This window comes from Haliotis rubra, unplaced genomic scaffold (assembly GCF_003918875.1).
Source record: "Haliotis rubra isolate DU_JTF1 unplaced genomic scaffold, ASM391887v1 Scf160, whole genome shotgun sequence".
Taxonomy (NCBI): domain Eukaryota; kingdom Metazoa; phylum Mollusca; class Gastropoda; order Lepetellida; family Haliotidae; genus Haliotis; species Haliotis rubra.
The window spans coordinates 1,556,696-1,627,843 of record NW_025765559.1 but is presented as its reverse complement, the minus strand read 5'-3'; the positions used below and the strand labels follow the sequence as shown (position 1 = coordinate 1,627,843).

The 71,148-nt window shown below is 40.2% G+C and overlaps 2 protein-coding genes and 1 long non-coding RNA gene across 3 annotated transcripts; 2 read left to right on the top strand and 1 right to left on the bottom strand.

Moving 5' to 3' along the window:
- The first annotated feature begins 25,494 nt into the window (after positions 1-25,494).
- Positions 25,495-32,083, top strand: LOC124271436 (von Willebrand factor A domain-containing protein 2-like). The gene is made up of 4 exons (XM_046706589.1): positions 25,495-25,580; positions 30,830-30,870; positions 31,171-31,184; positions 31,753-32,083. Exons 2-4 carry the CDS (start codon positions 30,841-30,843, stop codon positions 32,081-32,083), a joined length of 375 nt encoding a protein of 124 aa, XP_046562545.1. The 5' UTR covers positions 25,495-25,580; positions 30,830-30,840.
- Positions 32,084-32,243: 160 nt separating this feature from the next.
- Positions 32,244-67,074, top strand: LOC124271435 (cochlin-like). The gene is made up of 4 exons (XM_046706588.1): positions 32,244-32,320; positions 32,799-32,822; positions 63,724-64,255; positions 66,935-67,074. Exons 3-4 carry the CDS (start codon positions 63,805-63,807, stop codon positions 67,072-67,074), a joined length of 591 nt encoding a protein of 196 aa, XP_046562544.1. The 5' UTR covers positions 32,244-32,320; positions 32,799-32,822; positions 63,724-63,804.
- On the bottom strand, positions 39,297-39,558 carry LOC124271465. Its single transcript, XR_006897045.1, has 2 exons — positions 39,514-39,558; positions 39,297-39,375 (listed from the first exon to the last, which is right to left on the bottom strand). It is a non-coding gene; the product is annotated as an uncharacterized LOC124271465 (long non-coding RNA).
- Positions 67,075-71,148: the final 4,074 nt, after the last annotated feature.

Sequence of the window (71,148 nt, the reverse complement as noted above, 5' to 3'; positions counted from 1 at the left end):
GTGGAAGATAAAACAATGTACTTATAGGTAACACATATCACATAATTCCTTGTATTTCATAAATGTTTATATATGTCATACTAAATCATAGATGGTTTATTAAAACATCGAACAGTTTGGAAATTGTTTATCTAAGTGCATAGGACATGTGAATAAAGATTGTTTGCAACCGGTTTAAGGCTTTCTCTTTGTTTTGTCTCAGTGTATGTCGGAAAGTAGCAATTTCCTTTTAACTGACGGAAATATGCTTCTCATCAAAAGTTTAGACTCATTAGAAACAGTCACTATATAGTATGACCAGAAATTATTGAGAATTTTAGGAATATGTTTAATGTTTCAAGAGACACAACTCCGTTAATCCTTTTTCATTAGTTTGTGAAGAGTTATCCCCCTTTGTTTACTTGCTAGCAGACGACATTTTCAGTGATCCTCAGAATGGATGATTTAGAGAAGAGGATGTTGATTTTAGAGTATTATAACAAGGACATCGGATCAGCTAAAGTGTTTTCAAGTAGAACAGACATCCCTTTGTCCACTGTTTATCGTGTTTTAAAACATATTGCAAATGGATATGGCATTGAGCACCAGGGAGGCGCAGGTAGGCCCAGAAAAGTGACTGTCGGTGACAGGAGGCGGCTTGGTATTCTTGTTTCTAAAAACAAACGAAGGAGTTTAGAAAACTAAAGGCTGGATATGATTGATAGAGGAACTGTGGCTGTCTGTAAGGAGACAGTTAGAACTGAGCTGCATGCAATGGGTTGGCGGAAAAGTCGAGGAATTCCATCACCGATCATGAAACCTGAACGAAAGGAGCGAAGGTTGAACTGGTGCTTACAGCATAGAAATTTTAACTGGGACAATGTGATTTTCTCAGATGAAAGTTCTGTGTGGCTGTTTCCTAATACACTGGAATTCTAGACCAAACAAACTGAAAAACCTTTGTATCAGCGCCCAAAGTACAGTCCGAAATTTAACGTGTGGGGTGGCATATCTGTGTTAGGGGCAACGCCCCTCTGTGTATTTGAAGGGAATATGAACAGTGAGCGGTACATAGATATTCTCGAGGGACATTTACTTCCATCTGCTCACGTGTTCTAAGGAAATGGTTGGATTTTCCAGCAGGACAACGACCCAAAACGACGTTCAAAGCATTCACAGGCCTAGTTTCGGACCCAAAATATGACATTATTAGATTGGCCAAGCTATAGCCCTGACCTAAATCCAATAGAAAATGTTTGGGGAATATGAAGGAAAATGTCAATAGGAAAAATCTGACAAATATTGCTGAAATGAAAGAAGAGGTGGTCCGATATTGGGACAGCATGGACCACGACTTTCTAACTTCTTTAATCAGTAGTATGGCCCGCCGCATTGAAGCCTGCATTGCTGCCCATGGTGACTTGACAAAATACTAACTGTTCACCTGTCTTTGAATCTGGAGTTATGTTCTGCTAATATTCACATTTAATACGTGAGTAATGAGTGACAAAAATATAAAATTACAATCTTAAATTCTCAATAATTTCTGGTTGTACTGTATGTGATACATGTGTTCTCACCTTAGGTAAGTGAGTTTGTTAAAAATTGCCTCTGTTCACCAGCAGAAAAATGGGTACCGGAGGGATGTCATGTGACTATAACCCTTCTAGTGCCTCACAGGCAGATTGGGTTATCCTGGGTGATAATATTGCGCGCTTTGAGCATGCCCCTTTGGGGTGTGGAGTATTGCGAGGTATGAGCACCCTCATTATCATCACAGTATATCCCCTTAATACATTATGTTTTGTCGAAATACATAGAAGCTGTCATATCTATATGCTGATACTGTGAGATAAAGCGGAACTGTTCAGAGAAGAAGTCAGTGTATCACTAGCACCTGATATGAAACTGTAGTAAACGTAGCAGGCAAGGGGCCGTTATGGGGGACTATGGCAGTGATCTCGCTACGTGCGAGGGTGGATAGAAATATTTTCGAAGCACAAAGGGGAATGCACTTCAAATGACGACCCTTAAAATATAGAATACCAAATGACTGCAAAGAGCTCATTCGCGAAACTATTTCCGTTTTAAGCACCAATAGTTAAATAAGAATGCAATTGTTATTTTGTTGTCAAAAAACAATTACGTTTTATTGTTTTAATGTGTGTACACCACTGTACCAACGCTCCACGTGTATCTGCGTGTAACAATGTTATCCGTGGAATCAGCCCATGAGAGTTACAGAGCATCAAATCGTTCTCTCATAGGGTTAAGTCTACAATGCATTCTGTTCAAAAGCACAGAGGTAGCGCTCTGAAGCGTTTCTGAAGCAATATATTGTCATATGAGACAATGTGTTTATGTTTCTGCTCTGTACACATACAAAGTCAATGTACATATAGATTACACGACGTAGTTTCGGTGTAAGGAGCTTGAATTGACAGTACGGTGACATTTGATCAAGCGTACATAGTTGTGAAGGGGTAACTGGATATCTTGCAAAATGTCTTTGACTAAAATCATTCAAGTATGCTGTACGTTGTGTCATGCGTATTTCCCACTTGTGACTGGAACTGAAAGTGATTAGTCATCTTTGTTAATCATTCATGGTTGTAATGCGAACCAGAATATGTTGGGTACTGGCCGATTGTGAGATAATGCCAGTATGTGACCAGTCATCTTTGTTCATTAGACATACTTATTCCAGGAACCGCAAACAAGAGTGAGTGAGTGATTGAGTATGGTTTAACACCGTTTATCGCAATATTTCAGCAACACCACGGCGGAAATTAGCTTCACAAATTGTAACCATGTGGGGGATCGAACCTGGGTCGTCAGCGTCACGAGCGGACGAGTCAAACACTAGGCTACCCCACGCTCCCGCGAACGAGAAAAACGATGAAGCTTTTCGGTCAGTTGCCGTCATCTTTGTTGACCAGTTGTACTTTTTCCAGGAACCGCAAGCAGCTTTGTCGTCAGCAATAGCTAGGAGGTTGGACAACTGAACCATCCGTTTTTATCAATTGCAGTTTTGGACAATGATGACGTATACTCTGAGTACGTATACTTGAATGACCAGTTTAATCCACACTTGACATGGGAATGCACATAGCCTATGACACGAATCACCAGCGGGTACGCTAAACAGCATATGTAATAGAATGTTTGATATTCGAGGGGTTCATTTGCATGACGTGACCAAGTGAAATTTCAAGAATCCCGAACTGAGATGGACCGCCCTTGTCCAGGAAAGTTTCCGCCAGCGCAAAGAGTAAGGTGCTACTTTTTCAACAAGTTATATTATGTTTAAAGAAGATGCTGAGTTTCATGTAAGGGTTACACGTGTGCATCAGATAAAACATAGGATATTCTGGGTGGATATTTGCAGTATATGCGTATTTATATAACGCTATAGTCCATCCCATCTACATTCATGCTCAAAGCGCTTTGTTTTTTCCTCGAGCACATGATGTCTGTCTCAACGGTACATCGTATTTTCAGTCTCAAAGTCAACAGGGTCTGTGAGACACTGAAGTGTTTGAGAAACATCTATTGATAAAAGGAAACACTACAAATAATCATACGACTCCAAGACCACATATGTCACATTTATGCCCCTACCCTCTTCCCCAGCTATATGGCAAACCGCGTGTATCCATATTCAGAACAGATCCATTAATTAATGCTGATAGCACAGTTTATGTCATAAATACCGCCAACAAAGTCATCAGCAAAAACAGAAAATAATATTGGCCCAACCTACAATTTTGCTTTTAACCACCATGGATGTACACCCCATCGATTAAATGACCCCTTTGAGATTGTGTTCATACACGAATTTAACAGCTAAATAAAACGTAATCTCATGTTTTAGCAGTTGCGTCAGTGAAGCAAACAAAGGAAGGTGTTATGTTGAGATAGGTAATCATACCTTACGGATGTTGATTATAGAATACAGTCAGTGTATAAAATATGTTATATCCTGTTTTACTAAGGCGTACGTCTGCTAAACTACCTTGACTTTGAGGCCAAGCACGGAAACGGGTGCTTGAAAATATCAAATAACGTCCCTGAGTAATGAATATAAAACATTTCACTGCATGAAAGATGGTGAATACACTCACGCTCGTGGTACTCTTGCCCACGATATGGTCACACGTTAAAACAGGAACATTTTAACTGATTCTGCATCAAAAGTACTCTGAAATCATACAAATAATTTGGGTCAACAGGTGGATGTCCTGCGAATACCCAACTGGAGATCACCAACAGGGCACACGACGCTAATGTCTGATTACTTGTATTCACAATACTCTAGTGTTGTTACTACTACGTTTGACGGAAACAATCGTTTTCAAGGATCTAGTAGTTAGGGCTGCACGGTATTACCGGTAACAATTACGTATCACGATACGTTTATGACGTATCGGTATACCGCCAAACATTTATTTGTTCAATTTTAACCCATTCAACACCGCACATAAGACTTCCGCCCGTATACACCCTAAGTTTTAATGGTGAGGAAAAGATATATATGTGTATATTCAATTCAGGTAATATGGGTGGTGGTGGTGGGTGGGGATTGGGCGGAAGTCTTTCCAAATGATTGGCAACGGGTCCACTTAAAAATTGTCAAAGAGCAAAGTATGGACGTTTCGAGGAAATCATTAAAATTGAATAAACTAATGAATAAAATCAACAGTTTCATAAAAGTTGTCAAACGTACATCTAAGTTACTATTTCCATCTTTTCGTGCGATCAAATGACATCTCGGCTTTCGTCACCTCGATCTTCATGCTCGGACACGATGTTTAATAAGAAAACATTTGCATAAAGAATATTTGTCACAGGTCGCCACCTTGCACGATACGTCCAATATGTTCCATAATTTACGTATATATGGCGATTTGTTGCTTAACACGTTCAGAATAGCATTATTGTACCCAAAACTTTTGTCTAAACGTTTTCGTTCACGTGGACGGTATTTATTGCTGTAATATGATTGGCTTACGAGCATGATTTTTACCAATCACGAACCAAATAGCAGACTGTGGCGAAAAACCGTCATTAGAAACCAATGTTTATCCAATAAAATCGCTTCTTACAACTGCAAACATACTCCTGGCAAGGTTACTCTTGTATTATTGATGAATAGAGCTTTGGAACAATACCCGCCATCAAATGAATCTTCTCGAGTGTTGTTCATACGGAGCTTCGAAAACGGAGGCATTTCCCAATGTTGTGTCATGTTACCGGGTGAAAAGCCACGGTTAGCTAAAAATAGGCGACCATACATATTATTTAATTAATTTTTACGTAATAATTTTCTGATTACGTAAAAATGAAAAATAGAAAGAAATAGGTAAGAGTATATTATGGCATCTTACAAAATGGATTAAAATAGTCCTTCCTGGACATTTTAAGTGTATAAATTTGTATTAATATTAGAAATAAATTTATTTGAGTTGAAGTTGTATTTTTTGAATAAAAATATGATAAACATACCTTTGCTATTATCAACAGTTGGAGTAGACCTACAAAATGTAAATGGTGTATGACATAGCAATAATGTTTCACGAGCTGATGTTTTCCTTGATAAACGTAGGCTTCTATCTTATTATAAGGTTATGTTTCGCATGTTTCATTTTGTACTTTATAAAGTGTACTTTACCTGATACAGAGTGACTTTTGCCCATTTCTTTATGTGAATGTGTACCAAACGTCATTCATGAAATAGGTAATGTTAATAATACTTTTATTCAAAGACAAATGTGCATAAATCTTCGTTTCGATTAGAATGTGCACTTCAAGATCATGTCACATGATTGTGACTTCAATTAAAATTATGTTGAGTAATACAGATGTGTACAGTAAATTCTTTGACTCTTTAAATTATTTGAAATTCAACCTTCCTGTCCTGTTTAAAGAAGTTAAAGTATATAAATAGTATGGGTGGGTCGATGGAGGACATGGTGTAAGCTAGTTTCAGTTGAATTTGTCATATATATGAAATGGGAAATCATACATTTATCTGCGTTAACTTTCCTTTGGACAGCAGTTACAATTAAAAGAAAGATTTGTTGAAAGTTTGGGTTTTTTTATAGTAGGGCTAGGAATTTTTGGAAAGGACTAGCCCAGAGGACCAGTTAAACTTTTTAGTGAGTGTCGATCCCTGCTGTTTTAAAATAAAAATATAAACAGAATAATGTTCTGAATTTTCCTTTTTTTTCACTTTGAAAGAAGCTGTTCAATGCACAATGGTTACTGACATATACTGTGATTCAATTTGAAGGTAAAAGAATATTACCAAGTGGACAGATCTCAATAACTGCTCTTTCACAATATATTGCAATACGTATCGCAATACAGAAGAGTGTATCGCAATATATAGCAATGCGAAATTTGGGGCAATACACAGCCTTACTAGTAGTAATTGCAGCTGTAGACAGATGGAATTGTTCAAAACAAGTTGACGAAAAGATATATTGGTCATAAATTTGTCTATACTATGTCATCAACGTTTTTTCTGGAGCAATTTCAATATTTTGACAGTGAATTGCATATTGTCAAACATTTAAATGGTCTGTTCAATATTTACCCACCGGCGGCGGCAAACAATATAAATATTTTTTATTGACTCTAGTGTGTAAAGAACGTTCTATATAAAACATACCTTGCACATCCAATTGCGCAACTTAACATGCGAACATTTAAACAAAGGAATCCCCAGGGATGAAAGCACGGCTTGGTACTCGGTTACGATTAACAACAAAGTATAGGTTATTTGACATGTCATCATGGCAACCCAAGTCAACATTTGTTCCCTGATATAGTGAAATGTAAAACATGATGTTATTAACGATCGGTTGTTAAACTGTTGACTGAAGGTGAATTCTGCCCAAACCGGTTTCAGTCCAGGCAATCGACATATTCCGTGTCACTGATCAATGGCGAGTTGGATTGCAGTTAAGGGTGTATGTATATGTGACACAGAAACTGTAAGTAGAACACAGCCCTTAGGAGAAAGAACTGTAAAAATGTGTATAAACACGGCACAGAGAAGAAAGGCTTGTAAACGTAACAGACAAATAGGAAGAAAGGTTTGTAAACGTAACAAACAAATAGGAAGAAAGGCTTGTAAACGTAACAGACAAATAGGAAGAAAGGTTTGTCAACGTAACACACAAATAGGAAGAAAGGTTTGTAAACGTAACAAACAAATAGGAAGAAAGGTTTGTTAACGTAACAAACAAATAGGAAGAAAGTTTTGTAAACGTAACCTTATAGGTAGAAAGTTTTGTACACGTAACAAACAAATAGGAAGAAAGGTTTGTAAACGTAATAAACAAACAGGAAAAAAGTTTGTAAACGTAACAAACAAATAGGAAGAACCTTTTTGTAAGCGTAACAAACAAATAGGAAGAAAGGCTTGTAAACGTAACAGACAAAAGAAAGGTTTGTAAACGTAACAAACAAATAGGAAGAAAGGTTTGTAAACGTAACAAACAAATAGGAAGAAAGGTTTGTAAACGTAATCTTTCAATGTTGATCATACGACTTTATGACGTTCTTTGAAATATGCATAGAAAGAGCATACTCGATGGTACCTGAAAACTGTGGAGACTGAAGACCGCACCACAGAACCCAGGTCACAAGTCAGTTTTTAGGACGTCTGTACATGTCCTGTTCAACAACGAAGGCCATATGCCTCACAGGCAGCTTAGGTTATCCTGGGTAATAATGCCCATTATGTTGTACACGCTTAGAACAGTTGAGCGCTTTGAAAGAGACTTTATTGTTATGATTTGTTTGTTTGAATGTCGATTAAAGCCGCACTCAGCAATATTCAAGCTATATGGCGGCTGTCTGTAAATAATCGTGTCTGGACCAGACAATCCAGTGATCAACGGTACGAGCATCAATCTACGCAACTGGAATACGATGATATGTGTCAACCAAGTCAGTGACCCTGACCACCTGATCCCGTTAGTCGCCTCTTACGACAAGCATGGGTTACTTAATACCAATTCTAACCTGGATCTTCATATGCATAGGTCTTCTTGTAATGAATAACACAGCAAGTATGAAAATATGGATTCTACGTGTCTGTAACACGAGAAGTATTTGCAAAGGGCTAAATGTATGTTAAGGTTGTGTCTGGGTTGTATATATGTGTAACACGGCAACTAGATGTAATGGTTGTCTGTATTTGTGTGTGGCGTGTCCAAGGGACGAAACTCTGTACAGCGCGTCCAGGCGCTTAAGACTCATGGGCACCAACGGACTCCACAGCAAACAGGAAGAACGGCTGTAGCATGTATGAGTGCAGTCAGTGAGTAATGACAACATATTTACTGCACCTTGCTGGACGTGACATTAGGATTCATTATCCACTAAGTATTTACATTAAAGTCTCATGTTTCAGGCATCTGTGTTAATTACAACAGAGTAGACGATTAAATCAACACGCTGACATCTGTTTATGACATCTTAGGTTATGGTAACATGGGAGTGGTTCGTTACATTATTGAATGAATAAGCAAAAATTAGCAAAATGTTGCCTTCATTCAGCAAAAACGTTCAGTTTACAGATCCTATCATCTTTAACAGCATCCCACTTGTTAGATATATCATTGTCAAAACATACTGACATAATGGTGGTTGTGAAGCTCAAGAAATAAGATTTATGTCTACAGCCTACAGATAAAACATCCGACCACTGATAGCAAATGACCACAAAGGTTTTATTTCAACGTGTTCATGATCGATCGATCGATCGATCGATCGAGAGGTAGAGAGAGAGAGAGAGAGAGGTAGAGGTACAGAGAGCGGGAGAGAGAGGGGGTTAGAGAGAGAGGTAGAGGTAGAGAGAGCGGGAGAGAGAGAGAGGGAGGGAGAGTTAGAGGTAGAGAGAGCGGGAGAGAGAGCGGCAGAGAGAGACAGGTAGAGGTAGAGGTAGAGAGAGCGGGAGAGAGAGATAGAGGGAGAGGTAGAGAGAGAGGGAGAGGAGAGCGGTAGAGAGAGAGGTAGAGACACAGAGAGAGAGCGCTAGAGAGAGTGAGAGAGATGGGTAGAGAGAGAGAGAGAGAGGTAGAGAGACAGAGCGAGAGAGAGAGAGAGACTGAGAGAGGGAGAGCGGAAGAGAGAGAGAGACTGAGAGAGAGGGAGAGAGATTCGTGTGGAGCTATGAGCATGCATTTTAAAGACTTTTTTTAGAATTCCACCATTCACATAATTCAGTGCACACATAAAAAATAGTACAGTTATGTATGTTGCGTCACAATGAGCGATTGGGCGTGCACGAAATATGCACCTTTATACTGATATCGGTGATATCAACGGTGAGCAGCCTCGTCAAAAGACTGGCCTGGACGCGTGCCGACCTACTCAATAAGAAACCAGTTCGCGGTGTATTCTGTCATGATATAAATGCTGTATATTCAAATTACAGCCAATTTACCAATCAAACACGAAAGCAATAATCATTTGAACTTTAATGAGAAAACAGCGTATGAAATCTTGCCATTTCTCACAGAGCACATCCCCATGGGCCCGTGTCCCTGTCCTTGCTGTTTTTATGTATGTAAAGAGAAGATGAAGTTGAAATACATTTGGCAAACGTTTTCAGCTGGTACATTCTGTACCTGCTTTTCAGGCCGTTTAAAACACGAGCCGTTTAAAACAGGCTGTCATCGTATCCAAATTGCGTAGAACGATGCTCATGCTGTTGATCACTGGACTGTCTGGTTCATACTCTATTATTTACACACCGCCGCCATATAGCTGGAATATTGCTGAGTGCGGCGTTAAACAACAACCAAACCAAAACAAAACAAACACTGATTTAACCAATGAGATAGAAATAAAAGAGACTAATGAAACCGCTCTCTTTTGTATTGTATTGAGTGTTTGCATAAAGATTCAGAGTGAAAAGACTATCCACGGAACTGTATGACAAGAGGGATGACGAAACCTTCCAAAGTTTTATGTCATATCTAGAGATGATCCAGCAGTCTTCACATTTCACAAATTTTCAGGTACCATCGAGTATGCTCTTTCTATGCATATTTCAAAGGGCATCACAAAGTCGTTTAATCAACATCCAAAGCTTAGCTAAACTTTGCAAACATAATCTACTGACAAAAGAGATGTCGGAGCAACTTTAAACTCATTAAAAAACACACCAAAAATACAACAGCAAACTTTTTAACTCATGAACCGTGTCGATAAGGGCTTCAGTTTGATGTCACTTTTTCATCAGTGATGGTGGACTGGTTCAATTGTCAGTGTGCCTAATGACATGTTACGCAACGTGAATTCGGACATACATAATTCATTTGAAGTTTTAAACTTTGTGACTTTAAGAAATTTAATGTGCATGGTTAAGGTGTCTTTCTTCAAAGGCATTTAGAAGTTGGACGAACATGAACACATGACAAGTTCTTATAGGTACTTATAATTTATTCTTTATTCGACTTTTCAGAGATAGTTCTTGCTCCTTCATCAACTGAATGCTGAGACAGTACAAGGTGGGAGAACATACCAAAAAAATAATATAATCACGAAGCCAGTAAGATATTATTAGGATTAATGTACAAGGACACCAATATATATGTAAAAATGACAAAACCAGGAATTGACTTGGGGATGGGTGTTGGGTGTGAGTGAGTGAGTGAGTGAGTGAGTGTGTGAGTGAGTGAGTGAGTGTGTGTGTGTGTGAGTGAGTGGATGGGTGGTGTGGTGTGTGTGTGTGTGTGTGTGTGTGTGTGTGTGTGTGTGTGTGTGTGTGTGTGTGTGTGAGAATGTATAAAGATGTCGACAGCAAACAAAGCAAGTGCAATGGGTGGGATCGCCAAGTGTTGTATATGTTGTTATGTTTGTGTGGTACACGATCGAGCTCGAGTTATCCAGGTCAAAGACATTTGCTACGATGCCGAGTAACGAGGATCAACGGATCATGAAATGGAACACAGTTGTGCTGAACGAATTGCAATGATTTCGACTTCTATATCACACACGAACTGCATGTTTTATCATTCATATCTTGACAATGTGCTCTGGTGAGCGTTATGGATGTGAATTGACTTCGAAAAATTCTTTAACGCGCTTGGCTGCAGAATCAATGACTGTCAGTCTTAAAGACAGGTCTATATGAATATTGAGAGCTCACTATTTGTCAGGTTATTGATGGAAGGAGAAAGAAAAGCGAATTGTCTCACATGTTGATAGTTTTTAATCAATACACATTTGAAAAGAAAACAATGCCGTTTGAAACATCATTGGGTGGCTGTATTGTATTGTATTGAATACTACCTTAGATATTAATAGACATTTACATCAATAAGTCACATAAGGAGAAACAATACCTTCAAGAGCAGTACTGGAAACAGTGATTGTATTTTGTACAGCCCTTCTTATGATTTATTGACAGGGCTTATGAGGTCAATGGCAAAGGACAGTTGCGGTTCCTGAAGTGGTCTGTTCGAAAAGTTAATTTCATTGGTCCGCTGGTCCTAATCTCCAAAGCTGGGGATGTTGGGTAGCCTAGTGGTTAATGCGTCCGATCGCCACACTGAGGACCCCGGTTCGATACCCCACATGGGTACAATGTGTGAAGCCCATTTCTGGTGTCCCCCGCCATGATATTGCTGGAGTTTTGCTTAAAGCGGCGTAATCTTCACTGCTATCTTGCCTTTTGCGATTAGTGAATACTGTTCCAGGTCATTCCCTGGCTGTGACGTTTTATATAGTCTTGTCTGGTCCCCATGGTCGTCTCTTACTGAAGACGTCATGCTGATACAGATAGATTGAGCTGACTGGTGCTAGTGTGGATAGGTTATTTCTGCTGGAACTGCCTTCATGTTCACTGAACGTTTTACCTTTATAATCAGTGTGATGAAAATTCTCTGAGCACGTTATAAGGTACAGGAACCAATTGCTGCCATCGGAGAAACGTGTTCCAAGGTTATGGGTCCTGTCTGCCTAAACCAAACATAATGTAAAACCTCAACGAAAGAGAATAGCCAGTCTTGATTTATACACAGAAACAGATTCCATTTGGCTTAAAGGGCAAAATATAACTTCCTTTCAAAAGTTTGGACTCACTTGTAAATATAGCCCTTTACTTCAGGCAACTGTTCTAAATTTTGCAAAATATTTATACTGTTTAAAGGTCTTAACAAAACTTTACACGAAAACGCAGCTATTCACATGCACGTTAATTTGCACATGCTTTTGAGCAATTTGATGCATGATCCTCGTGCAATTCATCTGCATAAGGTTTGCAGTTGGTCCCCCCAAGTTAGTGGAGAAATCAGTCTTCGATGTAACCATATGTTTATGCATAACATAAAGTGAGTGTTTTCAGTGAGTCTAAATTTCTGAAAGGAAGTATAGGTGAGAAAAGTATGTGAATGGATCACTGAAAATTAATGATGACGCCTGTTGTATGCGAAAAAGCTTAGGTAAGCATGTCATGCCACACCCGTAACACCCGCCATTCATACGATTTGTATATAGTGGAGTTTCCTGCTCGAGATATAGCAACAGTTCTCCACGCAACGCTGGACTGTGAACAAACCTGGCAATCAGGTGATCGATGAACATAAACGCACAGTTTAAATATTTATGAACCTTTCTAAACAATCTTCACTTAATTGAACTGATGAAAGATGTGTTTCAAGAGTCAGGTGGAAAGTTTGACATTCGATCTTGTATGATATCAAACATGACTCAAACGACCATGAGATACACAAATCAACACAAGTCACCAAGTCTAAACTGCTTTGTGTCCTCAACACCTAGTCAGCTATCATGAACAGTTTGTGAACTATTTCCATCGCAGACATTGTTCTTTCTTGTAAATGACAATGTAGCGTCGTCCGTGATATGCATTAAGAGGGAACAATGCTGATACAGCTCCCCACAGTGACATGGTACATGTAAACACTGGTTATACAGTATATATGCACATACCCTTCTGTTTATCGATTGACATGCATTCAGTCTTAGATGAGCGTCACGCACTGCTGCCTATAGATTGTAAAGTTTGCAAATAGAGGCACCAATGTAGATACTTCATTACTTGATTCAACAGCAAAATTGTTGTTTCCTTCTTCCATATTGATGTCATTCTCTATTATAGCAGGCGCCTGTATATTACATAAAGTATGTGTTCAATCGTTTTTTCAGACAATTCGGTTTTTTGCCGATGTCAATCGACGATTGTGATGACAGATGCCTTTGTTCTTATACCAAAGTATGACTCGATGGCTCCTGAATTAATTTGTTATGCATTTCCTATTTATTGGGATGGGTTGTCACGGTTGATATTTAATATAGTTTATGTGCTTTTTTGTGAAAATTTACAGAAAGAACACTAACTACTACTACTACTACTACTACTACTACTACTACTACTACTACTACTACTACTGCTGCTGCTGCTGCTGCTGCTGCTGCTGCCGCTGTTGCTACTGCTGCTACTGCTGCTGCTGCTACTACACACATACACATACACATACACACATACATACACTATAAATAAATAGAAAAAAGAGAACTACTACCAGTATGTCAACAAGGTCATCAAGAAAGAGCTGTGGCACGCTTGGTTCGTTATCTGTTACTTTGTCAACTTAACATTTAAGACACCTAGAAGCAAAAGTAAGTCAGCATATTCACAATATCTCCAAGTCAAACGAGTTCATATAAACGCTATTAGCTGGTTTGTTCAGATACCGCTCTTTGTCTTCCCATCACAGAATGCATTATTGTCAGCAGCATGTGATGGAAGAGAGCGTTCTTAGATGACACTGGTCCCCAGGGGTGACTGTCTGCATCTCAACACTGTCTGGAGTCACTGACTAATTGATGGCTCGCTGATTATTCTTTCAGTTCAGTGATTCTGTACAGATGTAGTATTTTGTTGTACTGCTGCTGCTGCTGGCTGTCCCTACCACTACTAATAATACTACAAGAATGCAGTACAGCGACAATGTATATAATCCTACACGAATGCAGTACAGCGACAATGTATATAATCCTACACGAATGTAGAACAGCGACAATGTATATTATGCTACACGAATGCAGTACAGCGGCAATGTATATAATCCTACACGAATGCAGTACAGAGGCAATGTATATAATCCTACACGAATGTAGAACAGCGACAATGTATATAATCCTACACGAATGTAGTACAGCGACAATGTATATTATGCTACACGAATGCAGTACAGCGGCAATGCTTATAATCCTACACGAATGCAGTACAGCGACAATGTATATAATCCTACACGAATGCAGTACAGCGACAATGAATATAATCCTACACGAATGCAGTACAGCGACAATGTATATAATCCTACACAAATGTAGAACAATGACAATGTATATAATCCAACACGAAAGTAGAACAGCATCAATGTATATAATCCTACACGAATGCAGTACAACGACAATGTATATAATCCTACACAAATGCAGTACAGCGGCAATGTATATAATCCTAAACGAATGCAGTACAGCGACAATGTATATAATCCTACACGAATGTAGAACAACGACAATGTATATAATCCTACACGAATGTAGAACAACGACAATGTATATAATCCTACACGAATGTAAAACAACGACAATGTATATAATCCTACACGAATGCAGTACAGAGACAATGTATATAATCCTACACGAATGTAGAACAACGACAATGTATATAATCCTACACGAATGCAGCACAGCGACAATGTATATAATCCTACACGAATGTAGAACAGCGGCAATGTATATGATCCTACACGAATGCAGTACAGCGACAATGTATATAATCCTACACGAATGCAGTACAGTGACAATGTATATAATCCTACATGAACGTAGAACAGCGTCAATGTTTATAATCCTACATGAATGCAGTACAGCGGCAATGTATATAATCCTACACGAATGCAGTACAGCAACAATGTATATAATCCTACACGAATGTAGCGACAATGTATATAATCCTACACGAATGTGGAACAGCGACAATGTGTATAATCCTACACGAATGTGGAACAGCGGCGATGTATATAATCCTACACGAATGTAGAACAGCGACAATGTATAAAATCCGACACGAATGTAGAACAGCAACAATGTATATTATGCTACACGAATGCAGTACAGCGGCAATGTTTATAACCCTACACGAATGCAGTACAGCGACAATGAATAAATAATCCTACACGAATGCAGTACAGCGACAATGTATATAATCCTACACGAATGCAGTACAGCGACAATGTATATAATCCAACACAAATGTAGAACAATGACGATGTATATAATCCAACACGAAAGTAGAACAGCATCAATGTATATAATCCAACACGAATGCAGTACAACAACAATGTATATAATCCTACACAAATGCAGTACAGCGACAATGTATATAATCCTACACGAATGCAGTACAGCAACAATGTATATAATCCTACACGAATGTAGAACAACGACAATGTATATAATCCTACACGAATGTAGAACAACGACAATGTATATAATCCTACACGAATGTAAAACAGCGACAATGTATATAATCTTACACGAATGCAGTACAGCGACAATGTATATAATCCTACACGAATGCAGTACAGCGACAATGTATATAATCCTACACGAATGTAGAACAACGACAATGTATATTATGCTACACGAATGCAGTACAGCGACAATGTATATAATCCTACATGAACGTAGAACAGCGTCAATGTTTATAATCCTACATGAATGCAGTACAGCGGCAATGTATATAATCCTACATGAATGCAGTACAGCAACAATGTATATAATCCTACACGAATGTAGCGACAATGTATATAATCCTACACGAATGTGGAACAGCGACAATGTGTATAATCCTACACGAATGTGGAACAGCGGCGATGTATATAATCCTACACGAATGTAGAACAGCGACAATGTATATAATCCGACACGAATGTAGAACAGCAACAATGTATATTATGCTACACGAATGCAGTACAGCGGCAATGTTTATAATCCTACACGAATGCAGTACAGCGACAATGAATAAATAATCCTACACGAATGCAGTACAGCGACAATGTATATAATCCTACACGAATGCAGTACAGCGACAATGTATATAATCCAACACAAATGTAGAACAATGACAATGTATATAATCCAACACGAAAGTAGAACAGCATCAATGTATATAATCCTACACGAATGCAGTACAACAACAATGTATATAATCCTACACAAATGCAGTACAGCGACAATGTATATAATCCTACACGAATGCAGTACAGCAACAATGTATATAATCCTACACGAATGTAGAACAACGACAATGTATATAATCCTACACGAATGTAAAACAGCGACAATGTATATAATCCTACACGAATGCAGTACAGCGACAATGTATATAATCCTACACGAATGTAGAACAACGACAATGTATATAATCCTACACGAATGCAGTACAGCGACAATGTATATAATCCTACACGAATGCAGTACAGCAACAATGTATATAATCCTACACGAATGTGGAACAGCGGCGATGTATATAATCCTACACGAATGTAGAACAGCGACAATGTATAAAATCCGACACGAATGTAGAACAGCAACAATGTATATTATGCTACACGAATGCAGTACAGCGGCAATGTTTATAATCCTACACGAATGCAGTACAGAGACAATGAATAAATAATCCTACACGAATGCAGTACAGCGACAATGTATATAATCCTACACGAATGCAGTACAGCGACAATGTATATAAACCAACACAAATGTAGAACAATGACAATGTTTATAATCCAACACGAAAGTAGAACAGCATCAATGTATATAATCCTACACGAATGCAGTACAACAACAATGTATATAATCCTACACAAATGCAGTACAGCGACAATGTATATAATCCTACACGAATGCAGTACAGCAACAATGTATATAATCCTACACGAATGTAGAACAACGACAATGTATATAATCCTACACGAATGTAGATCAACGACAATGTATATAATCCTACACGAATGTAAAACAGCGACAATGTATATAATCCTACACGAATGTAGAACAACGACAATGTATATAATCCTACACGAATGCAGTACAGCGACAATGTATATAATCCTACACGAATGCAGTACAGCAACAATGTATATAATCCTACACGAATGTAGAACAACGACAATGTATATAATCCTACATGAATGTAGAACAACGACAATGTATATAATCCTACACGAATGTAAAACAGCGACAATGTATATAATCCTACACGAATGCAGTACAGCGACAATGTATATAATCCTACACGAATGTAGAACAACGACAATGTATATAATCCTACACGAATGTAGAACAACAACAATGTATATAATCCTACACGAATGTAAAACAGCGACAATGTATATAATCCTACACGAATGCAGTACAGCGACAATGTATATAATCCTACACGAATGTAGAACAACGACAATGTATATAATCCTACACGAATGCAGTACAGCGACAATGTATATAATCCTACTCGAATGTAGAACAACGACAATGTATATTATGCTGCACGAATGCAGTACAGCGACAATGTATATAATCCTACATGAATGCAGTACAGCGACAATGTATATAATCCTACACGAATGTAGAACAACGACAATGTATATAATCCTACACGAATGCAGTACAGCGATAATGTATATAATCCTACACGAATGTAGAACAGCGACAGCGTATATTATGCTACACCTAATGCAGTACAGCGACAATGTATATAATCCTTCATGCATGTAGAACAGCGGCAATGTATATGATCCTACCGCGAATGCAGTACAGCGACAATGTATATAATCCTACCACGAATGCAGTACAGCGATTAATGTATATAATCCTACATGAATGTAGGACAGCGTCAATGTTTATAATCCTACATGAATGCAGTACAGTGACAATGTATATAATCCTACACGAATGCAGTACAGCGACAATGCATATAATCCAACTCGAATGTAGCGACAATGTATATGATCCTACATGAATGTAAGACAGCGTCGATGTATATAATCCTACATGAATGTAGAACAGCGACAATGTGTATAATCCTACACGAATGCAGTACAGCAACAATGTGTATAATCCTACATGAATGTGGAACAGCGTCGATGTATATAATCCTACACGAATGTAGAACAGCGTCGATGTATATAATCCTACACGAATGTAGAACAGCGACAATGTGTATAATCCTACACGAATGCAGTACAGCGACAACGTATATAATCCTACGAATGTGGAACAGCGGGCGATGTATATAATCCTACACGAATGTAGAACAGCGACAATGCATATAATCCTACATGAATGCAGTACAGCGACAATGTCTATAATCCTTCACAAATGTAGAACAGCAGCGATGTATATAATCCTACATGAATGTAGAACCGCAACAATGTATATTATCCTACACGAATGCAGTACAGCAACAATGTATATAATCCTACACGAATGTAGAACAGCGACAATGTATAAAATCCGACACGAATGTAGAACAGCAACAATGTATATTATGCTACACGAATGCAGAACAGCGGCAATGTTTATAATCCTACACGAATGCAGTACAGCGACAATGAATAAATAATCCTACACGAATGCAGTACAGCGACAATGTATATAATCCTACACGAATGCAGTACAGCGACAATGTATATAATCCTACACGAATGTAGAACAGCGACAATGTGTATAATCCTACACGAATGCAGTACAGCGACATTGTATATAACCCTACACGAATGTGGAACAGCGGCGATGTATATAATCCTACACGAATGTAGAACAGCGACAATGTATAAAATCCGACACGAATGTAGAACAGCAACAATGTATATTATGCTACACGAATGCAGTACAGCGGCAATGTTTATAATCCTACACGAATGCAGTACAACAACAATGTATGTAATCCTACACAAATGCAGTACAGCGACAATGTATATAATCCAACACGAATGCAGTACAGCGACAATGTATATAATCCAACACAAATGTAGAACAATGACAATATATATTATCCAACACGAAAGTAGAACAGCATCAATGTATGTAATCCAACACGAATGCAGTACAACAACAATGTATGTAATCCTACACAAATGCAGTACAGCGACAATGTATATAATCCTACACGAATGTAGAACAGCAACAATGTATATTATGCTACACGAATGCAGTACAGCGGCAATGTTTATAATCCTACACGAATGCAGTACAGCGACAATGTATATAATCCTACTCAAATGCAGTACAGCGACAATGTATATAATCCTACACGAATGCAGTACAGCGACAATGTATATAATCCAACACGAATGTAGAACAACGACAATGTATATAATCCTACACGAATGTAGAACAACGACAATGTATATAATCCTACACGAATGTAAAACAGCGACAATGTATATAATCCTACACGAATGCAGTACAGCGACAATGTATATAATCCTACACGAATGTAGAACAACGACAATGTATATTATCCTACACGAATGTAGAACAACGACAATGTATATAATCCTACACGAATGTAAAACAGCGACAATGTATATAATCCTACACGAATGCAGTACAGCGACAATGTATATAATCCTACACGAATGTAGAACAACGACAATGTATATTATGCTACACGAATGCAGTACAGCGACAATGTATATAATCCTACAGGAATGCAGTACAGCGACAATGTATATAATCCTACACGAATGTAGAACAACGACAATGTATATAATCCTACACGAATGCAGTACAGCGATAATGTATATAATCCTACACGAATGTAGAACAGCGACAACGTATATTATGCTACACGAATGCAGTACAGCGACAATGTATATAATCCTTCATGCATGTAGAACAGCGGCAATGTATATGATCCTACACGAATGCAGTACAGCGACAATGTATATAATCCTACACGAATGCAGTACAGCGACAATGTATATAATCCTACATGAATGTAGGACAGCGTCAATGTTTATAATCCTACATGAATGCAGTACAGCGACAATGTATATAATCCTACACGAATGCAGTACAGCGACAATGCATATAATCCTACTCGAATGTAGCGACAATGTATATAATCCTACATGAATGTAGGACAGCGTCGATGTATATAATCCTACATGAATGTAGAACAGCGACAATGTGTATAATCCTACACGAATGCAGTACAGCGACAATGTATATAATCCTACATGAATGTGGAACAGCGGCGATGTATATAATCCTACACGAATGTAGAACAGCGTCGATGTATATAATCCTACACGAATGTAGAACAGCGACAATGTGTATAATCCTACACGAATGCAGTACAGCGACAACGTATATAATCCTACACGAATGTGGAACAGCGGCGATGTATATAATCCTACACGAATGTAGAACAGCGACAATGCATATAATCCTACATGAATGCAGTACAGCGACAATGTATATAATCCTTCACAAATGTAGAACAGCAGCGATGTATATAATCCTACATGAATGTAGAACCGCAACAATGTATATTATCCTACACGAATGCAGTACAGCAACAATGTATATAATCCTACACGAATGTAGAACAACGACAATGTATATAATCCTACACGAATGTAAAACAGCGGCAATGTATATAATCCTACGCGAATATAGGACAGCGTCAATAAAAGGGAAGTAATATTATTTGAAATGGCCATACCTAAATCTCATGAAGGGATCGGAAGGGATACAGGTTTACAAAAACTGTGTTCCCCTGTCGTTGCAGTTGGACATATCGAACTACGATACGGACTACGGTGTTAGTCTGCCTCATGTAATCAGCATGATTTACTCATGGAGAAGACTCAGAACCCGTATCTCAACAAATTCTACTGGAGCCATTTACACCCATCTCTTAAATCTTGAATACACTGTTTTAATCAATAGAATACTTAATGACTGTTCTAATCAAACGGGCCGGTGGGGTAGCCTTATGGTCAAAGCGTTCGTTCGGCACGCCGAAGAACCATGTTCGATTCCCCACATGTGTACAATGTGTGAGGCCCATTTCTGGTGTCCCCCGTCTTGATATTGCTAAAAGCGGCGTAAAACTAAACTCACACACTCACCCGCTCAATCTTATCACACAGTGACTCTCGGAGGGACACATGGCATTGGATGGAACGTCCAGACTTGGACTGGACAACGTGCCGACCACAAGGTTCCCTTTGGATGATGTTAGAACAACTATTCTTTTCATACACTTCAATTGAGTTTTGATACAATAAAGGTGTTATTGATACAGAACGTTTGAATTTTGAAATATGATAGATTTTTTTTGAAGTTCGTTATTACGCTCACACGAACACTTTGAATGACCAACAAACTACTATACTGGCAACATAGAGTGAACAGAAGTTTCCTAAATGACTTTTTGCGATTAGATGCTACATTACCGTTATCTTTGACTACAACGATATACTCATTATGTGTACTGTAATTATATGACATATAGTTACAAGCTCCACTTAGGAGCGATTCTCAAAGACTAAGCAACTAATTACGTCATAAACAGTTCATAGAGGTATTCATTAATGGTTGGAAATATGAATCGACGATCAAACAATGCCTCAGAAATGACAACACAATTATGATAATTCTTGTGTATACAGTCCAAATGACCCACCAATGATGTTATTCCGCGAGTTGACTGAGCACACTGTTCCAGCGGTCTGTAGGTCATCACGCAGGGCGTGTACGATGGAGGTGTCACGACTTCAGCTGATGAAGGATGACATTTCGTTCGCAATTAATTCAACAATTTTGTTGACTACCCATGTCGGATGTTCCCTGTCGAGTCCTTCAGCTCTCCCACGGAACCAGACCTGTCACAGAGACGCTGCCAATATTAATAATAGCCAAGAATATTTTACTGTACTTTTTCACTTTTTTCAGTTCTCGCATATAACATCAATAGAACCGTATGTTGATACATGAAAACACACATATATTCCTTGACATAATCAGTTCACAAGTATGTTTATATCATGTAATTTGGATGCGTTTATGGCCTAATTAATATTTAGGATTGTTAACAGTTAAAGGTGTTTAGAGTAAGGGAAACACTAATATGTTTGTTTCTGGCACATGATGGACAATAGACGTTCTCGGCTGTTATAAATTATTGTTTGTCGCAGTAATCAGATATATGACCATTGCCAGCTTCCCCTTCTTGTATGAGTAAAAAGCAATCATACAACGCACTCATGCGCACAACACCTTTAATACCTCTGCTGGATACAAACTGCAACAGTTCCATTCACGCTGGAATGTATGACAAGAGGTTTGGTTTAGTTTGTTTTTATTCCTGACATATAGCGGCGGTCTGTAAATAATCGAGTCTGGAGCAGACAATCCAGTGATCAACATCACGAGCTTCGATCTACGCAACTGGGATACCATGACATGTGTCCACCAAGTCAGCCAGCCTGACCACCCGATCCCGTTAGTCACCTCTTACGATGATAATGGGTTGCTGAAGACCAGTTCTAGCCCGGACACGTCACGCCGAGGACCTGGGATCGATACCCCATATGGGTTCTCTGCGATGGAAAACGCAACCATCACTGATGTCAATTTTCCTCGACACCATTAACTTATCTCCGTTTTTTGACATTTAAGTGGTTTATTTGTGTCCAGTATATTCTAAACATGCTTAGATCATCAGAATTCACACACACACACACACACACACACACACACACACACATATATATATATATATATATATATATATATATAATTCATATTAAAAACTTTTAATTCATATGTTTGTTTTGTAAGTATTTCTCTTTAAAACATGATTACATTGCTCAGAACTCAGATCATGGGTATGTTGAGATTTGGATGTGAGATTCATTTTGGTGTTCAGAAAAACCAAACCAAATGTGTATTCCATTTAGGATTCTACAGATTTATAAAACATGTAGCATCAGCAGCATGTGATGGAAGACACGTCTAAACATGTGTGTTATGTATTTGTATTTTTAATTCATTTTAGAGTGTAGTATTCGCCAAATAACATCGTGCCAGTCGATATGCATGAGGGTAATGTGGGCCCTGGCTTATCGTGTAATCACTCCGTAGTTCATGTTGACCCTGATTTCCCGGTAATACTCTGTTTGTCAAGCCCCAGTTGTCAGATTCCCGAGTTGTCAGATTCCCGGGTCGTCCGACACCCAAAGTTGTCAGTTGTTAAACACCCCTGATGTTAGACACACCCTGTGTCAGTCCACACATCCCCGCTCCTCCAACAGTTGTGAGACATCCCAGATGTTGGACACAAGTTGTGTCAGACCGCACCTTCCCCCTCCTCCAACAGTCGTGAGACATCCCAGATGTTGGACACAAGTTGTGTCAGACTGCACCTTCCCCCTCCTCCAACAATTGTGAGACATCCCAGATGTTGGACACAAGTTGTGTCAGTCCACACATCCCCCGTCCTCCAACAGTTTGTTCATTTCAAATATGTTCATTTCAGAGACTAATTTTTAGTCTAATTGACAATGTCTCCCACGAGTCCCATGAGTTCATGTAAACATACATACACTATAAATATATAGAAAATAGAGAACTACTACCAGTATGTCAACAAGGTCATCAAGAAAGAGCTGTGGCACGCTTGGTTCGTTATCTGTTACTACGTCTGCTTAAAATTTAAGACACCTAGAAGCAAAAGTAAGTCAGCATATTCACAATATCTCCCAGTCAAACGAGTTCATGTAAACGATATTAGCTGATTTGTTCAGATACCGCTCTTTGTCTTCCCATCACAGAATGCATTGGCAAATTATTGTCAGCAGCAGCATGTGATGAAAGAGAGCGTTCTTAGATGACACTGGTCCCCAGGAATGACTGTCTGCATCTCAACACTGTCTGGAGTCACTGACTAATTGATGGCTCCTTCTTTATTGTTTCAGTTCAGTGATTCTGAATTCTCTGGATTTGTGCTGGCGAGTAGTCCTGTGCTCAGCTCAGATCACAAATCGGTGAAGTTAAGCAGCGTCGGGCTCGGAGAGTCCTTGGATGGGTGACCGTGTTTGGCAGCTTGACTCCTGAGAGTTTCTAGGACTTGAGTCCTGCCCCACAACGAAGCACATGTGACACATGTGGTCACCTTAGACAAGTGAGTTTGTTCAAAATTGTCTCTGTTCACCCAGCAGGAAAATGGGTACCCGGTGGAAAAAGTCATATGACTATAACCTTCTAGCGCCTAACAGGCAGCTTGGGTTATCCGGGGTAATAATGTTCTGTGCCTTGATTGTTAGCGCTATGAGCATACATAGTGTGGAGTTTGGCGCTATATAAATGGACACATTATTATTCTGTACAGATGTAGTATCTTTTACCGACTAGCATCGTTGTAAGTCGTTCGCCTACGCTTTGTAAAGTTTTAAATAATCAACTAATTATGAGCCTGTAAGAGCCTGTCAATGTTGTCAATAATTTAAGCACAAGTTCGGACCTCATGTGCCTCATTGGAAAATACATATTGTCATAACTATTAAGCCCTGTGGCGTTGACAAATGGAACGTGAAAGATTGGTTAATTTAAAAAAACTAAGCTATTCTCACTTCTGTGGCATTAAAATACGACACATTCAGTCATTAATTAGATTGAATGAGTGAGTGACAGATCAATACTTGCACTTTCTCTGCAAGCCTGTGTCAATACAACATTTTTGCTTCACAGAAAAGAATAGGCTCCAGGTGTGTTTCAAAACCTGGACAAAATCAATGTCTCCAGTATTGACATCACGATCATAGGTGAGCAGCGTGACCCCGGGTGATTGGGTGAGTGAGATTCAGTCAGTCACTTTTACTGGTTATAGACACTGACAAGTTATTGTGCAGGCAGATCAAGGACGAATGTGACGTAAGTACTCACCGGATCCTGCCACATGTGTACACATCAAGTCGGGACACGGACAATTGAAAAGTATAAGTTTATTCTGATGTCAAATGTGGTATTACTTTCATATTTTTCAACAGAATAAGCATCACAATATTATCTTAATGTTATCTACTTCGTACCATTTAATTACAATACACGTTTTTATCTTTATTTTTTATATACATATAAACGGTATTAACGACAAAGGAAAAGAGTCACAACCACCCAAAAACGTTTAAACTTGTTACACATGAGATGTTAATTACAGCCTAAATATGCAGCAAAGGGCACCTGTATCACATGGCAATATAATGCTATATAATTAATATGTACTTTTGAATTTGCTGTCACTCGTGTATTTACATAGTACTTTATTGTAGGAAATGTCCGTCGGTAATTATGCATTTCGACACTGAACAAATAAACTTGTAATAGCAGGGAGTGGAGGTCAAGGGTGTCTCCATTTGATGACATATAAATACCTAGTCCTGTCCTGCTACTCTACACTTGGACATCACCACTGAGCAGTAGCCATGGGTCTGAGCGGCTATGGGAAGGTCATCATTCTGGCCATCTGTGTGAGTATACGTTATGATCTTATACATTTTGGGCGGTTTAGCGATAATCTAATTTCTCCAAATGAGAGACAATCAATTTTTAAATCATATAGCAGTAATGTATTCAATATGCGATATAAATGTAATTAATTAAATGTAACAAGGCGTGCGGTTAGTTAGAAGAATGCATTGAACCGAAGTAGTGAGATGGTAGGAAATTCACAGAGATTTGAATTCTGTTAAATGTACAAAATATTACAGATACAGACACAATATTTTGATGTGCCCTTCACATCCTTGTTGAGGTAGTACAGAGAAAAAGTATTCAAACAGCGCTGCATATTTCAAGTTCAGATGCCTCCTATTTAAACTACTTTATACCCATACCAATTGTTACTTGTCACGTTTTGCACGTGCATCGGCCACACCGTTGGTTCCCGAGAGGTGTGTGTTTTGATGCTGCTAGAATATACCTAAAACGGCTGAACCAACCGGCGTACTAACTATTTCACTCACTTTAAGTTGTTGCCAGAAGGGGCACACACGTAGTTGACCAATGCTAGAAATCGAACCAGCTAGAAATCGAACCAGCTCTATCAAAGGTATCCAGATCCTGTGGCATAGGCATACCGTACCGTTTGTTACAATACCAAGCACACCTGTAGACGCCTGTAGGACATGTTCATCTCTGACACCTTCAAGAATCGATCCTTCAATACAGACACTCTATATATATGGTTGTAAATTGAATATCAGACACGCAGAAGAAAGAAAGGATTTTAAATGAAAGAATCCACAAGTTTACGATATTTGAAAATCTTGAAACTTAAACACTTGCTATTTTGCTGTAGAGGATGAGATTAATGATATTCTTTGGCATGAGTGGTTGCGAATATAAGGCTTCTCACTGATCTCTACATCTTCATCAAGGTGAATTTACCTGTATACATAATAGTAGGCATCATGTATGAACGAAACATTATCAGTGTGAGGAAAGAAATCATTGATTTTTTTATCCTAAGAAATATTTCTACATTTCAATTGTTAATCTCAATACTGAAAACCAAGCTAAGACCTGAGAGTGTATGTGGCTCAGAGATACTCCGACCCTTCATTATCTAAAGCACACGTAAAATCAATGCAAAGAGCTAAATATTGAATCTCGAGTACTGGCAGAGAACCTGAATCAATGCAGAGAAACACACATTTATGTATGTTTTAAGTGGTAAATGGATACGTCTAATGCCCAAAGAATGAAACATAAAAGTTCTTATATTGAGAGTAAATATTTTGCCGCATGTCGAAGTCCGCGATACTCGAGAGAGCGATACACAAACAACGATCAACGGCACCTGGGTGCAACACCATTTACGTGTTCTAAACATTGTTTGTTAAAATCATCCCAATTATTCTGAAATCATCAAAATATGAAACTGTTTATGGGAGTGGTTAACTATATTTTCAAAGTGTGTTTTTTATCACACTAAACGTTTCTTTTTTGTCACATTATTGGTAAAAACATAATTTATGTGAGTGAGATTAACGTCCAAACACCCCGTGCTTAGAGGCGGTCTTCTAGTCAAGCGGTAAACACATGGGCTCGTCATGGCGGGGACCGGGGTTCCATTCCCCACTATTAGAAACCAAGTAATAGACATGGATTGACGCTCACGATTGTTTGACATATCAGTGTTGAGTGTGACAGACAAACTATACACCCGTGTTTTAGGCGCTCAGTGATACCCGAATCACAAGTCGGCTTGTGCAGTGCATACTCGTCAAATGATATTTGTTTTTTAGCTTGTATTCAATTATTCAAAAATAGGTGTAAAGAAATTATTAAATTGCTTTTCGGATTGTTTTAAAACTAAATCGTTTGATTCCGATCACACATACAACTTTTGGACGTGTCTAAGAAACCAGAACGTCTCCACAAGGTATGGCAAGAGGTTTCACATCAACTGTCCAACGCTCAACTATCCCGTTATGTCAATCAGTATTCCAACAGCTCCAGCCTTGTGTGTTTACATTTCACAGCTTTTAAGTTCTAGTTGAGATTGTTTCTTCTGCCCAAGGTTTGTATACAAAGTTCTTTTCTATATTCATTGATGAACTGTACAAAGAAATGTGGAGCAGAGGTAAACAAAACGCATGCTCACAATGTCATTCTTGAATCGTAAAGAATGATAGGTGAGAAAACGTAACCAATTATTTTAGGAACATAAGTAAATGACGTATAATAAGGAAACCCATCCTTGAATGACGCATAAGTTCATAAGTCTGGTTTCAAGGGTCGAGGGTACTAGTAGCTATAAGTATATATAGTCAGCTGTATTCTTTTTAACCCTTTAGGACCCAAACCAATTCTTAGATGTCCAAAAAATATGGAACTTGAAATCTGACACACATATACACATAAACAGTTGTTTATACTATTTTATTTGTATCACATGTGATACGCTGGGTCTTTGTGATTTGTGAAGGATCTGTATCACGTGTGATACACTTTGGGCCAAAGCAGAAAATACATCACACATACTTCAAGAGACAGAAAACAACTCATTTTTGTAAACTGGGTTTATTATTAATCATGAAAATATCTTAAAACAAACAAGAACTTTGACACAATTTGAATGTGAACAATATATGTGAGTATCTTTGGATTGCATAGACGGAAACTGAACAGAAAATTGTCTGTCGATATCTATTCAAGGATGAGACAAAACAGCCTATAGAAGGAAGAACTTCCGAACAATTTCATTAAACACAAGAGAAAACACTTTGGCACACGTGCAACTTGAACATTATCAATCAGCAGCATCCAGGATGTTGGGACGGAAATGGCAATTGGAGTCTTCTACAAATGAGACAGACCCGTGAAGATCCGGGGTAGAATAGGTCTTCAGCAACCCATTCTTGTCATAAAAGGTGACTATGCTTGTCGTAAAAGGCGACTAACGGGATCGGGTGGTCAGGCTCGCTGACTTGGTTGACACATGTCATCGGTTCCCAATTGCGCAGATCGATGATCATGCTGTTGATCACTGGATTGTCTGGTCCAGACTTGATTATTTACAGACCGCCGCCATATAGCTGGGATATTGCTGAGTGCGGCGTAAAACTAAACTCACTCACTCACTCACTCACAAATGAGACAAAACAGTGCCTAGGAAGAACTGGAAGTCTATTTGCACAGGTGAAACTGGCCAAAACAGGTTCTCTCCTTAGGGAAGCAAGCATTCTCTTTGTACTTGACACACATCACATATGTGAGGTGTGTACAGTCCCGAATTTGCATCGTCCACGTTTCTCTGCAAATTCAGGAAGATACTTACTTGGTCCAAACGTATGTGAGAGTGAGCGACAACAAGTCAAGTTCTACCTATAGCATATTTCAAGGATCTTATAACGGACGCAGTGATCTAGAATCTTGCAGAACAGACAAATTTGTACACATTACAGAAAGATGGCATTTCAGTAAGAACAACATCCAGAGAAATTGCGTTGTTTCTGGGGATTTATCTTCGTATGGATCTTGTTGTCGCTTACTCTGTGGAAGCCTACTGGGCCATGGAAACTCGATACCCAGTTAGTGGCAGTCCAAGAACTACAGACCTTAGCCTTCCACAAGTTCGCCCAGCGAAGCGTAAACGGACAGCTGCTGACATCCGTTTGGACCAAGTAAGTGTGTGTCAAGTGCAAAGAGTATGCTTGCTTCCTTAAGGAGAGAAAAAAATTTTTTAGCCTTATTTCTTCAGAATGGAGAACATCCTAGATATCCTAGATGAGGATTTGACTGAGAGTGAGTAGGAAACCTACTCTGATGCATATATTCCAGCACCGATGGTGAGAGTGAGGATGAGGTCGATGCCACTCCCAAAACGAGAGTTTCATCTAAGCAGAAAGCAGCAACATCAACTGGGTCATTTGATTCGTCAGATAATGACGACATTCCTCTCACCCAGATCAGAAGAATACTGTACGATTCTGATGATGACATCCCTATTGCCAGACTCAAAGAACAGCTTAGGGAACCTCAAGACGAGAGTGAGCTTCTTTCACAGTTACTGGACACTCCCTTCTGGGAGGATGAGGAGTTCTTCCCACCAAACTCAACCTTCAAAGGTGTTCTTGAACAGCCTCCTCCAGACGGACAGAATCCTAGAGTATTCTTCTGATTTCTCAGTCAAATCCTCATCTAGGGTGTTCTCCATTCTGAAGAAACAAGGCATTGTATCTGTATTTCATACTCTTTGATACTCTAACCAATATAATTATAATTACATTTTCTCATTATACATCACCATCGGGGTTAAAACAGTAAGTGAGTGACATATTCCTCAAAGTCCCGAAATGTATCACTGGTGATACAGCAGAATATGCCTTGGTCCCATTGTATCACCTGTGATACATGTGATTTTCCAAAATCAAATGTTAAGAATGCATAATTATTTCATTTAAATGCGGACATCTACTGTTAAATATATTTAAAGGAGACAGGAAAAATACAACTTGAACATAAACAGAACTTACATTTGAGTCGATGGGGATGGATTTAAGGTCCACCCTTTTCACGCATCATCAGAGCATGTGGCAGTGATTGGAACAGGAAGTGCTGGGTGAGTTGAAGATTAGGATGGAGGTACGAAATGAAATGTGATCTTTAAATATATCATTATATGAATTCGGACGCTGTTTAATTAATTCCTTCAGCATAATGAGTGATTAGATACCAGCAATTCAATTTTCTGTATCACTGGTGAAAATGAAAATGAAAATGATCATTCATGTTACAGCTTCTAAAACATTTATAATGAATTATCTTTCAGAAAGAAGCTCTCCTTTTTCAATAAACAGTACACATGGTGCACTCAAAACATACAGTAAACTATTTATTTGACTTGACTTGAGAAGTACCTCGCTTACCGCGAATTGCGGTTTACTTTATGACGTCACCAAACGAAGCAGCCGACTCAATATCGGTAATCCGTCTATCAACGCCTTGTTTGACACCAACCACGAAAACTTAATATAACTAATACCATGGGTCCTGCAAAGTCGCTATAGTCTTATGTACACTGGTCTAAAAACACCACGCCATTCGACTGAAACTATGTCTGATAGAAACTATGAGTTAAGGACGCTTCAAACAGTTTTAAGATACGACTCGAGTAATAATCAATATTAGTACACCATTTGACTGGAATACTTTGACATGAGGACAAGTGTTTGACGTAAAGAGGTTTTACTGTATACAGGTGTGTTTACAGGTGACCGGGTCATGGCAGGTGGAAACATCCGCGGAATTCAAGTGAGTACCGCCGTGTGGAATCAGCGTGAGGAGTGAGTGAGTTTAGTCTAACGCCGCTTATAGCAATATTCCAAAATTATCACGTCGGAATCGTCGGTCATAAGAAGTTGCTGGGCTTACATTGCACTTTCTGGAAATAATCGATTGAAAAAAAACAACTAAATAATATTTTGTGCGATGCATATCACAGTGTGTACAATCAAATTAAACTTCAGCTTTAATCCTTAGAACCACAGGCTTAACATTTCAGCAATTATTTTAATGTACATTTTATGTGAACACGTTTCAATTCTTTTACAGGAGCTGCGAAAGCGGTGAGTAACACATATGAGTGAGCTGGTTTTAGCGCCGCTTTTAAACAGTCTATTTGTTGTTCCACGGCGTGTCATCTCAGCGTGGGAGGAAATCACAAAGGGGAGTAGTCTGTAGACGTTAGTCACTCCGGTGAAACCCACTGACATGGGAAAGATGGTAACAGACCAAGGGTCATAATCGTTGTCAATCTGGGATTCGTTTCTTTAGTTGACTTGTCGCAGCAATCTGCCACTGGGGTCGTTCGGTCATTTGTCTGAGATCATTGCATTTCGCAATGCCAATATGAATATCAAATCTGTGAATAAACATACAGAGTGAGTGAGTGAGTGAAACCTTTAGTATAACGACATGTGAGTCTGGGTGTGCAGGTGCTGTTGAGTATTTAAATCTTGGAAATATGAACTGATGCCCAGGGTGGCGACGACCTCAGCGCCACGACTGTCGTAAGTCTGTGTTAAGGTATGGGAATTAAGATCACCTTAGCGCTAAGGTCGCTTTTGTACCAAACTCCCGAATACTGCCTGTATATGTCGGCAATAACGATTATCTTCTGCCTGTTACATGCAGCATGCAGACACAGAAGCCGATGGATATCACCTTCGTCGTCGACGCCTCGTCCAGCATATGGCCAGATAACTTCACCATGGGATTGTGGTTTGTGGAAGATTTTGTTGACATTTTCCAAGTCCAGCCTGACATGGTCCGAGTCGCCGCCGTCTCCTATGGTGACAGGGTGTACACAGAGGACGCCTTTGGGTTTGATGAATACACCAACAACGTGGACCTGAAGAAAGCGATCACTGACATACCGTACAGAGAGCTGGTCCGGCTACTGGAGACTGGGGCAGGCATCAGGCACATGAGGGAAACGTTCCTCCTAATGCTCGCAAAGATGTGAGGAAAGTGTGTATAGTGCTGACCGACGGAAACTCCCAACAACCGGATGTGACGGAGTCGGAGGCCCGATCACCAGAGACGCCGGGGTCGAGATGTTCGTTGTCGGGGTCGGCCATAGTGTGTTCGTCGGAAGAGGAATTGAGGAACATCGCCGGGGTGGATAACCACGTGTTTGTGGTCACTAGCTACAACCTCCTGGGGACCATCAGGTCCAGGCTCGCCTTTGAGACATGCGAAGGTACGTTGATTTATTTTGTGTTTGTGTTTGTTTAGTATTACGCTTTTTGAAAAGTATTATCAGCGTGATACGGGAGACAAACTTTGATGCAGGTAATACATATCTATAACTATGATAAATCCCAATGAGTATGGACTTTGATTTTAACCCTCGACCAGCGAACTCTAGTATATTAAAGGGAGGTAACTCTGGAATGACCCCCACCACCACCCCCACCCTAATCCCCCGCCTACTCACACACACACACACAATACACAAACACACAGAGCACCACTGTCTTTAGCAACGGTGAAATTCATCAGAGACGACCTCATTATCTTCAACATGATTAAAATATCTCCTTTTCATAGAAGATCCGTGAAACACTACAACTTCAAGTTAATATTTGAATATGCGTATGACTCCACTTGCATATGGCATTGGAGACAAACTCTAGGAGTAGCGTATCAATTGGTGATGTATTGTTTTATGTTGCAGAAAAACCCACCAGAGCCACCTGTTGGTAAGTGGGAGTCACATTGATGTATATGTGTGGATTTGTATAGCTGCTTGCGGGGAGGCCAGACAAAAATGCAAAATAAATGTCTTATTCCGACATTGTGCTCTGCTTTTACGCACGCGTGATTTCTGAGCTTTATCCAGGTGCTGTAAAACTTTACCAAGAAGTTGAAAGTTAAACTCGAAATAACTAATTACTGATAGTATGGTTGATCAACCCCATTGTTACTTTGCAACAAGAAAGTCAGCTACGCAAGACCGTACACTTTCATGAAGGAGTTTGCTATTGATCAGAATGTTCTGTAACTAATGATCGAACACTGGTATGTTCTGCCCCATTCACTAACTCTTTACGGTCTTCCTCCCACAGTGTGCCGTGACAATCCCATTGATTATCTCCTTCGTTATTGACGCTTCGTCGGCATTGGCGACAACAATTTCACCCTTGGGATGGACTTCGTGAAGGGCTTCGTCACGACCTTTGACGTTTCACCCCAGCGAGCTAGATTCTCAGTCATCACCTACGGTCGCGGCACCTATGATGACACTTCGCTTTTTGGCCTCGACGAATATGCCGACGAGGTTGACATCGTGAACGCCATCACGAACATCCCTACACCGCTGGCGACTTCACACTGACACAGGTCGGGCATTGAGTTCATGCGAGAGAAACAGATGCTGCCCAAACACAACGCTTCCATGCAGCTCACATCGGCATCGTGATGACCGACGGGCAGCCCTTTACAGGACTGGGAAAAAGACTCAGAATGGAAGCGGCTAAGTCTAGAGACGCTGGTATCAACATGATGTTTGCTATCGGCGTGGGCCTCAACCTCTCACAGAAGGAGCTTCTAGACATTGCTGGCGACCAGGACAGGGTGTACACGGTCGATGACTACAAGGCACTAGACACAATCAAGAAGGATCTGGATGACAAGACATGTACAATTGGTAGGTTCATACTACTGGAAGGAAGGAACAACTCTAACTCGCGGACATGGAAGAATGTTGGTTTATATAAGTCCTTTAATTCTGCTTGTCTCGAACTACCATCTACTTTCACAAACCTACACATTCCCAATAGCCCTATCACTTGGAGTTTAAACTTTGGTAGTGTATGACGTTTAGGTTTTTTCGTGGGGATATTCTTAGATAAGACAGGACCGTGTCGTAGGTCCTACCTCATTATTAAAGCGATTAACCTTTAGGAGATACATTCTTCAAAGAAACCAAAGTGAAGGGAAAAAATTAACTTTATGTAATACGATTCTAATTAGGAACTATGTTTTGTAAATGGTTCTGTTTAGGGGTTGTGTATAGCGAATCTCTCCTCCGCCATTCTGTAATGTAAAATCTGTGATGCTGATAATTATGCTATTCCACCGTCCTACATATCGTATATCTTACCTGGCAACTTTGTATGCTATACTTTTACTTGCAGCAAAGCGTCAAGTTCCAGCCGAACGGTATCTAGCGGCAGATAGATGTATTGTGCAGATCAGAAGATAAACTCTGTTACGTTCAATAAATTCCACGTTGGTAGCACTTTGGAATCTTGCTGGTCGTATTATGTCTGGAAGGAATGATTAAGATTGGGTTATTAAAATCTATAAGGTGTTGGGGCGGTGGGGTACCCTTAGCAGGGGTTAAAGTGAGGTGAGGTGAAATTGGGTTTTTACGTTGTACCCGAGAATATTTTCGCTCATATGACGACGCATGCGTGTGTATGTGTATACATGCGGCTGCTTGTACTAGCCCAGACTGAAGCTGGTTTTATAGTGCTAGCCCACTGAGATATCATACCGCAGTGAGCATGAATAATTCCCACTCAGACACATTTTACTGACTCCGAGCCAACCAGTCCTTTTGTTGTACCCATTAATGCCGAGCGCCAGACAGGGACCAACAAGTACGATATTTTAACGTCTTTTGGTATGACGCGGTCGGGGATCGAACCCGCGACTTTCCGCTTCCCCAGGCGACGCTCTAACCACTACACCACGGAGGCGGTCCTTGTGGTTAAAACGTTCTCTCATCACACACCGAGAGCCCGGGTTCGATTTCTCATATGGGCACAATGTGTGAAGCCCATTTCTGCGTCCGCCGACCTGATGTTGCTGGAATATTGCTAAAAGCGCGGCGGTCCACATACTAACTCACCCACCATATGTTGTTGGTCAAGAACGTAAGCACACACTTAGTTCACCGATGCTAGAAATCGAACTTGTGTGTTCTTATTAAAAACATCCAGGATCCTGTGGCAGAGGTGCATACCGTACCGTTAATCACAGGTGCTATCAATCACACCTGTAGCCGTAGGACATGTTCACCCCTGACACCTTCAATAATCGATCCCTTCAATACAGACACTCCCATATATATGGTTGTAAATTTAATAGAAGCAGAAACTTGCTCATGCAAAAGAAACAAAGGATTTTAAAGGCAAGAATCCACAAAGAGTTTTACAGACATTTAAAAGTTCTATTCATATTCTTGCCATTTTGCTGTAGAGGATGAGATTACTTGGTATTCTTGGGCATGAGTGGTTGTGAATATATGGCTTCTCACTGATCTCTCACATCTTCATGAAGGAGAATTCTACTCTGTATACATAATAGTAGGCACCATGTATGACCGAAACATTATCAGTGTTAGGAAACAAATCATTGATTTTTTTATCCTTAAAAATAGTCCTACATTTCAATTGTTAATCTGAATACTGGAAACTAAGCTAAGACCTGAGAGCGTGTATGACTCAGAGATACACCGACCCTTCTTTATCTTTTAAAAGCACACGTAAAATCAGTGTAAAGAGCTAAATATTGAATCTCGAGTACTGGCAGAGAACCTGAATCAATGCAGAGAAACATATAATTATCCCAAAAATTAAACGCATAGGCATTTTGTATTTTCAAAAATCTATCAATTACCAATTGTGTTCAAACAATTGTCAAAATATGTACCGAAAGTGTTGATGAAATGATTTTAAACTATTTAGTAATTAAGGGAAAATCGACTTCGCCTGAAAATGTTGATGTTGATGAGATTTCTTACAAGAATTAAAAGGCATCTCCAACAACGCAACAGAAATCACCTTCCAGTTGAAATTGTGCAGCAAAGAGCACTGTCTGGCTATAAAAATCCAGATTACTTTCGGAAATCGGCATTCGTTATGAAGGAGTTTCAAGGTCAAATCACCACGCCACGTCTTGACGCTGTAATTTGGAACATCGCCATTGAAACAATGCACGCTGGAGATTACCAATTTTCTGCTGCCAGCCGCCTGAATGCCAGTCTGAGCATCGATATCAATGTTTTGCAGCTCGCTAGAACCAAACAGGTATAACAAATGACCGTGCCCGTACAGGCAGATCTCGATTCACCACTGCAGCCCAAGAACGGTACACCCGTACTATATTTGCGTGATCGTACTGCCACGGGTGAGAGCACAGCAGCCAGGGTGCTCTGACTTCGAGGATATCCGGTAAAACTGTACGGAACAGGTTGAGAGAGACTGACTGAGAGCCAGGAGATCTGACGTCGGGACCATGCTACGTGGTCACCATATCGCGCGCTGCAACGTAACCGTTATTTAAAATTATACACTTGGTTGGGTATAGACATTACCTTTCTTTCTAAACTGATGTAAAAATTCATGCATACTAAAGTCTATTTGTAGACGAGTTATACATGTTTGAAAAATACAACATTTTCGCCACAGATTTCTTGGTTATGCGTTTCTTTTTGAAAAGTATACATTTATGGACGTCTTAAGTAGTAAATGCATACGTGCACGCCCAAAGAATGACACATAAACGTTCTCAATATTTAGAGTAAATGTTGCTGCATGTCGAAGTCCGCGATACATGAGGGGGTATACACGAACTGCGATCAACAGCACCAGAGTGCAACACCATTTACGTGTTCTAAACTTTGTTTGTTAAAATCCTCCCAATTTTTCTGAAATCATCAAAATATTATTCTCTTTATGTAAATGGTTAAGTTTTCTCAACCAGTGTTTCAATGGCTTTTTGACACTAATAGTTTCTTTTTTTTCACATTATTTGTAGAAACGTAATTTACCTACGGTGAGATTAACGACCATACACCCCGCGATTGGAGTCGGTCTTGTAGTCCAGCGGGTAAACGCATGGGCACGTCACGACGGAGACCGGGGAGTCGATCCCCCAATGTTAGAAACCCATTAATAGACATGCATTGACGTTCAAGATTGTTTGATACATCAGTGCTGGAGTGTGACAGACAAACTATACACCCGTGTTTGAATCTCGTTCAGTGCGAATCACAAGTCGGTTTGTGAAGCACATACATACACGTCAAATGGTATTTTGTCTTTAGTTTGTGATTCAATTATTCAAAAAAATAGGCTTAAACAAGGGATTGAATTGGTAAATTTCGCTTTTCGGATCTTTTCTTTCAAAACTAAAGCGTTTGATTCTGATCACAAAACATAAATTGTTGACGTGACTAAGATTGTTCGCTGCATTTGCATCTGTTCTGAAAACGAATGGTTCATCCTAACTATTTGAAGATCTGTTAAAATTCAAGGACGCTCGCTGTAATGCCTTGACGCCGCTATGAAAGAGAAGTCTGCTGTGGGACTGGGGTCAACACTGAAAACCAACAGAAAGTTTTCCTTCGAAGATGAAAATATCTTATGGGACCTAAATATTGTCGGTGATGATACTCCCCAGAAGCTTCTCGATACGGTACTTATACCTAACACGAAAATACAAGCTTTACTTTATTGAATTGACGATTTATCTCACAGTTCTCAAACACTCAATAAAATATCAGTCTGAGTATACCCGTATTTTAAGCCGCTGTACCTCAACTCGTGTTACCATTTTGTTAGTGTTTTAGTAATTAGTTCACAGGCATATTTTGCTAATTATTGGTATTGACAAAACCCCAAACCCTTTGTTAATTCATCAAGACATCGAATAAAACATTTGATATCGGTTTTATCGAAATTAGAGTTGACCTTTAAATATAACAATTTAATATTTCACAGGGCTCCTGTTACCTGAGGGTGTCTGGGTGCTATACCCTTCTCCTAGGCAATCTGTCTATCCACTCTTTGTGGGGATGATGTAGCTAAGATGGATAGTCAAAGATAAGTCCGGTATGTTGTTCTAAGTCCATTTATTTTGGAATGAATTCTCACACAAAGGTCCTCCCGATATTGCCTAGTATTCCTGATCTACACACAACACAGATTCACAAACTTTATGGAAGATTTGTTGATTCTTTTGAACAACTCCTAATGCTATAAGTTCATATGAGCCATTTTCTCAATATACAGAGAGAACTCTCTAAATCAACGGTGAGGCTCCAGAATCTCGCACCACTTTTACCAGACAAGGACAAAATACAATTCCTGTTAATTTTGCTCCTCCCCCTGAAATAATGTCCCACGGGCATATATAAAATGACTCATATTCCAGCTGCACCACTGATTACTATTATTTCCTCTCTTCCAAGACTTAATGGGTACCATCAAATTCATCCATTATAAATTTGGTATCCTCCCATTACCTCTCTACATCCCATTACCCTACAGCTTATAAACAACAAAGTTCACGGTCCAATGCACTGCTAATCTCTTCCTGTTACCTGTTACCTGGACCATGGACTAGCTCCAAAGACATGAAATTCACGATTTAATATTTTAATTCATGGATTTAATTTTCACAAATAAATGAATATAATACACAGATATCTTCCTGGTCGTGATACGAATATGAGCAGCAGGTCATGTTAACTTTTTAATGTTAATTTTAGTCTTTAAAACAAGTCTCTATCCCAATTTGAGGAGATGGCCCACAGCGTCAAGGAACTGCATTGGTGTTTTCTTCAGCCCAAGATTGAGCTGCTCCTTGAAGCGACACAACCTGATGCTCCATCTCTCTGTGTACACTTCTTTCTGCTTCTCTGTGCTGCTCCAAAGTCTATCGGGAGTTGCCGTCCATGGCGTCAACCCAATGGGTCCTGGATACTGTTCTGGGGTAAAAGGGGTAGTCCAACTGCTCTTTCTACCCATCTGATATTTCCAGATCCTCTGTAAGCAACAGCAAGTCCCAGATCCTGACCTTCTTCCAAAATGGCCTGGACAGTCGTGGAAGAAGCAACCCTTCACTTCAGCAGTCGAAAATCTCTCTATAGCATGAATTGCCGCCAGCTCAAAGTCTGGAGTCTGGGAGTAGGTCTCAGCCTGACGGTCGGGGAGTAAGGTGAAGATAAGGGATAGGTTATGGTTCCAGTGTACACAAGACTGGTTTCTCGACATTCTTAGTGTGTAGATAACCCTCAAATAGGACTTGCTACTACTCCGGGTGACATAACAAACTCAACATTGCGAAGACCAGCCATGTTGATGTCATGTTAGTTTGTTTCCAACATTTATATACTATACTAAGTCATCTCAAATTACTTGTCTCATCTCTGTGTCAATTTCAACATTTACTTGCTCTCATCTTATCAACAAACTTCTCTAACCAAGAACCCTTAATCCTTTTTAATTTGTATACACAACACTCCTTACTATACTAAGTCATCTCAAATTACTTGTCTCATCTCAGTGTCAATTTCCAACATTTACCTCATTTCATCTTTAACAAACTTTCTAACCAAGAACACCTTTTAACCTTCTCTAATTTGTATACACATAACACTTTTAATCGTTCCCATGGGGTAAGTTCATTATGCGCCAGACAGGTAAAATGCCGTGTGCTGTTTTAGCCAATTGTAGGGTAATTGGATGTAGGGGTCACGGATACAACCATAAATCTACTTCGTTAGTGAGCTTAAGTCATTTGTAGAAGCATCCAACCGAATAAAACTTCAGACTGGCAGACTGCCATTGAAGATGCTTAATCGAATCATTACGTGTCCCTTTTCTGATTCTTAGCATCGTAATTACCAGTAATTTCTAGTATATGACTCACCCGATCCACATGTTCCACTCCATCTCCTTTATTAGATTTGTTGTATGCAAGAGAAATGTAGAAATCTTTGTGGTGAGTTTCCAGTAGCCTTTTGTCATTTTGTAACGTTTTGATAAGAACAGATTTTGCAATTACATTTGTTGAGCAAGTATGCTATTATAATGTCTCTCAGTGGCATTTAGAAGTTGTACATAGATGTCCAAGATATTTTATGGATTAAACTTTATTTATTTCCCTCACGACGTTTTGGGACCATTCCAGGACCTGAAATGTTATTATATATTGCCACACGTTTGTTTTCAGCTTCAAAGCCTAGATGGGAAGGAACTCTACTGAACAACCCAAAGGAAAAGAATGGTTTCACGGGACTCCTCGATGGTCGTAACAGCTCAAAGATACCTTGAAGCGCATCTGTACAGCAGCCGGTATCAGCGGGAAAAGCAACCGCCACACATTTTGTACCAAAGCAATGTTGATGAGCAGACCATATGCGAACATACAGGTTATTTGCTATTTCCATATAAAAAATCAGTGTACATTTACAATTGACGATCAGAGAGCGGTTGTGAACGATCCTCTTTGTGCTCAATCCAGGACAGTGGAGGAGAGATGTCAGAATAAAACACCTGAGAAGAATCAAGACAACCAACACGTAAAACAGTCAGCTCGAATTGAAAATGATTGTGAAAGTGCCGGACGGTCAATTCCACTCTCACCTTCAATTTTAATTGAAACAATGGCAATAAAAATTCTCTGAATGGTTGTTTTCTTTCTTTCTTTTAAATCGCTGCGGCTTAGTTGTCATTGAGGGTTTATTAATTTTGCAAACCCTCTTCGAGCGTTCACAATGCAGTGCGCCATGATTGAGTGAGTGAGTATGGCTTTACACCGCTTTTAGCAATATTCCAGCAATATCACGGCGGGGACACCAGAAATGGGCTTCACACATTGCACCCATGTGGGGAATCGAACCTCGGTCTTCAGCATGTCGAGCTGACGCTTTAACCATTAGGCTACCCCACCGCCCCTACAATGCAGTTGAAGTCCCGGCATCAGGGTACACAATACAATTGTAATCCCTAGAACCTCCTCATGTGGGATTTCAGGAAAGCGAAGTCATGTGATATTATAATTAAAAACTGTTGAGAGGTTCAATAAAGACGTCATAGGTCAAGTAAAAACAATACTTTCTAGGTGTATATTCAGTATGTCCTCCCATCCAAATTCTCTTAATGGTTAAACAACAAAGTTCTTTTAATTGGATAACATTGGAATAGTTGAATAGCACATATGGTAACAAACGTACAGTAAAGTATTTGCTTTTGACTTGACTTGCAAAAGCAATTCCGGCTCATCGCGAACTGCGGTTTACTTTATGACGTCGCTCTACTAGGCTAACGGCGCTTTAAGAAAACATAATGGACAGAAGCGGGAGACTCAACATCGGTAATACGTCTTATATCAACGCCTTGTTTGAAACAAACCACGAATAAATAATATAACTATTACTATGGACTCTGCAAAGTCACTATTGTTGTATGTAACACTGGTCTTAGAACCCCTCAGGGCGGTTGGGTAACCTACCCGGATGTAATTCTCGCATGAGTACAACCCATTTCTGGTGTCCCCGCCTTGATATTGCTGGAATATTGCTAAAAGCTGCGTAAATCATAACTCACTCCACTCTAACAACACCACCTCATCCGTCCGAAAGAACGTGTGTCGCGATACATATCCGATAGAAACTAAGAGTTACGTCCCTTCAAACAGTTTTAAGTCATGAGTCGGGTGAAAATCAATATTGGCTCACTGGTCTAATGTTAGTAATTGTACTGAATACAACTTGACTGTAGTCCACAGCAGTTTGAGTAATGAGGTATCACTGTATACAGGTGCATTTACAGGTGACCGGTCTTGATGGTGAGGAAACCCCACTGAATTCAAGTGAGTACCGCCTCGTGGGTCAGACTGAGAGAGAGATGCTTTAGTCTTACGCCGCTTATAGCAATATTCCAGCAATATCACGGCGTGGGACATGTTCGGTCAGAAGACGTCGTAGGGCTTACGCTGGCCTTTCTGAAATGATTGATTGATTAAATATAACAGGCAATATTTTGTGCAATACATATCGCAGTGTTTACAGGCAAAATAACCTGTAGCCTTAACTCTCAGAAACCACAGGTTTAACGCGTTTCAGCAATTACTATGTCGATGTTATTTGAACACGTTTCAATTATTTTACAGGAGCTGCGAAAAGCGGTGAGTAACACATATGAGTGAGCTGGTTTGAGCACCGCTTTAAACAGTCTATTGGTTGTTCCACGGCGTGTCATCTCAGCGTGGGAGGAAATCAGAAAGGGAAGTAATCTGTGGACGTTAGTCACTCCGGTGAAACCCAATGACATGGGAAAGATGGTAACAGACCATGGGTCATAATCGTTGTCAATCTGAGATTCGAATCAGATGATTCAGGCATGGACAAAACGGCGCACCTGTACACAGCTATCACTGATCACTATTCCATCTTTTATAAGACTACACTTATATTGTCACAGTACATTTTTTATAACACCTGTCTTACTTTTCCAAGGCTGCTTGAAAAGTCTCTGTTGGTCTCTGAATTTCTCTACAGTAGAAATATGTTTAATTCTAATGTCGGGTTGTAAATGGTTAAGATTTTATTAGTTCCGATACAGTTGTCTTTACAATGTGACACAAACTGGCAATATTAAAATACTGATGGACCTGATGCATCTCTGTTTCAAAATTATACATTCTTCTCCCCATTAAAATACACTGGACGTTACGAGTAAAAAAATAAACAATAAAATATCTGACAGAAAATCTCTCTTAGTTGACTGGTCACAGCAATCTGGCACTAGGCCGTCCGGTCATTTGTCTGAGATCATTGCAGATTGCTTCTTTCCCAAGGTTATAAACTAAGTTCTTTCTATATTTATAGATAAACGCTACACAGAAATGTACATCAGCAGTAGACAAAGCGATCGTAAAGAACGATAGCTTAGGAACGTAACCAATTTTATGAACAGAAGTGCTATCAGGCATTCGTCCTCTACGTGGCGTAAGGATGTGTCGGAGGGTCCCAAATCTTTGTCTGTTATGTATGATTTACCCCGTTGGGAAATTGTTGCATTTGGTGATTACAATGCAGGAGCAGGTACTTTGCGTGATTATATGATAGATGATGATAATAGAAACATACCCAGTCTTGAAGTTATGGTGCTTTACTTGATTATACGATAGATGATGATAATAGAAACATACCCAGTCTTGAAGATATGGTGCTTTACTTGATTATACGATAGATGATGATAATAGAAACATACCCAGTCTTGAAGATATGGTGCTTTACTTGATTATACGATAGATGATGATAATAGACACATACCCAGTCTTGAAGATATGGTGCTTTATTTAATTATACGATAGATGATGATAATAGACACATACCCAGTCTTGAAGTTATGGTGCTTTACTTGATTATACGATAGATGATGATAATAGACACATACCCAGTCTTGAAGATATGGTGCTTTACTTGATTATATGATAGATGATGATAATAGACACATATCCAGTCTTGAAGTTATGGTGCTTTACTTGATTATACGATAGATGATGATAATAGAAACATACCCAGTCTTGGAGATATGGTGCTTTACTTGATTATACGATAGATGATGATAATAGACACATACACAGTCTTGAAGATATGGTGCTTTACTTGATTATACAACAGAAGTGCTATCAGGCATTCATCCTCTACGTGGCGTAAGGGTGTGTCGGAGGGACCCAAATCTTTGTCTGTTATGTATGATTTACCCCGTTGGGAAATTGTTGCATTTGGTGATTACAATGCAGGAGCAGGTACTTTGCGTGATTATATGATAGATGATGATAATAGACACATACCCAGTCTTGAAGTTATGGTGCTTTACTTGATTATACGATATATGATGATAATAGAAACATACCCAGTCTTGAAGATATGGTGCTTTACTTGATTATACGATAGATGATGATAATAGACACATACCCAGTCTTGAAGATATGGACTACCTTTCAGACACCTTCAATATGCCACGCAGGACGATGTGTATAATCAATTCGGAAAGGAATGAACCGATTTATGCGCTTTGTTCAACATTCTTATGTTAAACGGCCGTTGTCCGGGGATTGCCAAAGAATGCAAGGAATATAAGAAACCAACTCAGAAAGACATGATTATTGCACCGAATTTCCTCAAATTCACATGGAACGATTGTACGGACGCATCTCTTGTCAGTAACATGTCGAATCATCTAGCAACTATCAGATTGGCGGATTGTGAGGACTGTTTTCTGAATAATAATAATGTGTCCATTTATATAGCGCCAAACTCCACACCAGGTATGCTCATAGCGCTAACAATCAATAAGGCATTATTGAAGTCCATAGAACTTTTTGTAGAGAAAGGTTTTGAGGTGACTCTTAAAGTTTTCAAGGGTTGGAGACAGCTTAAGGTCATCAGGGAGAGAATTCCAACTGATCGATGCTATGTTCTCGTAAGACTTGTAGCCAAATGATTTGAGGTTCCACTTTGGTGCACAGAGCAGATTAGATCAGGATGAACGCAGAGTTCTTGTTGGCATGTAAGGAGAGAGGAGTTCTTGAAGATACACAGGTGTAATACCATGAATGGACTGATAAGCAAGTGTAAGGATCTTATAGCCAATGCGAGCTTCACTAGGCAACCAGTGAAGAGACATCAGGATGGGAGTAATGCGGCAATGTTTAGGTTGGAGAGTAACTATGCGGGCAGCTCTGTTCTGGATTCGTTGAAGCTTTTGGGTGGACTCTTGTGAAGCTGCAACCAACAAGCTGTTGCAATAGTCAAGTCGTGAGAGAATCAGTGTTCTCACTAGGGCAGCCGCAGCATCCTGTGTCAGGAGATGTCTGATCTGTCCAATGTTACGCAGATGGAAGTAACATTTTCTGCATACATCCGAAATCTGTTTCTTCATATAGAGGTCAGATTGGAGTAGGACGCCAAGATTTCTGACATATGGAGAAGGCTGAATGACCATACTTCCAACTTTCAACTGATCATGTTGTGATTTTACTAACATGTTACCTGTGCCAACAATCATAACCTCTGTCTTGTGTTTATTTAGTTTTTGTTTGTTATTGTACATCCACGAACCAATATCGTCGATGGCATCTTCAATTCTGGTTAAGTCTGAATTGTTGTCACAGCCCCTGGTAATACCATCAAACAACTGAGTATCGTCAGCATAGAGATGATGATTAGTAGCTTTCTCACAAAGCAGGTCGCCGATTTCTTTGGTATACAAAGAGAACAATACAGGACCGAGAACCGATCCCTGTGGTACACCACAAAGAAGCATAGCTTCCTCGGACTGAGCAACAGATTGAGTCCTGTTTGATAAGTAGGACCTAAACCATAGAAGAGTCTTATCATTTAATCCATACTGTAACATAAGTCTTGATAAAAGTATCTGGTGATCCACCGTATCAAACGCGGCCGATAAATCCAAGAGAACAAGAACAGCTGAGTTGCCCCTGTCAATGCTCCACTGCAAATCATTAACAACACGGAGCAAAGCTGTTTCCGTGCTGCGGAATGACCTATAGGCAGACTGGAATTTGTGATAGAGGTCATGTTTACTCAAGTGCTGACCAAGTTGCACCTTCACAGCTCTCTCAAGTACCTTGGAGAGGAATGGTAGATTAGACACCGGCCTATAGTTATTGAAACAGGTGGAGTCTAAACCAGGTTTTTTCAGCAAAGGTTTCACAATTGCATGCTTGAAACAACCAGGAACAGTGCCACATTTCAAGCTTAAGTTGACAATCTGAGTGAACACAGGAAGTAAGATGTCAATATGTTCCAAGACAAATTAAGTAGGGGATGGATCAAGTACACACGTTGTGCCCTTTGATTGTCTGATGATGCAGTCAACCTGTTCCTCAGTGAGCAGGTCGAAGGAATCAAAACTCTCACCTTGAAAGAGTGCACCCATTACAGCAATTGATTCAGGAGAAAATTCTTGCCTAATCTTCTCAATCGTAGAAGAAAAGAACTTGCCAAAGTCGTTTGCAAGAGTCAAATCATCTTCTACATTAGGTAGAGTAATGTTTGATGTCTTTCCAAGTAAAGAAAACAGATGAGTAAAGAGCCGTTTGGGATTCTGCTGATTGGAGAATACATTATCATTGTAATATCTTGACTTTGTATTACAAATCAGTTGGTTTAATTCATTACGAGCCATGTTGTACAACTGCCGATGAATTTCAAGCCTGGTTTTTTCTCCACTTACCGCCCGCCTGCGCCTGTGGGTTTTAGCGAGAAGTATCTGATCATTGTACCACTGTGGTTCATGCCTGAGTCGCCTGTATCTTGTGACACGAGGGGCATGAGAATCCAAGAGTTAAACCAGTGTTGTGTTATAAAGATCAGCAAGTTCATTCACATCCTCTGGAGGCTCTGTGAGTAACTCTGAAGACTGAAGATCCCTAGCAAAGTCTTCACGGGAAACAAGCTTAAGGTTCCTACACTGGACTTCAACAGGTTTCTCAGCTGGTTTGAGAAAATTGAGTTCTACAACTATCCCAAAGTGATCAGATGATTGTCTATCTTCAACAAGGATGTTTTGCACCACATCTTCTTTATGCCGAGCAACTATCCAATCAAGTATGTGACCCTTCCTGTGAGTAGGTTAAAAAACAAGCTGGGTAATGCCATGTGACTCCAGCAGCTTGACACATTTCTTGACCTCAGGTTTACATGCACTGTCATAATGAATGTTAAAATCACCCATCAATAGCAAGTTTCGATGAATGATATCGATGTGGCTGTTGATGAACTTGTGAAAAATATTCGAGAGTTTTTTCATCTTTGTGATCTTCAAAAACTTTCATCTTCTCGACATCATCCAAATTTTAAATAGAATGAAAAATGGTATGACAGTGAGTGTATTCCATTAAACAGAAAAAAAGTTTAAGACACTGGATACCTTTAGGATAACGGGGAATGAAGAAACTCTCAAAGAATATCAGGACGTTAGAAATGAATACAGAAATGCGTGCAGAAGAAAGAAAATCTTATATGAAGATGACTGTGTAAATAATCTTGTGTCTACCAGTAATAACGGCAAAATATTCTGGTGAAAAGACTGAAAACGCAATTCTTTAACTCAGACAAATAGTGATGACATTTCCGCCGTGGAGTGGACTGAGTATTTGATCTAGTGGACGTTCAAGTGGACCCTGACAACCTGCACTCTGCAACGCTATGCGAAACCAGTCACACAGAGGAGAAATGTAACTACCGTCAAGATGAAACTCTAAATGACATTTTGAATACTGATATATCAGAGAGTGAAGTGAATACTGCGATAAACAGATTGAAATGTGGGACTGCGCCTGACCGATATGGTCTATCCCCGGAAATAATCATGAAATGCTGTAGTACTTTAGTTCCATATTTGACAGTATTGTTTACTTGTGTCATGCTTACGGGCGTGTTTCCAGCTATTTGGGCTAAAGGTATTACTATACCTTTACATAAGAAGGAAAGTGTGAAAGATGTAAATAATTATAGAGGAATATCTTTGATAGACACCTTAGGAAAATGACAGCGATTTTGAATAATAGATTAGCTCAGTTTGCTGATTTGTATGAGAAGATACCAGAAACACAGGCAGCAATATTCAAGCAATATCACGGCGGAGGACATCAGAAATAGGCTTCACACATTCTCCCCATTTGGGGAATCGAAAAGTCTTCGGCGTGACGAGCAGACGCTTTAACCACTAGATTACACCACCGCCCCCTTTACTCCACAAAGTTTGGTTCAAAAACATCTATCTAAAAGGGAGGAAGGTTATATTGCGTTTTTGTAGATTTCAAACAGAATTTTTAATTCTGTTAACAGGAAACTTCTTTGGTATTCCATAATAAACACAATGAATAGGGTTCTAAAATTCAGTGTGCAATTATACTTTCTAATACTTCAATTTCAGAGTTCTTTGATTCATCAATTGGCGTTCATCAAGGGTGTATTATTAGTCTAATGTTATTTTCCTTGCTTCTGTTACAACTTCAGATTGTGATCGAATCTTCTTTGATTAACATTCACATTAGATCTCTGTTTAATGTGCCACAGGAAATATACAGTTCAGGTTCAAGAAGTGACTTAAATGTACTGTAATATACAAGGAACGATGCGTTACTTATTTTACTATTCCAGTGTTCTATATTAATATCTATACAACGTCGTTTGAAATCTAACATGAAGTGATTCAGATCGCCACAATCTTGGGCTAACCAGACATAGGAAATCTGGTTGTAAATAAAAGCATTCGTACATGTGAAACCCAGTTTTTGCCTCCGTTGTCATCATAGCCTTTCATCATATTATAGCAGGCATTTGGGTATCTATTTTGGTCCATACGGATATTTCTGCACCAATATTTATGTACACAAATTATATCTGCCAATTTCTCCACGTACAGCACATGATGTAGTTCTTTATTGCTTGACAAAAATCTGTTAAAATACTCACCATGAACCTTTCCAATACACGTTGTATAAGTATAGCCCAAAATTTCACTTCCATAGGTCTAAATTCATAATATCTTACTGACAAATATATACTAAGCAGCAAAGCAAACGTCAGTTTGGAATTTTCCTTCGCAGAAACGGATAACTGTAAACTCATTCATGTTTTGATTGTATATTTTTCACAGCATCTCCAACTTTACCTGAGCAAAGACATTCCTTCCCAAACTCAGAATGGAACCCAGGAAATGGTCTCAAAAACGCAACCTGATCTTGGAGATAGTACAGTGTTCTCCATGTTTTTCATGCACCTCATGCTGCACGTGCTGTTCACAAGGACCAGCCCTATAAAATGCACCCCCTAACCTGGTTGAAACATTCACATTACAACGTCAGCAGGATGCCCCTTCTCTCGACAGCTCAGAGGAACCAGGCGCTAGGAAGACTTGAAGCTGGTCACACTGCACAAGCCGTTGCCAATCACTTCCTGGTCAACGTTCGGACCATCTACAGGCTGCAGCAACGTTTCCGGGCCACCAACATCACAAATGATCGTCCCCGTACTGGCAGACCAAGGGTGACCACAAGACGACAAGACCGCCATGTTGTGCGACAGCATGTACAGAATCCCTTCATGCAGGCATCCAAAACAGCACGCAAGACAGTGGGAACACACGGAAGACCAATCAGTGCTGATACAGTACGCCGACGTCTTAACAGCGGGAACCTCCATTGCCGTAGACCTTACCGTGGACCTATCCTCATCCCTCGTCATCGGCGTTGACGTCTACAGTTTGCCCTACAACACCAAAACTGGCGATACAGGCAATGGAGAACTGTTCTGTTCACAGATGAGAGTCGGTACTGCGTATCAACTGCAGATGACAGAACAAGAATATGGCGACGACGTGGCCAGCGTTACTCAGACCAATGTGTTATGGAAAGAGACTCATGGGGAGGTGCAAGCATCATGGTATGGGGTGGAATAGGCCTCAACCAGAGAGTGGATCCTGTGGTGTTCCAGAACCTTGGTCCAGGGAGAGGAGGCGGCATCAAAGCAGTGCGCTACATCGACCAAGCTCTCAGACCCCACGTCATACCACATTTCACACGTCACCGGAACAGCACTTTCCAGCATGATAACGCCCGGGCCCATACTGCCAGCAACTGACAAATTATTTAAAGCTTCGGAAATGAATTTTTCCTCTTTTTTTTCGTTATAAATGCGACGGAACATACGTTTGGTCTCCAAGTATTGATTGATATTGACTCTGTTTCTGTTTTTTAAAGTGTTATACTTCTGACGTTTTAAAGAAGAACAGTCTTCATCAAACCAAATAAGTTGGTTCTTCATAGCAACCTTAGCAACCCTCCTATTGGATTTAAAGTGCTACCCAGCAAAGCAAAAAAGCTGACATAATTTTTCAACAGCTACATTAACATCAATCCTTTCAAGAAGGGATGTAAACTCTGATACCAATTCTTTCGCTCTGATATTTATAAAATTAGCACAAAGAGATGTTTCTCATCTTCTTTCCATCGAAAGATGGACTATTAGTTGAAGCCGTATTATAAGTAGACGTAGATTCGTAGACGTAGATTCAAACTGCATGATATAGGTAAATGATCAAACACTATGGAAGAATGTACTTTATTAACGAACATTAACGGAAACAGACTAGTTGATGCAAGGACATAGTCTACTATCTTGTACCATTATTCCCACTAACAGTAAAAGAATCATTACTATCCGCTGGCTTTCCTCCATTAACAATGTAAAAACTTTACATAGTGATACCAAAGAACCTATTAACTGTTTCACCCATCGAACTCGGCCTTAGCTGACAGAATGAATCAACATGGTACAGAGAACCGAGATTAAAAAATCTCATCCTCATCCTCCAAAACAAATTCATCAAGTAGCCCAGTTTGGGCGTTAATATCTCCCATCAACAGAACGTCATGCTTTTACAAATCAAAATCTGCTGCAACCACTGATAGTTTGTTTTCCAGGTAATCAATACCGTCATACCGTCATACCGTCATTTATCACAAATCTGACTGTTTTCCGGTGGGATGTATACGCCAAATAGTATCAACTGACTAACTGCAAATGATGCTTTAGTGGTTCTCAGATACAGGTTACTGCTTATTATAATCATTTAGTTATGTTGTTCTCAAATAGATTGTCTTGGTAAAAATGTGTTGATACGTTCTCCTATTACTAGCATCCACGTCTATATGAATCACAACAACCACATACTTGAACAATAGGAACCGACTTGCGTTCCGCGGCCAATGTATTCACATTGTTTCATCACAATACACACATACAATATACGAAATGCATGCTAAAGCCCGGCACGTAAACCAGAGATAACAACTCCCGTAGAGAAAACTCTGGAACCGTGTTCCCTCAACGAATGCAGCAACAGCAGCACCAACAACTGGAAGGTTTACAGTATCGTTAACATAACACAACGTAGACATTGCTGCAATTCAGCGATACATTCATGTAGAGTTGATGTGAGCATTAGCACAACTGAACAGCAACAGGAGAAATTACATAAATATAAGCATCATTTACACAACATTCAAACATACACACTTGAGATTCATTATATACAGTATGCAGCCAAATTTCTGCCAACAAAACACATGAGGCGTTCAACATACAATATCATAACAGCCGATACATAAGATAATCATTACCGTATTATAACGGCTCACCAGGCGACATAAAGGCGGAGAGTGCACTAATCGAGAATGCCAAATTCAAATATCTACAACCTTACATACTCCCAAAACACGCCACCTACTGGGAAGATATCTCATGTGAACGTTTCATACCGCTAGGAGAAAATAATTTCTAATTCATACTTCAAATGATAGAAATGATATTTCTCCAAAACAAACACATACATGTACTTGAACAATACGATCCGACGTGCGTTCCACGTCAGAGAATAGCAAAGAAAGTTAAAGGCCCAGGGAGAAGGAGACTTTCATTCTACTATTAATGCTGTCTTTTATGTAGCCATCCTTAGCATTTTCGCTCTTCCATCGCTCATGGCGTTTAAACATCCTGTCCAGTATACTGTTATTTGCAGCTGCGGAAGAACCACCACTGTGTAGACTGCGGAAGAACCACCACTGTGTAGACTGCGCAAACCATAGCTCTTAATATGAACCACGAAAGGTGCCAAAGCTTCCAAGAAAATTTCCCTATGTCTCGTATAGGATAAAGGACTGTTAGGTTTCCTCAGTGTTTCGCCATTGACAGTTTTAGTCAGACATCTGAAATGTATTCTTGAGACTCTGGGGGAATTTCCGCTGCTCTCAGGTATCTTTTGAGACATTCCACTGGACACAACTTAGAATGGGTCTGGCCTATTACAAGCCATGCCCCATTTCTATTTTTATCTGTCTTCGACTTCTCAATAAAAACTGTCATATGAGAATGAAAAAAGACAATATTTGATCTTGTAATATTTAAACGTTCTGATGATAAAACCCCCAGAATATGCCAGTAGACATATACAGCTAATATTCTCAAATCAGCCAATAATGCATTTTCACTTCTGGAATCGTACACTTTATGCAGACTATCAACATTAACAGGCTCCTTCTTCGTTACAGACTTAGCTAATTTACGTTTGGCTGCATCTGGAACATTCTTTACCAAACCATTATCAACATAACTCAAGTATAACGGGTCATCTCAGACAGTCGTTTCAAGATCGTATCATATGGTTACACTATATAATCTGAGATGTTGATTGTTAATCCCCGGGATGTGAATTGAATCCCAAGAATGTGAATTGTAATCCCCACTCGGGGACTTACATCTGACATGTAACCATAAGAAAACAATGGAAATGGTTTGAATATGTTTTCTTTATTACTGAATACAGTTGAGGTTAAACGTCAAAGAAACACATTTGATTGACGGACAACGGTTCCTGGCTGCCGCAGTTGGAGTCGCCTCTTCTTCTCACAAAGGGTCATTTCTGCCTCCACTCGTCTGTTCTTTTCCTGCTAGAATGCTGCTAACGACAGCTTTCTGATCATCTGACGTCCGCTTATAGACGCGAGTAGCATCGCTTCTGTGACCTGAAACAAGATTTTGAATCTTTCTAAGTTGAGAGACAATAGTTTTATAAAGACTCATGTAAATGCAATTTTTTTCTTCAAAGATGGACATTGATATTTCATACCTCTCAATGTTAACTAGAATCTAGGGTCGACGAGGAGAATGACTCACTACTGGACATGTAAGTAGAAGATTGAAACCATGAGAATTAAAGCAACACATCCCCGTCCTTGCAGTATGAAACTAATATACTATATAATCCTAAGTATGGTCCTCTAATAACTTACCAGTCTGCTCGTAAATAGTTTATTCATCTACATTCTTTTCGTACAAGTAGGTTGCTGCAGTCGCCCTCAAAAAGTGGTTGCTTTTCTTTCCGACACCTGCCACCCGACAGATACGTTTCACTGTATCCTGCAAGGTGTTGTGACCGACGGAGAGTACCATGATACCACTGCGTTTCCCTTTGGGATTTCCAAAGGTGTTAAATAAAACGCATCCTCCCCATTTTCACTCAATATCTTCAGGCTGAAGCAATATATAGCCTCTCTATGTGTGTATCCACTAACGTCTCGATAACATAACAGTATTGCCAGAATTAGAACTAAAATATTTTATCACTAAGCCATTGTAATAGACTACATATTTTGTATTTCCTAAAATAATTATTACAATAAATTTGATAATAACAATTTCCATTTCCATTTCACAGGAAAGAAATGATAAGATAATACATCGGCACAAGTATATTATGCATAAAGAAGATATTAACTCGCCACAAGGATTTGTACTTTTAATAGATACGAACATAGCATCTCGCTGCATTCTCTACATTCTCGTAGGTACGTACTTGTTTTCGTTCGACTCGACGCTGATTCACCACCCCTGGATTTGTCTTTCAGACATCCTCGACATACAGTAGGTAGCGCCTACTCTTCCAATCTGTATGTGGACCGGTTATCTGAGGATTCTTGGACATGTGTAGACTGCGGTGTTCTTTCCCAACATGCAGAGCAAAGTGAAGACCTGCAAAAATATACTTTTACTGTTAAAGATGTGGTAGAATAACACATACATAACCCATTTTAACACATATAGTTAACATTTAGAGATTTAGAGATGAGCCATCTGTTACAAAACAGCAAACATACTCATTGGTTAAGTACATGACTGTATCCAGAAGTTTTTGCGCATTGCCATCACCAACGGCGCCCTTGTCCCACAGATTATGTTCTTCATCCTCGGTGATAACCTCGTTATGATTCTGACAGCTTGTCCTGAGACCCATCGCAGACAGTTCTTTTATAGCTCGTCGAGCTTCTATAAATTCGTCATCCTCAAATAACTTGAAGGTTGACCCATTCGATTTTAACACTGAAGCAAAGGATGCAAATAACCTGTACAGCGTAGTTGATAGATAATGACCGCCGTCCTCCTTACGAGCCTCGAAAAACAAGAATTTCTAGGCATCATTTATATCCTTCGCACTCATATCGACCAAATATTCCGTCAGACAACTCTTGGATAACAATATATTGTCAGCATCTGGTCGCTGACGCCTCTCTTCCTGCCACCTCTTCAGTATACTGAGGGCCCAGTCATTTTTCACTTGAGTCCTCTTAGACATACTGCTTTGCAACTTTTTAGAAAGTTCTTCGTCACTCAATGGTTTACCAAATCTATAACTAAAGTCATCATCATCAATTTCCTGTCGAAACTGAGTAAAACAAGTTCGCTGTCAGAATCGCCCATCTTCAACGGTTGAAGTTCTCTTCATAAGTCCTCTCTTAGCGCACGTTAGCAGTCACGTGATTTAAATCGGCGTGAATCTCGTGCAACTTAGGGCACTGTTTATTTTTCATGCATTCCTCGGACATTGCTAAGGCACGTCAAATTGCACATATCATCGGTGACGATGAGATTGATGAGATAAACTTCCTCACACAAACAGAGCAGCACTGCACGCTAATCAGTCTAATCAGTCTTGCAAAGATTCCTCACATGTTGGAACAACAGCCCACAAGACACCCTCCGGAGTCAATCGGTCTTCTTTTTGCAGCCGATGTAATGAAAAGGGAGAGGCAACTTGTTCTCGTTGTGCGGGAGTATGTCCCTTCCTTCGCCGTTGCTTGCCTCATACTAGACGAACGTCAAGAATCCCTGCGGAATGCTCTCATCCAGCTGTGCATTCAATTGAAACCTCTTGCTGGTCCCCCTAGTGTAGAGAGATCCTGCACCTGGTTTTGTGTCTCAAACAAACGACTTCTTCCTCAAGAAGCACAATCTTTGTTTGGCGGTAGGAGGAACCAAGAATCGTAACAAAAATCCAGTGGCAGAGAGGGCGATCCAGGAGGTAGAAAAAGAACTGCTGTCTCAAGACCTTGTTGGTGGTGCCACTACTCCCCGATCTCTGGGCACAGCCGTGGCACAGCTGAACTCGCGCATTCGCTCTCAAGGTTTGTTAGCTAGGGAGATGCTCACGCAAAGGGATCAGTTCACTCAGTTTCAGTAGCGAGCTATTATGTTGATGTTGCTATTGCTATTTCCACCATTAATGTGGACTTTTCAGCGTTTTCTGCACAGTGGGAAAGTTTTCTTTGGTAGGCCTGAACCACATGTTCCTCAAAAGACGGGTAGTGCATGCGGGCAGAGCACGTGCAGGACACAAGCGTACAAGGCAAAGTATCGGCAGCCAGTCGTATCCAAGTTGATACCAAATATTAAAATTATATATAAAGTGTATCTTCGGTCGGTTCATAAGTTGGATCAAAACGAAACCTCGGCGTCGGCTTTGATCCTTCACTTATTTTACAATTTCGTTGACAACCCATGTCGGATGTTCCCTTCAGCTCTCTTTGGAACAATTCTCCCACGGACCAAGACCTGTCACAGAGTCGCTGCCAATATTGATAATTGCCAACAAATATTTACTTTGTATAATCACACATATATAATTCCTTGACATACACAGTTCACAAGTATGTTTAGATCATGTAATTCGGATGCGTTTATGGCCTAATTAATGTTTAGGATTGTATTAACGGCTAAAGGTGAGTGTGGAAAACACTAATATGTTTGCTTTTAGCATATAATGGAGCTATAGACGTTTTCGGCTGTAACAAATGGGTGTCTGTCGCACTAATCAGTTATACGAGAATTGCCAGCCTTCCAGTCTTGTGTGAGAAAAATACAATCATACATGAGCACAACACATTCATGAGCACGACATCTTTACAACCTCTACCCGATACAAACTGCAAATTCTTCACTTCACGCTGGCATATCGTTACGGGTTTTGTTTGTTGTTTAACGCCGCTGTCATCAATATTCCAGCTATATGACGGCGGTGTGTAAATATTTGAGTTTGGATAAGTCAATCCTGTGATCAACATCACGAGCTTCGATCTACGCAATTGGGATACGGTGACAAGTGTCAGCCAAGTCAGCGAGCCTGAACACGTGCACCCAATCCCGTTAGTCGCCACTTACGACAAGCATGGGTTACTGAAGACCACTTCAACCAGGATCTTCACGGATTCGCCTTTCAGAATTGTGTGATTTAAATAAGGAAAAAAACCTGTCCGTGGAACCGAATCCCAGATGGCCAGGCTTTTGTTTCTGGGTCTGTCAGTATCCAACCTGTGCTCATCAGTGGTAAGACTATAAGACGTTTTGATAAAAGACATGAAACGTTCTCCATAATGTAAAAATAGTCACTCACTTACTCCGAAACATTTGTTCTCCCGTTTCTTCACATCCATGATATTTTAGTTAAACATAATTATATAAGTATTCCTCTCACTTAACTGCAAAAAATGATAGTTAATTATAAAGAGTATCTATCAGGTGCCTGATTGGGAAATGTATAATGTCGTAGTTATGAAACGGTGTGACGTTGACAAATGGAACGTTAATGATTGGTTAATTTGAAATACTCAAATATTCTTACTCTGATGTAATATTCGGCGATGGGACATAACACTACGACACACTCATTCACTCACTCACTCTGATATTTCCGTACTTAACTCTATACAGTTAGAGCTAGTGTGTGGATGAGTGAGTGACAGATCAATACTTGCACGTTCTCTGTAAGCCTGTGTCAACCCAACATTTCTGCTTCACAGAAAAGAATAGGCTCCAGGTGTGATTTAAAACCTGGACAAAATCAATGTCTCCAGTACTGACATCACGATCATAGGTGAGCAGCGTGACCCCGGGTGACTGGGTGAGTGAGGTTCAGTCAGTCACGTTTCCTGGTTATAGACACTGACAAGTTATTGTGCAGGCAGATCAAGGACGAATGTGACTTAAGTACTCACCGGATCCTGCCACATGTGTACACACCAAGTCGGGACACGGACAATTGAAAAGTAAAAGTTTATCCTGATGTACAATGTGGTATTACTTTCCTATTTCTCAACAGAATAAGCATCATACTACACTCTTCAAAAATATGAAACGCATAGGTGATTTTGAGAATATTTAACTGATGTAGCTGAGGCGAAAACAATACAAATATATGAAATATACACTGCCATTTAGAAAATGGTCAATATAACATATGTTATATTTGAGATACTATCTTTTCTATAGTTTAGTACAGTTTCTGGGTACCCGGGATTCGAACTCACTTAGAGTCAGGCATTTCATCGCCAGCACACAAAGTCAGACGCCTAGACTGCTCAGCCACCGCTGCTTCCGAGCGGTCTAAGCGTCTGACTTTGTGTGCTGGCGATTAGGTGCCTGACTCTAAGGGTGTGGGTTCGAATCCCGGATGGGACTCAACCCAACAAAAGTACTAGAATCTGTACTTTACCAAGAAAGTGTAATCCCTAATATAACATATGTAATACAAATATACTATTTCTTTCCAAAACGTCATCTTTGTGTGATTATAAAACGCTTCAGTATCAAAACACGGCAATTTTAACTTTTAAAAGCGTATAAAGAAATATTCGCCAAAACGTCACCAAGAAAACGCGCAACCAAACTGCACGTGCAAGTAAGCGGGAAAGCATGCGGTATCGATTACAACAGAACATTTTGTATTTAATGCTGGAAAAGAGCAAATCATCATGCCAGGCACATTTCAGCCTTCATCGGAGCACCATATCTCGCCTTTAGGATAGTTTATTGCAGAGATTTAAGGCAGCGTGTTTACCGTTGGAGAAATTGCATTCGACAGGTCGACAGATTCGGTGGAGAAAAAATGATCTGATTTAAGGACAGAGGGAGTTGTTCCAGCATGGCAACGCTACTTCACATAAAGCACGCGTCACGGTCCGCAACCTTGCCAATTCTAACGTCAATGTCTTGCCATGACCTTCCCGATCACCTTTTCAAAACCCGATAGAACACATATGGGAATGAACTCGATCGACATGTACGGCAAAACACGCCTCAGACACTTCCACAACTCGTCATCGCATTGCAGGAGGAAGGGGGAAGAGCAGCATGAGCGACTCTGTGCCGAGACGGTGCCGAGCAGTAATTGCTGCCAGTGGTGGGCATACAAAAGTACAGTACCGACTTTGACGCCATCTTGTGGACTCAAGTAAACAGAAACACAACAATAAAGGCTGCTGTTGTGTTGGCGAACTCTTTGTATACAGACGTGTGAATTTTCACTTTTTAACTATTGAAATTACATGAAATAATTGCTCTTACATTAACGCAATAAATTCTTATGGCTTGTGCGTTTCCTTTTGTTTTTTGGACGAGTGTATTATTTAAATGTTATCTGCCTTGTACCTTTTATTTATCTTTATTATTTATATACATGTAAACAGTATTTATTGAATGAAATGTCTGTTTGTCTAAACGGTATTTACGACAAAGGCACAACCACCCAAAAACGTTTAAACTTGCTACGTATGAGATTATAATTACAGCCCAAATATGCAGCAAAGGGCACCTGCATCACATGGCAATGTTATGCTATATAATTAATATGTACTTTTGAATTTCCTTTCACTCGTATATTTGCATAGTACTTTATTGTAGGAAATGTCCTTCGTTAATTGTGTATTTCGACACTGAAAAAAACACTTGTAATAACATAAATACCGAGTCCTGTCCTACTACTCTACACTTGGACATCACCACTGAGCAGTAGCCATGGGTCTAAGCAGCTTTGCGAACTTCATCATTCTGGCCATCTGTGTGAGTATACGTAATGATCTGACCAACTTTGGACGGTATAACGATAATTTAATTTCTCCAAATTAGAGACAATTCCTTCCCCAATCATATAGCACTGATATATTCAATATGCGATATCAATGTAATAAAATTATTAATCAAATGTAACAAGGGGTGCGGTTAATTAGAAGAGTGAATTGAACCGAAGAAGTGAGATGGTAGGGAATTCACTGAGATTTAAATCCTGTTAAATGTGCACTTCACATCGTTGTTCAGGCACTTATGAGACAATGTATTCAAACAGCATTTTCAATTTTTAACTTCCAAGCTCAGATGCCTCCTATTTAAACTACTTTATACCCACACAGATTGTTACTTGTCGCGTTTTGCGCGTGCATCGGCTACACCATTGGTTCCACAGAGATGTGTGTTTTTGGGGAAGCTTTCTCATTACCTTCGTGGATACATTTAATTGTTTTCAATAGTCGCTGTTCACTTTTTCATTTTATTAAAAGCATCCAGATCATGTGGCATAGGAATCCCGTACCGATAATCACAATGTCAGTCAATGTAGACGCCTGTAGGACATTTTCATCTCTGCCACTTTCAATAATCGATCCTTCAATAGAGACACTGAGTATGTATGGTTGTAAATTGAATATCAGACACTTGCACGCGAAAGCAAGACTTTTTAAGGCAAGAATCCACAAACAGTTTACGATATTTAAAGTTCTTGAAACTTAAACGCTTGCTATTTTGCTGTAGAGGATGGGATTAATGATATTCTTTGGCATGGGTGGTTGCGAATATAAGGCTTTTCATTGATCTCTACATCTTCACCAAGGTGAATTTACCTGTGTACATAATAGTAGGCATCATGTATAAACGAAACATTATCAGTGTGAGGAAACAAATCATTGATTTTTTTATCCTAAGAAATATTTCTACATTTCAATGTTAATCTCAATACTGAAAACCAAGCTAAGACCTGAGAGTGTCTGTGGCTCCGAGATACTCCGACCCTTCATTATATAAAGCACACGTAAAATCATGGCAGAGCTAAATATTGAATCTCGAGTACTGGCAGAGAACCTGAATCAGTGCAGAGAAACACACATTTATGTACGTTTTAAGTGGTCAGTGCATACCTGTAATGCCCAAAGAATGAAACATAAACGTTCTCAATATTTAGAGTAAATGTTGCCGCATGTCGAAGTCCGCGATACACGAGGGAGCCATACACGAACTGCGATCAACGGCAACTTTCTTAGTTAAAATCCTCCCAATTATTCTAAAATCATCAAAATATGATTCTGTTTATGTGAGTCGTTAGCTATATTTTCAAAGTGTTTTTCTTTCACACTAATAGTTTCTTTTTGACACATTATTTGTAAAAACATAATTTATGTACGTGAGTTTAACGCCCAAACACCCCGTGCTTAGAGGCAGTCTTGTAGTCAAGCGGTAAACACATGGGCTCGTCATGATGGGGACCGGGGTTCCATTCCCCACTATTAGAAACCCAGTAATAGACATGGATTGACGCTCACGAGTGTTTGACATATTAGTGTTGAGTGTGACAGACAAACTATACACCCGCGTTTTAGGCGCTCAGTGATACCCGAATCAAAAGTCGGCTTGTGCAGTGCATACTCGTCAAATGATATTTGTTTTTTAACTTTTATTCAATTACACAAAAATATGTGTGGAGAAATGATTAAATTCTACATTGCCTTTCGGATTATTTTAAAACTAAAGCGTTTTGATTCTGAATAAACTTATAACGTGAGCGTGTCTAAGAAACCAGAACGTCTCCACAAAGTATGGCAAGAGGTTTGACATCAACTGTCCAACGCTCAACTTTCCCGTTATGTCGATCAGTATTCCAACGGCTCCAGTCTTGGGTGTTTACATTTCACAGCTTTTAAGTTCTAGTTGAGATTGTTTCTTCTGCCCAAGGTTTGTATACTAAGTTCTTTTCTATATTCATTGATGAACTGTACAAAGAAATGTGGAGCAGAGGTAAACAAAGCGCATGCTCACAATGTCATTCTTTAATCGTAAAGAATGATAGGTAAGAAAACGTAACCAATTATTTTAGGAGGTGAGGTGAAAGTGGTGAAGGTGATGTGTATGTGTATGTGTGGCTGCTTGTACTATCCCAGACTTAAGCTGGTTTTATAGTGCTAGCCCACTGAGATACCATGCCGCAGTGAAGCATGAATACTCCACTCAGACACATTATACTGACTCCGAACCGACCACCCATTAATGCCGAGCGCCCGACAGGGACCAACAAGTACCAAATTTTAACGTCTTTTGGTATGACGCGGTCGTTAGCGAACCCGCGACCTTCCACACTCCGGGCGGACGCTCTAACCATTACACCACGGAGGCGGTCGCAATTATTTAAGGAACATAAGCAGATGTTGTATTATTAAGAATTATCTGACAATGCGGAAAAACTATATTAATAAGGAAGCCCATCCTTGAACGGCACATGCTTATTCTAAGCTTCATATGCCCAGTTTCAGTAGACGGTAACTATAAATATCTATAGTCAGGTGTATTGTTTTCAAACATTTTTAAAATGGCCATTCATGATACAGCTTCTAAAACATTTTTAATGTGGTACTTAAATATTCTTGCAATATTGGAATTATCTTTGACATAGAAGTTCTCTGTTTCCAGTATGAAAAGGAAATATAGTGTGTTTGACTTGACTTGAAAAGTACCCTCGCGAACTGCGGTTTACTTTATGACGTCATCCAACGAGCTAACAACGTATTAGCTGTAGTGGCCGACTCAATATCGGTAATACGTCTTATATCAAAGCCTTGTTTGACACAAACCAAGAATAATTACTATAACTAATACTATGGATGAACATGGTCTTATGTACACTGGTCTAAAAACACCACGCCATTCGACTGAAACTATGTCTGATAGAAACTATGAGTTAAGGACGCTTCAATTAGTACACCATTTGACTGGAATACTTTGACATGAGGACAAGTGTTTGACGTACAGAGGTTTTACTGTATACAGGTGTGTTTACAGGTGACCGGGTCATGGCAGGTGGAAACATCCGCGGAATTCAAATGAGTACCGCCGTGTGGGTCAGCGTGAGTGAGTGAGTTTAGTCTTACGCCGCTTATAGCAATATTCCAAAATTATCACGTCGGAATCGTCGGTCAGAAGACGTTGCTGGGCTTACATTGCACTTTCTGGAAATAATCGATTGAAAAAAAACCACAACAATGTTTTGTGCGATGCACATTGCAGTCTGTACAATCAAATTAACCACAGGCTTCACATTTCAGCAATTATTTTAATGTACATTTTATTTGAACACGTTTCAATTCTTTTACAGGAGCTGCGAAAGCGGTGAGTAACACATATGAGTGAGCTGGTTTTAGCACCGCTTATAAACAGTCTATTGGTTGTTCCACGGCGTGTCATCTCAGCGTGGGAGGAAATCACAAAGGGAAGTAGTCTGTAGACGTTAGTCACTCCGGTGAAAACCACTGACATGGGAAAGATGGTAACAGACCAAGGGTCATAATCGTTGTCAATCTGGGATTCGTTTCTTTTCACTGGGGTCGTTCGGTCATTTGTCTGAGATCATTGCATTTCGCAATGCCAACATGAATATGGCAAATCTGTGAGTACACATACAGACTGAAGCTCAGTGAAACCTTTAGTATGTCGACATGTCGACATGTGAGTCTGGGTGTGCAGGCGCTATTGAGTATTTGAAGCCGGGAAATAAGAACTGATGTCTAAGGTTGCATAGGACGACCTCAGCGCCACGACTGTCGTAAGTCTGTGTTAGGGTATGGGAATTACGATCACCTTAGCGCTAAGGTCGCTTTGTACCAAACTCGAATACTGCCTGTATATGTCGGCAATAACGATTATCTTCTGCCTGTTACATGCAGTATGCAGACAGAAGCCGATGGATGTCACCTTCGTCATCGACGCCTCGTCCAGTATATGGCCAGATAAGTTTACCATGGGATTGTGGTTTGTGGAAGATTTTGTTGACATTTTCCAAATCCAGCCTGACATGGTCTGAGTCGCCGCCGTCTCCTACGGTGACAGGGTGTACACAGAGGACGCCTTTGGATTTGATGAATACACCAACAACGTGTACCTGAAGAAAGCGATCACTGACATACCGTACAGAGCTGGTCTGGCTACTGAGACTGGGGCAGGCATCAGGTACATGAGGGAAACGTTCCTCCCTAATGCTCGCAAGGATGTGAGGAAAGTGTGTATAGTGCTGACCGACGGAAACTCCCAACTACCGGATGTGACGGAGTCGGAGGCCCGGATCACCAGAGACGCCGGGGTCGAGATGTTCGTTGTCGGAGTCGGCTATAATGTGTCGGAAGAGGAATTGAGGAACATCGCCGGGGTGGATGACCAAGTGTTTGTTGTCACTAGCTACAACCTCCTAGGCACCATCAGGTCCAGGCTCGCCTTTGAGACAGATGGTGGTACGTTGATGTATTTTGTGTTTGTGTTTGTTTGGTATTGTGCTATGGAAAAAGTATTATCAGCGTCATGTGGCAGACATCATTGATGCGTGTTGTAACATGTATAGCTTTCAATAAATCTCACCAGTATAGGCTTTGGTTCTAACCCTCGACCAGGGGACCCTAGGAGAGTTGTATATGTAAAAAAATAAGGTTAGACAAAATACATATCTCTCGATAAAAATATGCGTATGACACCAGCTGCATATTGCATTGGAGAAAAAATCTGGGAGTAGCGTATCAATTGTGATGAAATGTTTTATGTTGCAGAAAACCCACCAGCGCTTCCTGTAGGTAAGTGGAGTCACATTCATGGCCATTGTCCTCACACCAACCTTAGCACAACGACTGATCGAACTCCCATATTTTCACCTAAACTTAATGAACTGTACGTGTATGTGTGTGGTTAGAATAGAGTCTGAACTGGTTTGGTATAGCTGCTTGCAGGGAGGTCTTGATTTTACGCCTGCGTGATTTCAGGAATAGTTTGATATTGATCAGAATGTCTTGTAACTAATGATCGAACACTGGTATGTCTGCCCCATTCACTAACTCTTTACGGACTTTCTCATACAGTGTGCCGTGACAACCCCCCTTGACATTTCCTTTGTTATTGACGCTTCGTCAAGTATTGGCGACATCAATTTCACCCTTGGGATGGACTTCGTGAAGAGCATCGTCACGACCTTTGATGTTTCACCCCAGCGAGCAAGATTCTCAGTCATCACCTACGGTCGCGGCACCTATGATGACACTGCCTTTGGCCTCGACGCCTACACCGACGAGGTTGACGTCGTGAACGCCATCACGAACATCCCCTACACTGCTGGCGACTACACCGACACAGGTCTAGGTATAAAGTTCATGCGAGAGAAACAGATGCTGCCCAAACAACGCGCCCATGCAGCTCACATCGCCATCGTGATGACCGACGGGCAGTCTCAGAACTCTGCAAAAACTCAGAAGGAAGCGGCTAAATCAAGAGACGCTGGTATCAACATGTTTGCAGTCGGTGTTGGCCTCACCCTCTCACAGAAGGAGCTTCTAGACATTGCGGGCGACCAGGACAGGGTGTACACGGTCGATGACTACAAGGCATGTACAATTGGTAGGTTCATACTTCTGGAAGGAAGGAACAACTATCTCTCTCTCCCCCTCCTCCCACCCCTATCTCTCTCTATATATATAATCTTGTATTCATCCATAGTGAAGAGTACAAAAAGGGGAAAAAAACAACATTTATGCAGTTATTTCAGGATTTTGAAAATTATTATTATTATTTTTTTATTTTCATGCATATGTGAGCCGATATCACGTTTTCGTGATCGGCCGAACACTAGAGTAATAATGAGTCACTAGAACACAGCTTTGTACATCATGGTGATGTATTTTATGCACAGAGTGGAAAACCCAATCAAGTCCTCTTTGATCAGGGAAAGTCAGTTGTGCACGACAACAAGCACTCAGTAAGTTCAGTTGGATTCATGTTGTGGAGTTTCACACTGATTTCAATTGGCCCAACATTGATCAGGCCTATCCACAGTTCGTCCCGAGCTGCATCTGTGTATCCACACACAACTACGGCGTGAGTCATGGAGTCATTATACATCAACCCACACCAATGACACAGTCCTGCTTCACATAGGTCTCTCACTGTAGCGAGTGATGCGTCAAGCAATGACACCATCCATGCTGGATGGACTTCAAGCTGGCGATGTATCCGCTTGAACTTGTGAAGATCAGAGTCACCTGCCAACCGACTGTTCCATGATACTCTCTGACTGACGTCTTCACATTTCTCCTCCACTTCGAACGCCCTAAAAAGGACCTTGATTCTAGGAATTTTTCTAAGTGACAATAGAGTAGGTACTTCTTGAGCACCCTGACTACATCAGGCACATATCCAAACGATGACGATGAGACGTAGTGTTAGTACCACATCAGCCGGGATATGATCACCTTGTGAGGCAGATATATGTGGTCCATATTCAAGAGACCACCCAGGAAACACAACTTCCGCTGATCTATAACCGCCTCTAGAGGCAACACCCCAAGGAGACCAAGGCAGCTATCAGTTCGAGTGGTACGAAGCAGGTCTTGGATTGATTTGATGACGTGCCTGTAAGATCTCTCCAGCATTAAGATCTCAACTGTGGAGAGGTTAGTGAACAGTTCCGACCCGTAAAGGTCTTTAGGAAGAGACACACGGTTAACAACTGTCAGGATTCAAGGAAATGGCAGCTAGCGTCACATGCTCTATGCTTGACATGTTACTTGACAAGACTATTCCAACATTCCTTCCACGGGAGAGGTTGGTCAGACGATCTGACTTCAACCTGCTTCAGCTGCTGAAATCTCGGCCGGTATGGTCAAGTCACAATTTCACTCTTGGAGGACGACAGCACGTATCTGCAGTCGTTGCTATATTCCTCAGAAATCCTCACCATCTCTCTAAGGGCAGACACCCTCGATGAAATGAGTGCTACATCATCTGCTTGAGTGAGAGATCACACACCTAAGTCCATCAATCGAACTACCATCTATTTTACAAACCTACACTTTCCCATAGCCCTATCACTTCGAGTGATGAGGGTTAGGGCTTTTTCGTGTGGGATATTCTCACCTGGTACAGTACCGTATCATCTTAGGCTTGCCTCATTATTAAAGCGATTAATCTCTAGATATCCATTCTTGAATAAACGACGAAAGTGAGGGGGAAGATTAACGTGATGTTAGATGACCTACTAAACTGCATTTTAATAATTTAACTCTCTCTCTCTTTCTCCCTCCCTCTCTCTCTCTCTCTCTTGCACACACACACGCACCACACACACATAAATATATATGTGTGTGTGTGTACATACATACATACAAACATACATACATACATATATCTTTATATATATTGAGATTGTATTTAGATTTATAGATTTGAATGTCTTTGTGATTCTCTAGAGGGGTAAATACAAATTAGAAGGGTTATTTTGTAAATTTTCATTATATATATATGTGTGTGTACGCCCCACTGTACTACATAATGTATATGTTACCTGGCAATACTGTATATGGTATACGTTTACTTGCAGCAAACCTCATGTTCCAGCCGAATGGTATCTATTGACAGGTGGATGTATAATGCAGACCAGAAGACAAACTTTGTTCTGTTCAATATATTTCACATTCGTAGCACGTTGAATCTTGTTTGTCGTTTTATGTTCAAGCTAATGATTAAGATTAGGTTACTGTGAGTTGTTGTCAGAAGGGGTACACTCGTAGTTGACCGATGCTAGAATTCGAACATGAGTGAGTGAGTGAGCGTCAGATATGAGTGGGTGGGTGAGTGAGTGAGTGAGCGTTATAGCAGACGTCTCAAAAGTGGAGGAAAGCATGGCGAAAATCGCTACCACTTGGAGAAGTGACTGACTGAGTGAGTGAGTTTAGTTTTACGCCGCACTCAGCAATATTCCAGCTATATGGCGGCGGTCTGTAAATAATCGAGTGTAGACCCGACAATCCAGTGATCAACAACATGAGCATCGATCTGCGCAACTGGGAACCGATGACATGTATCAACCAAGACAGCGAACCTGACCACCCGATCCCGTTAGTCGCGTCTTACAACAAGCATGGGTTACTGAAGATCAATATTCTAACCCGGACCTTCACGGGTCACCACTTGGAGAAACCATGCAGAACTGTTACGGTGCTCTTAAACCAGAGGTCTTAATAGTTACGTTCATGACACTGTTAACTTTGTTTTGCTATTCGACATGTCTGACTGCTTCAGTAATTATGAACAAAAGGTGCCTGCACTATGAGGAGATCTCCATGCCACGGCTTACAGAAAATCAGCGTCTCCGTGCCGTGGGTATGCTTGAGACTGGAATGGCCAAAAATGAAGTGGCCAGGCATTTTTGGGTCCATTGAAATGCAGCATATACAGTACAGGAGACAAGATTAGGATGGTGTTGTGTTTACTGACGACAGGACAAAGATGTACAGACGGCGAGGTGAATGAATGCTCATGCGTCGACAGTTTGGTGGCGACAACGTTATGGGGGTAACAAGCCTGCCAAGCCTGCATCAACGCCAATGGTGGACACGCGCGATACTGAATTTGTGAACTGACTGTTTTTGACACCACATCTCTTCAAGGGTGAGCCACGATGCCTAGTGTCAAATCATACAGATTTCGATATTATGCTGTAAACAATTAAACAGCGAATAAGGAAAACACAACAAATCATGTTCTTATCATTTTTGCATTAAAATGACTTAACGTCAAATAATGCAGTTACTTTTTTCCAGTAGTATTGAACTTCACATGAAACATATATAGTTTTCCCGTTAGTATGAAAGTACTAATAGCAAAATATCAGCATAAATTTGCATCATTTGTCACCCACCAATATCTTACAGGGGTAAATAATAATACAGATATCACACAAGCAGGCACAAGGCACAATCAACTGATGAATTTGATTAGTTCTATATAATGATGGTTCTGGACCACTTCCTCTTATAGGCTTATTTCTACGTAATTCCGCTCCCAGCGCCTAGTATAAAATAGTGATTTCGAGCAGAGACATCATTCGATGTACAGCCCAGCTCGCCAGCCTAGACCCTCATCTCATTTTCGCTAGGGCTACGCATTTTTTCAGCAACTACTGACTTGATTGGGGGTCTCGGAAACTCCCAACGCGTCGAGGTCTAATCAGTAGTTGTCGGCTTTCAGGATGGAATACATCTTGGGTGTGCCAGCGCATTCGTCCTTCATCTTGCCGGGGACCTTTTTATTGGTCTTGCTGTGTAGGGCGTGGTCTTGGGGGTAATCGCTGGTGTCATACAGATGCATGTGTCTCGCCATCTTCTCGTACACGTCCTCGGTGAGTATATTCAACAAGGAATCGGTGTCCGTGTACAGCAGCTCGCATCGATCGCCATATTGCTTCTTGAGTTGGTTGTAGTAGAAATCGTACATGAGATGTTTGGAGAGGTCGAGAATGCTCATCCCCATGTAGACGGGCCGGTTGAGTTTGATGTGGCTTTTGTTCATGTGCAGCGCTATCAAGTCGAATAGCTTGCTTCGGTTGAATGCCGGGCTGGCGATCAGTTTTCTGAGTTTTTCCTCCTGGTGCACTCGCACGAGTTTCACGTTGACCCATTTCATCAAGTTTTTCATGGTTTTGCCGAATACCGAATTGTTCATGAGTTTGTAGAGGTTTTTCTCGAAGTCGCTCGTGGCTCGTTTTCTCAATTCGGTGTTCAACCGAATGTACGGTTCCATCCAGGGTTTTTGATCGAATTTGAGCACTCGGTGTATTTTGGTCAGCTTCATACCCAGCGACAGGTACAACTGCAGGTTGCGATAGTGCACGACGTACTTGGTTTTGTTCATCAAGTTCGGGACGTGTTTTTCCACCTGAGCCAGTGTGATCTCGCCCAACAAGTCTCGCTGATAGTCGGACATTCAGTCTCGATCGACCATTAATGGTTCGCGCATGCCTTCTCGACGAACAGGTGCATGTCGTATTCGGTGAACAATTCCAGTTTGACGCCCGTTTTCTTCAGCAGCGCATCCCATGAGAGACCAGGGGAGGTGTAGTACCATACGAGGTCGAGTTGATACTGTTTCAAACAAGTCGTTCTGAACGTCTCGAACACGTTGGCCAGCAGCAGCACGTCCGTTTTCAAGTAGAGGGCGTGGTAGTCGACCAGATTCTTGCAACCCAGTTTGTTCCATACGTTCTGGGCGTGGTCGTAATCGTCCTGGGAGATATGGGATTCGGTTAAGTTGCTGTAAAATTGGTCGATGGGAGGTAATTGCGTCTCGTCGAACTTGGTCCAATCGTCCATACGTATCAATGCCCATGCTAGTATGTTTGGCAAAGAACCTGCCGACCAAGCAGCGAAAGCGGGGCACTTAAACTCCCAGAAGTGAAATTAAACATACTAAACATCTTAAAACGAAATCAAAAGCCTATCAAAACAAAACATCTTCAAAAAGTGGCAAAGTTATAATATAATTCAAATTCTAAACTGAAACACCTACTTAAAAAAACACTCCGAAAACTAAAAATATTCCATAAAATTTATTGCCAGGGCGATAACCAAATTACAAACAGGCCTCACAAAATTGAATTCTCATGTAAGAGAATGAAAAATGGCCAAACAGGCAAATGCGCCCACTACAGCGAAACAGACACGCCTGAACACGCGCTATTACACTGCAGAACATCCCAGAACACGCCCTCTTACACTGCAGAACATCCCAGAACACGCCCTATTACACTGCAGAACATCCCAGAACACGCCCTATTACACTGCAGAACATCCCAGAACACGCCCTATTACACTGCAGAACATCCCAGAACACGCCCTATTACACTGCAGAACATCCCAGAACGGTGCTCAAGAGTTCACTTGACACCAACACACATCTAACACTACAAACACTCCTTAGCCCACTAAATAATTCCACCACTATATTTCTAATCAAAACTGGCCTTCATGGTCGTATATAATCCCATATAACCAACTCGTGCCCAAACAACCCATACCCCACAAAAGAAAACACCAACAAAAAAACAAAACAAATACCACATAACCTGGAAAAAAGACACACAACAATAAACAAAACTAGTACCAGCCAAACCACCAGTACTTCACCTACCCCTTCCCAATTTCTAGATTCAAAATGCATACAAATTTAATTATGTAGCCCTAACGCCCCCTTAATGTTCCATATGTTTTGGTAAAATCACCCTCTTTCGGTCAAATCATCCTCTGTCGATCACCCACTAAATGGCCTGGCGGGCCCGTGTGCGATATACGCATTACGGCAGAAAGCGCACGATAAATCTTCAAATCATCATCATCATCATCATCAATACAAACAGCAGACTGAAGGTTAGACTAAGGTTCACATGAAGGAGGGTTCACACACTCACAAACTCTGGAGCATGAAGACAGTTCTATACAGGAATAAATTCATCTACTGATGGTACTTTCTGACCACGGTAACACGTGTTTGTTGTTTCATCATATGTGAATCCAGTGCAACCTTCTGTGCTGGAACAATGAGCTGCACAGTAGGTACGGGTAGGGACTGTCAGCAGTGTCATGTCTTTCAACGGACTTCCTTCGTAGGTGGCGGACTTCGTGTAGTAATCTCCAGTTCCTGAATAACAGGAATGAGTGAGTGAGTTTAGGTTTACGTCGCTTTTAGCAATATTCAAGCAATATCTATGCGAGGAACACCAGAAATGGGCTTCACACATTGTAACCACACGGGGAATAGAACCTAGATATTGGTCCTGACTAGCGAACGCTCGAACCACTAGGCTACCCCTCCGCCCCTGAAATCATAGATTAGTGGACATGCGTCTACTTACTTATTATGAAACATTACGAATCTACATATTTTGTCATAGAGAAATGTTTTGTTTCATATTTACATACAGTTCCTTTGGCTAGTTTGCCTTTGACCTGCAATGCATATTTCGTACATCCAGTTGACAGTGTTCTTTTATTGCAACTATTATGTGTGTACCTTTTAAGCCCACGGCAGTAGTAGTTGTAGCTTCAGGATTTATAGTAGTTGTAGTCGTTGTGGTAGATGTAGTTGTAGTTGTAGCTTTCGGATCTATAGTAGTTGTAGTCGTTGTGGTAGATGTAGTTGTAGTTGTAGCTTTCGGATCTATAGTAGTTGTAGTCGTTGTGGTAGATGTAGTGGTAGTTGTAGCTTTCGGATCTATAGTAGTTGTAGTCGTTGTAGTAGATGAAGTAGTAGTTTCCGGATTCGTAGTAGTTGTTGTGGTTGGTGTTGTTGTAGTTGTATCTTCAGGATTTATCCTAGTTGTAGCCGTTGTAGATGTAGTAGTAGTTGTAGCTTTTGGATCCGTGGTAGTTGTTGTGGTGGGTGTTGTAGTAGTAGTTGTGGTAGATGTAGTTGTAGTGGCAGGTTTTGTAGTAGTTGTGGCCATTGGAGTTGTATTCGTT

Bases quoted from the DNA above. Each gene is read 5' to 3' on its own strand.
- LOC124271435 (XM_046706588.1), top strand. From the start codon at position 63,805: ATGGACTTCGTGAAGAGCATCGTCACGACCTTTGATGTTTCACCCCAG. The intron at 64,256-66,934 runs GTAGGTTCATAC...TGACTGCTTCAG, and splicing joins CTACAAGGCATGTACAATTG to TAATTATGAACAAAAGGTGC.
- LOC124271436 (XM_046706589.1), top strand. From the start codon at position 30,841: ATGGCAGGTGGAAACATCCGCGGAATTCAA.